This window comes from Vigna unguiculata, chromosome 10, assembly GCF_004118075.2.
Source record: "Vigna unguiculata cultivar IT97K-499-35 chromosome 10, ASM411807v1, whole genome shotgun sequence".
In the NCBI taxonomy this organism is placed as follows: domain Eukaryota; kingdom Viridiplantae; phylum Streptophyta; class Magnoliopsida; order Fabales; family Fabaceae; genus Vigna; species Vigna unguiculata.
In genome coordinates, this window is record NC_040288.1 from 29173120 (window position 1) to 29234232 (window position 61113).

Consider the following 61113-nt stretch of genomic DNA (forward strand, 5'->3'; position numbering starts at 1 on the left):
CACAGTTTCATTAAATAAAATTTATAAAAAACTAAATGAAGATAATTTATAGAAGAAAATGTTAAGCATGTTACGTGTAATTCTTAAAAAAATTATGAAAAATATGTGTGAAAAACTTAGTAATGTTAAACAAATTCTAACTAAATAAGACGATATATAACATTAATTTTACAACTTTTTTAAAAAAAAAAATTATATCTCTTTGGTGACAGTTCCAGGGTCCTTCGATTTGCGGTTCCTAGGCTTTTCGTGGTTTGGGAGTTGTGTGCGTATAACTTAGTTTTGTCTGTTTGAGATTTTCTTGTTTGCTTTTTGAGTTTTTGCATTGCATATAGTTGTTGCTGGTTTGGGTCTTGCTTTTTGTTTTGTTTTGTTCCCGAAAGTTCCTGCTCCGTCCAGCCAGCAGGTGTGCATGCTACCTGTTTGTTGTTTTGTTTCTTTGGCTTCTTGCAGGTTTTTTTCTTTTATGGGTCCAGCCTCTGTTGGTTTTGAGATTCCTTGGGGCTGTGTTCAACAATATGTTTCGTTGGTCCCTATTAAACCTCCTCAGTTGGTTACTGCCACGGTTCAAGAAAGAACCTTTGCTTAAATGCTCCATAATGGATGTAGCATACCTCTCTCCCAGATGCCATTTTCTTGTATTAAAGGAGACACAATCTCTATTCAGATTGCTGGACTGGAAAATTGTAAAAATTGTCTCCGAGGAAGATCATTTACGAAAGGGATAAACCTCTCACATATCTTGATCTTTGTAAAAAACTTGAAACAGCTCGGAAATCTTTGGGTGTTTGGACTGTTATCCCCCTTGGTAAGGGGTTATATAAAGTTGCCTTCACATTGAAGACTCGGTTAACGATAAGACCTTGGAATAACTTTTGGTATTGTCAAGGTTTTGCTTGAACCAAAGATTATGTTCCGGCTATGATGTTAAAGTTCAATGTTGTGTTTGGATTTATGACCTTCTTTGGAGTATTTGTTACTGCAAGCTATCTTTTCTTTTTTCGAAAAGGTATCAGTACCGGTATTCTCTTGGAACTATCAAATCAGAGTTTGATGGAAAGAACTGATTATGAGAAGTTTTGTGGTTAACATGGAGTATGAAAAGCTTCCAACCTTTTGTTCTTGTTGAAAGATGATATGTCATTCAATTCATAATTGTATAAGGCTTGAAACTGAGGTTCCCAAAGCAGGTATATTTTCCCAAGAAGGGGATGAAAGAACTCAGGACACTAACAAAATATTAGTCATATTGAAGTTAATTTTCCTCTTATTTGAGCTGCTAAAAAGAATATGTTTGAAAATCTTGATAAGATTTGGAAGACATGCTAGAATTTGAAATCTATATCTAAGGAGACTGCGGAAGGGGATTCTAAATCATGATTCAGATGATAGTATTGATAGTGTGTATTATAACTGGAAAAATTAACTGTATCAATGAGGTGCACATTTTGAAATAATTTCTCCAGTTATGTTATGGGAAAGATAAGGATATTCCTACCTCAACTCAACAATATTCATTGGATTTGTTGCTAAGAAGTTGGAAATTGATAACTTTTGAAGCTTCAAACACTTCTAGTAAGTTACATAACGTTAAGAATCTGAATACTGTACTGGTTTCTAAGGATTCTGAAACTGCATAAAACAATAGCTACTGAAACTAATAGCCGTACTTCTGTCTGACACTTTGTCTTAATTAGCTGCTAAAGTTATTATTGTTTATAAGTTTTGGTTGGATAAGATTTTAGAGGATGAGGATTGGATTCATTGAATGAACAAGAGCAACTATTGTTGTTGAATAGTTGCTGATTTCATGTTTTTTGAACTTAACAATGTTAGAAGAGTCAACATGAGTATTATTAGCTATTTTGAGAAATCGTGTTTTGTTAAGTTTAAATATGTCATTCATATTTGTTAGGATGGTTGAATTGGTTAAAATTGAATATGAATTGGTGTTTTTATGAATGGAGAATATATTTTTTGTTGGTGATGTAATTTTTATTATTTTAGTTTAGGAGATAACTAGTTTGAATGGATATAATTATTAGCATGGGTGCACATGAATTTCTTGTTGCGTTTAAAATATATTAGAAGTATTAGAAATGATAAAAAGTTGCTAAAACATCAATTTTGAATTTGTTATGTTTTTTGACCTTTTCAATTCTTACTTAAGCAAGAAATTCTCAATTAAGCGATATATGAATCAAAAGCTGCAGGAACATGTAGCCTAAGCAAAGAACTACAATTCAAGCAACTAGCACAATATAGCTTAAGTCACGAACCATAACTCAAGCAAGGGAATGACCAAGAACGATTTCTATTTTACTGAAAAATATTGTTTAAGCAAAGTGATCTTCCTCAAGCCACATTTTCTTAGTCTTTCAAACATGTTTTTTTTTTTTTTTACTTAGTTTAAAGTTTTTCGAGGTTCAATAATCATAATTCATAAATATATAACTTTTGAATGTTTTATTCTTATAAATGGTTGAATTATTAAGAATAAAAACGAGGTTGTATGAATTATGTGTTCCATTAAATATTGAGATTATAAAAAAATAGAAAGATTATATTGAAAATGATATGATGATTCAATGTTCTTCTATTGTATTTGTTTATCATTATGTATTATGATATGTTTTAAGAAGTTATATATTTGAGATTGTATGTTAACTATTTTGTGATCATATATACTAAGTAAAGATTCATACAACATATGTTTTTTTGTCTCACTATAATGATCTAAATATGTAAATTTAAAACATCATATGCTAAGAAAGTGAGGATTTCCTTATCAGCAATGTGTGTGTATGTGTGTGTACACACACAAGAGACACTAAGGGCAGCTGAACCCTTGTACAAAGTTATTATTCTTAACAAAGATATTATAATTAAACCCAACAATAAATCCATATATAGAAAACTCTTGCACAAAAAGATTTAACAGGCTGCAGAAAAAATCGTTAGGTTGAAAACAAGCCTTTGATCATATGAGTATCATTGCTCTCAAGTTTAAGAAGGTCTTATTAGTATTTCCCTACATTTATAGTTGATTTTTGTGGTAAATACCACTCCCTAATATATATATTTTAACCCTTGGAAGTTGTTTTCATCCATGGACAGAACATAAGCTTTTATTCCTAGCATTGTTTCATAGTCTTTCCATCTCCAAAGATCATATCATTCAAATAATGACCTATTATATTATGACAAGTATTTTAAGCATGTTATAGGATCAAGAAATTGAGGATGAGTTCTTGCACACTAGAACATTGTTAAGAAGTCATTGGAGTGAGAAGGACCTTTCATGTAAGTTATTTAGGGACAAATTACGTTATTTTAAGGATTGACATAAATACAAATACAAATGACATAAAATAATATCTCTTTTATGTTGGTTAATTATATGAGATAAAAAGTTATATTTTCATCCATTAAGATAAAAAACACAATGTAAAAAATATATTTTTTATACCTGACTTAAGGAGTTAAATAAATAAGTACATAAATGGATTTGTTGGTGCAAAGAACCAATTTTTATGTTTTGCATTGACGACTTAAAAAAGTCGCATCTTATAAAAGTAAATTAATATTTTATGTGCAATAAAAAACTTATAATAAGGTGTATGAACTTGGGTTGCAATGAAAATTATCTTGATTTTTTATGAAGTGGTATGACATTTTGAGTTGAATATTAGTTTCTCGTAGAACATACTTAATATGAGTTTTTTAGAAGTTTCTTATTTGCTCTTTGTTACATGATTTACACATATAACTTTACATAGTTTCTCGTTTCTATTAGTTATATAATGTCTTTTGTTATACCAATTTTTCCTTTTTCTTACGTGTATATAACATATACTTATGTCTATGCATAATTATGCATAATATGAAATAATAGTAATCTTCTCTCTCTTCTCTTCATCTTAGATGGTATAGAGCCGATATGGCATTATCATCTTCCGTTTCTACAGATTCAATTCTTTCTTTCCCACCCAATCTTGTTTTTGTTCCCCATTCATTTCAAACACCAAATTTTATAAAACTTGATGAAGATTCATATCTTTTTTTTTTGGCACCAACAAGTTTGGCGACTTTACATTGGAATGAAACTACAACATTTTTCTTGAAACCTCATCAGTTCCTTCTCAGTTTCTCACAACTATTGACGAATTGGATGGAGTTATCAACCCAATCTTCTACAATTACTATCAACAAGATCAACTAATCATGGCATTATTGCTTGCTTCAATGACACCTCCTACTCTCACACACATGGTAGGTTTGACTTCTTCTTGTGAAATTTGGAACAAGCTCTCAATTCATTTTGCGTCCCACACTGATGCAAAAATAAAGAAATTCAAGGTTCAATTATGAAATCCCAAGAAAGATCGTTTTGTTTTTACTTATCTTATGGACATAAGAAAATCATTGCCACATTAGCTGTTGTAGGCTCACCGATTTCCACTGAAGATCATATAGACACAATTTTTGATGGACTTCCTAAAGAATATGATGGTTTCATTACATATGTCATATTAAGAACTGATCATTAAACTATTGTGGAGGTCAAATTTTTTCTTCTTGCACAAGAAGAATGCTTTGAGAAGCATCACTCAGCTAAATCTTTTCTTCTGCAAGCAAACACAACGTCATCATCTTGGTCTTACACTCATGGTCGATCTCGCACTAACTGTGGTGGTCACTACTCAAATGAATCTTCGTCAATAGGTCTCAAAATCGATCATCTTTCCATAATTCATCATTTTCCAATATCAATCAACGTGCACAATGTCAAATATGTTCCAAACATGGTCATTCAGTTGCAACATGTTAGCATCGATATGAACCTTCCCTGTCCACCATTGCTGCAAATTTCACAAGTGCTCCCTCCATTATGTCTGATAACACAAAAACTTTCATCTTGGGTACCCTATCTACTTTTCATGATCCTTTATGGTATCCAAATTTTGGAGCTTCACATCACATTACTCATGACTCGAGTTATTTCATATCATGGGGCTGACGTTGTTCAAATAGGAAATGGTAAAGGTTTGAAAATTAATCATGTTGGTAATGCTCATTTCACTATTCCTCATACACACACATTACCTTTCTTCTTCATCAATTACTTGAAGTACTATTAGGAATATAATGGAACATAAAAGAAAATCATCCTTGAGGAAAAAGATCAACTCAACGTATTATTCATAATAAGGGTATATATACAAAGTATGTGATAGAAACAAAAAGGAGAGAGAAAAGCAGAGAAAAAGTTAACGTAACAGAATTTAGTAATGGCAACAGAATTGTGGGGCCAATGGGCCAGAGAATGATCTGAGTATCATTAATATCACCTCTCAAGATGGAGCATGGATATTGAGCAGGCCCATCTTGGATAAATTCTTCTAAAACACAGTGAGATATAATGACTTGGTGAGCATGTCAACGACTTAGTGTTTATAAGAAACATGAGATAAAACAATAAGTCCTTTAAGAACTTTGGTTGTTATAAAATGGCAGTCCACTTCAATGTGTTTACTTCTTTCGTGAAAGGATGGATTTTTGGCAAGTTGAATGGCAAAAAGATTATCACAGAAAACAACAAAAGGATTTGGAATTCTTAAGCCTAAATCATCAGTTATGTATTGTAACCATTGAATCTCACAAGCTACCGATGCTAAGACCAGGCCTCTTAGCTTTACCAATTTCTACCATAACTTTGTCATGGTCATGGAACCCTCAGAGGTTGGTCCCTTTGCATCTTTCATTTTCTTTAAGTTTGTTGTGTTTCATGTGTAGACCTACTTTTTGGACCAAAGTTTATATTTTTTTGTGATCGTCTGCTTCAAGCATCTCTTTTATTTTTTGTACAAAGTTTTTATTTTTATGGATCGTTGTGGTTTTCTATATCACAAGACTATCTAGAGTTTGAAGAAGGTTTTTATGAACAATGGGGAAATTACTACTCACGGGGATGAACTTTTTCAGTGATCCAAAAGGAAACGTGATCAACATAGAGTTTGAAGAAACTCTTCTTGCTCAAAGACATATTCGTGCGGTTCAGGAGATAATGCGGTTTTATGATCTTAACGATGATTATTACGTGTGTACTCTTTTATTATGGAGATCGATACTTTCGCATAAGGGTGTTCAATTTAGACTGAAAGGAGGTTGAGTATCCTAGTAGAAGAAAAAATGCTCTTGCATGTAACCCTCTGTCCTCAATAAGTTTTTTCCAAGCATTTAAGGTGCAATTTATCCCAAACACGGTATGCAACTTTAGTCAATTTTTATTATAATTTGTAGTGTAGATCTATAGATATTGTTGCTAATATTGGCTTTTTGATGATTCTTTTCATAGTTGTTGTTAACTTTGGCCGATCACTTCCAAATATTCTGTGAGCATAAAGTGTCTTTTAATGATCCAGTCAAATTGTATGATCCTTTGTCAGAAAAGTTTGAAATATATGTGGACATAGATGAGGTTGGGAGGATGGTATTGTTTGGTTTTTGTCGGTACGTTTCATTTTATGGGTTGAGTTCTCCTTGTTTCCTACATTTAAATTATGTAGGAAACAATATATTTCTTCACAGGATCTTCTCGGGCTAAGGAATTGAAATAGATTATAAGAGGCATTTGGCTAGTGCTTCTAACACCCAAGTTCAAGTTGGTTTTGCTAATTGTGAGAAAATATTAAGTAGTTATGATGTTCAAGCATCTTCTTTGGTATGGTTTATATTTATAGTTATGTGTTTATAATTTTCATTTATATTTATGTTATTTTAACATATTTTGTTTGAATGTAGTATTTGGATGCCAAGTTTGTAAAAGAATGTTTGGTGAAGGGGCGAAAAACCTACGTGCTGACAAATGGGCAATCTCAATACTAGAACTGCAAAATTTGTTGGACAGGCAGAAGTGCATTTGAGTGTTATCTCATATGCAATTGGAAGAAATTCTGTAAAAAAAAAAGGGTTGGCTGCTGGTGATCGTATAAAATTTATGGTGGAGAATGACGAAAAGAACGTGATCCATATTTTGAAGATTTAACATATTTTAGTGTTTGTTAATATTTTGTGTCTGAAACAAATATAGGAGACCTATGAACAATTTTTTTATCTTTCGTTTTCATGATTTGCACATTTCCAATATTTTGTATGTCAACATTAATATATTTTGGTATGTTGGCATGTATGTTTATGAACACCTAGTTATTTAATATTACATTGAGTATGTCTACTAATTATCTCTACTAATTGTCTCTCGTGATTGTTAAATTATTTTCTTCAGTAGTTTATATTTTCATTAAGTAGATTATTTCAATAACCAAAAACTTTGAATAAATTAAAAATATATATTACCAAATTTAAATTTTCATTAAGTAAATTATTTCAATAACCTAAAACTTTGAATAAATAAAAATTATATATTACCAAATTTATATTTTCATTAAGTAGATTATTTCAATAACCACAACTTTGAATAAATAAAAATTATATATTACCAAATTTCTAATTATATGATACCTAGTGCAATTATAATTAAACATTAGTAAACTTATTCTTAATACCAATTCATAAATAATATTGTTAATTTATATAATTATGATTCTATAAAAATGGATCCAAATTACAGATAGTATAAGTATTCCAGTTCTGAAATATTATTAACTAAAAAAATTCAATTAATTTATTAATGTTAGTTATAAAAAATGAACAATTCATTGTGTACGTTTAGACTTACTATAATATTATATTAATATAAAAATCATAATAAGTTCCAAATAATAATATTACTTATAATTATTATAGAAAACTCAATTCGACAAATAATTGGAAATGTCGTAATTTGATGCACTTAATATAGGTTTGGATAGTCGTAATTACGATATTTTGTCAATATATGAACATGGATCACCATTTGTGTGAGCTTATAACATTAATAACGTCAAAGATGTGGGAGGTGCGTTACATAATTATGGTGGTTTCTTTAGTTAAATGTTTAGTATGAATTGAGCTAGTTATAGATTTGGAAAGTCTTGTTTGACCTCACAACATTAATAACCTGACAATTGTGGCAGGTCCACTACATAATTACAGTGGTGTCTTTAGTAAAAAGATTCAGTATCAATTGGGCTAAATATAGGTTTGGAAAGTCATACTTTTCATAAGTAATTACTATATGAACTATATGAACCTACATTAGGACTTATTTGAACTTATTATGCTAGGTGTACCAAAGAATTATGGTGGTGTCAATAATAACTAAAAGCAGTTGGTTGAATCTCTGCATATAATTAATTGTTATTGTGTTGTTGGTGTATGGTAGTTTGGATTTTTAATGCATTATGGCAAATAAGGATTTCTTACAACAATGTAATGGTCAGTTCAAGACATGATAAAGCAACGCATATGATCAAAGTAGCCAACCATTTACTTGGATCTCCATCTTTTACCGCAATGCATTCTTACAAAAACTGAATACATGACACCATAACAGCATAGGAATGCACACCAATTAAGCATTCATATTTTTGTAAGTACTCTCAGACATACATTTTTCCCAAAACAAAGGCACAGGTATGTTAACATACATTGCACTTACACATTGTTAAAAACTTCTTTGAAAACTACATTTGTGGTAGCAGTCAAAGGATTGTTTACAATGTCATGGATTAAAATCTTTAATCATGGGTTGCTTTTAACTTTAGAAGCTACAACATATAATTGATCATGACTAAAATCCTACTACTAACTTCCATAGCTTTATGAATTTATCCTTCATGGTTGTAACAAAGCCAAACCTTGCACCAAGTAGCTTAACCATAATCAACGACATTGTCTTATGATAAAACTTTGACTACTTGGCAACTCCATGTGATCTTAGCATTCGTTGCTTATGCTCACATCATCACTACATATTTCTTTATAATTTTCTTTTCAACTAAATATTTTATTTTTATTTTTTACCTACTTTTAATTCACCCATTTTATTTTTCTGAACTAAACTTACACGATATTTATAATGTGCCACACTACTATTACCTACGAAATAAAAGAAAAATAATGTTCCTTCGACTTTTAAGACCCGATTAATGTTGTTCTAAAAAATAAAAAATTAAATATATTTTTATTTCTTAAATTTAATGTTAAATTAAAATTCATTACCGTTTAAAATTTTGATATATTTCTTACTTCAAATTTTAAAATTAAATAAATATAATATTTTTAAATCAACATTATTAATTTTTCTAGATGTTAAACAATACTATAGATTAATATTTGAACTAAAATATGTTAAACAATAAAAATACTTTACACATAAAAAATAATTAACATTTGAGTTAAAAAAAAAGTTTTATTCCTTCATTTATTTCTAAAATTTGAGTAGAAAATTATATCAAAATTTATACAATGTTCTGGGGGTGGGACCAATTGAGGCGCGGGTTCATTTTGATGCAATGCAGCTGCCAGAAACGTTTTCGATGAAACGGCCTAAACTCGAGTGACAACATTGTATCCAATACCACGAAATTTCCATAGCTGAAACATGAACACATGATATACCTTACCATGCTCTTGTGCATTCAAATTCCCTTGCTGCGTCTATCTTTATTTTCATCATCATCTTCTTCTTCTTCTTCTTCTTCTTCTTCAGCAGCCACACAAGAGCAATGGGAATAGAGATTGTGGAGCCTAACACATGCATCAGGGGTTGCTGCACCAGCCCCTCTATTCCCCTTCATCTCCCTCCAGCTTCTTATACTCTCCTCTCTCCTATTGCTCGAGGTAAACCAACTTGAACCCTTCTCCAATTTTTAACCTTTTCATTTGTTTTTGGCTTCCCAATTTTTAATATTTATTCAACTATCTTTCTCGGTACTTGTAATTTGAGGTTATGTCTCGTGGTAGAGGATTACTCATATTGTAACTTTGGTTGGTGATGGTAACTATAGGGGCTGAGAGTGTTGTTTATGAAGGGACTTTGGATGGCACGAGGGTTGCTGTGAAGAAACCCATCTTGTCAACTTCAGAAGACATTAATAAGTTTCATAAAGAATTGCAATTGCTGTGGTCTCCATCTCTTTATCACCTCAATTTTCTCTCCTTTAATGTTGTATAAATCTTTATTTTCACATTTTCTAATGAGATTTACTGTTTTCTTTAACGTTTTGATACGTTGAAGGGTAATTTATGTAAGTCTTGTGAGTTCATGATTCACTGTTTTCTTTTTAAATTATGTAGCAAGTTAGATCACCCGGGAATAGCGACATTGATTGCGGCGCATGCAAAACCGCCCAATTACATGTTTTTCTTCAAGTTATATGAATCTCGGAATCTTGCACAGAAGTTTCATGTAGAAGAGTGGATACCAACTCTCAATGATGCACTTATGATGGCAATACAATTAGGTATAGTTGTGATTTTGTCTTGTGTAGAGTTGGTATGGATATTGGGTGAGATGTACTTGGCCTGGGTTTACTTTTCCTATCATATTTGTTGTTTCACTTGTTTAGTCAAACTGAGGTGTGTGTAATTTGGGATGTATGACAGAATTGCAGAGTATAAACATTGTGATCTGCTTAAATGGGTACATGTTTTTTCATAGAACTAGAAATTGGCTTTCTTGGACTATAAACCAAACCACATTTACATATAGAAGGACTTTAACATTTTCACAAACTATCCTATTCATTTGTGTACCTCTTGATTTTTCAACCATCTTAAACTACTGCACATAATATTATACTCGGATATAATAGTTGATTGTGTTATGTGGAGTTTCAACAAGTTTTACTTTAGTAATTGAGGGCTTAACACAAATTTCTCCTTTATCAGCCGGGGTTGGGACTGGCCATGAGACATGCAAAGTAAGATTATTATTACATATGTAAAATATTTTTCAATGTCATTTCAGCAGTTTTGTTTGGTTTTCTACTTATTAAGGATTATTTCAAGTGGAGATTATCAAGTTTTCCAAAAATCAATATGGATTCTTTTCCTTCAATTTTGTAACCATTCACTTTACCCATTTCAATAATGTAGGTAAATTTGGAAATTAAGTATATAAAGTGATTGACAGTTTTGTCCAAAATAAAAAGAAAATAAATGTGTGACAAATGTTCCCCCTTTAATTCCTTCAACTTCCTTTCTCCAGCCAAGGCTTTGCAATATCTGCATAACCTCGGGATTGTGCATAGAGATGTGAAACCAGCAAATATTCTCGTAAATGTCTCCCAAATCTTTTGATTGTTTGGAACTGTCTCTAGTATTTGATATATTGTACTTCCTATATGTATCACCAGACTAATCTTGTGAATCCGCGATGCAGCTTGACAAAAGTCTTTGTCCACACCTCACAGATTTTGGTTTGGCAGAATACAAGAATGATCTTAAGGGAGTTTCTGTTCAGAATTGGAAGTCTTCTGGAAAGCCTACTGGTGGTTTCCACAAAAAGAATATGGTTGGAACACTCATTTACATGGCACCTGAAATATTAAGAAAGGAGTTACATACAGAAAAATCTGATGTATACAGTTTCAGGATATCAATCAAGTAAGAGGATAGGATTTGTTCTCTTTTTTCACTTTTGTTATGGTTCTAGTTCTATACCATACGAGGAACCAGTTGCAACTATTTGTTGTTCGCTTTAGGTAGACTGGTTTCAAGTTTAAACTTTGAACATGCAAAGTTGCACTTGCAATCTAACAACATATCTTTTCTCTGTCTTTTGTTGTGAAGAAGTGGACAGTCAAGCAAATTGTGGATGTATCATCCATCTCTTTTTGTTTCTTACTTTGTCCTATAGAGATATTCATGTAAACAGTAACATTTACAAGACATATCTTCGTTTGGAAATTATGATTGCCTGTCAACCTTAGATATGCTAGGCAGCTTGATCTATCAACTCTTTGTTGCAACTAATACTTACCATACACATAACCATTCTCTGTCTTTCTTCACTCTTGATTTGTTCTCATGGGTTTTAACAAAGCAAGCATAAATAAAACTTTAATCAAATTTTTTCCTTTTGATTTTAAAACTTTTATTTGACTTGCTGCAGCGAACTCCTTACTGGTGTTGTGCCGTATATAGATCTTCGTACAGAAGCTCAAGTAAGTCTATCTATCTTATGTGTAGTTTGAACTTTTTGCTTGTCTTTAGAGTATTACAAGTTCTATAATGAGGTGAAGTATGGACGCTATATTTGTTTCTAGACATGATTTTTTGTTTCCTTTACTGTTTTGAATGTTGTTTAATCTCAGTGACCATTATCAATGGAACTATCGTTCATCAACGAGGAGTATATAATATAATTAGCAAGAATTTTAATCTTTCTTAACGCAGTCAAAATTGATATCCTACCGATAGGATTGGAAGGGTTAGAGCAGCACCGGAATATTGTAATCGTGATCCTAGCTTAAGTGCAAAATTATATCCACAAATCAGAAAAATAACCTTAAATTACTAACAGCCACAAACTAAGTCAACAATTGCAAATGTAGAACCTAAACCAAAGGCACCATTAGAGCTCCTTCCAACACTTGTAGAACCTGAGCCTCCATTAGCTCCATTAGCCTCCCTAGCTGCTCCTTTACCACTTAAAGACATTGAGCAGCTAGACAGGAAGAAGTGAAATTCAGGAGAGATTTGAAAATTGAACCAAATGTCCCAAACAGTGCAGCAACCAAACCAAATGTCTCACAAGCAAAGAAACCAAGTATCAAATCCAAAAGCAGAAAACACTAAGCTAAGGTGCGGAGAAGTGTGAAGTGCCAAACCTAGCAAAAGAGTCAAGGACAGGTTTGGAACTTTCGTTTTCAGAGAAGTATATAAAAATGGATAAGTGCCAAAATAATGAGTTTAGGGCTTTTGCTGAGAATAATAGGACTTTAGAAAAAATAGGAATGACTAAATTCAATGACAATATTGTTAGTCTCTTTGATTCTATATTCTGAAAAGTAAAGGTTAGGACAAGAAAAAGTGGCTCAGCTCAATGAAAGGAAATAGCCTTAGACTCCCTGTCAAGCTAGAGCATTGATGTTAATCATAGCTCTGCTTGTTACAAAATCTACTATGTGGTTGTTGTGCTTTTGTGAAGACAACGTCTAGTTATTCTCTAGTCTACACATTACCAATGGCAGCAAGCCACTGTCAAAATTTTTAATGCACGTAGTGAAAATTGGCCTCTATGAACTTTGTTCTACGTTGAAAAAATAGGATTATAAGCAATTTGAATGGCAGCCTGACTGTCACACCACAATTATGAAACCAACCTCACTTAGAAGATGTATGTATTCACACCATTTTACATCTACCTCGCACCATGACACAATATTCTGATTTGGCCTTGGCCCTATCAACAACTCTTTGCTCCAAATGCTTGTTAAAGTCATGATTCAGATCGTGAAATAGCATGATCATATGCACCAAGCTTCCTCCTCTATACTGAATCATTGCCTGGATCATTCAGATTAAAATGAATGCTGCAAAATAGGAATGAGTAATGACTATCTCAATGTTTTTAATCATCCACTGTCTATTGTACTAAAAGTAAACGATCAGTAGAAGAAAGATGGAACCAAACCAATAATATAAAATAACCTAATAAGCAGATATATAACTTAATAGCTATTATCTAACAAGTGGGAAAGCAAAATTAAGACATATCATATAAATGTACTTACAGTTAGGTAACTTTTAAACTGTCAAGTTTGGGATAAGTAACTTGTTGGAGATCCCACATCAATTAGAGACGTGTCTACATTATAACATATAAGTAGGTACAATCCTCACTTTACTATGTCAGTTTTATGTGATTAGTTAGGTTTAAAAACTACTTTCTAAGACGATATCAAAGTTTACCCTAGAAAGGTTTGTTGGGTCTGTCGTACCACTTGTTATCATGCCTCCCTCTAGTCCAATGTTCAATGTCCTGGGAGGGTGTATGTTAGAAATCCTATATCGACTAGATAAGTGGATGTAAATCATATCTTACCAAGCCAATTTTATGATATTGAGGTAGGCTTAAAGTTTACTTTCTAAAATAATTGACAATTATGTCACGTCAAAAATGATCAATATCATATAGTTGTCAAGAGAGTTATCTTTGTGACAAAGTAACTGTTAAAATGGACTTCTAGTCTTAGTAATTATTTTGTTGGAGCTTTGCAGGTTTTGAACCTTTGGGAAAAACTACTTGGATAACATTAACTTTTCTTCTCAAATGCACGAAAATAAAATTAATTAATGTTTACTGATGACAGGCTCACACAGTGCTTGAGATGAACTATACAGAGCAGCAACTAACAGCAGCTGTTGTTTCTTATGGATTACGGCCCGTACTTGCTACTGAGGACTTGGGTATACCGTCCAGATTATTATCAATGATTAACAACTGCTGGGATGGAAATCCTAATAACAGACCCACTTTTGATGAAATAGTCAAGGAACTTGATTTGATGATGGAGCACTGCAAATTAAAGAAGGCAGAAGATATTTATGTCAGACCTGTTAACTTGCATGTTGATCAACCTGTGGACAAGACTGAACACCTTCAGGCTTATCAAGAGAGTTTTAGTTGGTCCACTCGTGGTGAACTTTTGACTGCCTCTAGTGCAAATAATTCTGGTTTGATAACTAGGTGTGAGTTATATGACAAGGCTTCTGTATACCACCCAATACTGTCTTGGGGATCTTATGCTACCTGTGGGAGAAGGGAGACTATGGAGGATACACATTTCATTCTGCCCCGTATTTGTGATGAGAAGGATGTCTATGCTTTTGGCATCTTTGATGGCCATAGGGGTATGCATATTGTATTAGTGATTTATCAAATATCTACATTTTGATGCTAATTTAAGAGAAAGTAAATTATAATTACTACTAGAGCTTGAAAATAATTTATTATTTATCCCATTAATGATGAGATATTCCTTATGCTATGTTGAACTCAACGATCATATTAATGACCATTCATGGTAATATTAAGAAGCATGATTGTTATTTATGCAGGTGCAGCTGCTGCTGAGTTTTCTTCTAGAGCTGTACCAGCTGTTTTGCAGACTTCAGGTTTTATGGGCAGGTATATTTCATTCTAGATGACCCGTTTCCCATGCCTATTTGTCTTATTGTTATGACACTTTAATTCTTTTAATATGTCAACACAGTCCTGCTAATGCACTAGTGGAAGCATTCATTAGGACAGATGCTGCCTTCAGAAAAGAGCTTGATTCTTATCGCAAATCCAACAGATGTATCCAAAAGGACTGGCATCCTGGGTGTACAGCCATTGTTGCTCTTATAGTCAGAAACAAGCTATTTGTTGCTAACGTTGGTGATTGCAGGGCAATCATATGTCGTGCTGGTAATCCAATTTCCTTAAGTAAGGTGAGCTGAAAATTACTGTTGTTATAGCTGGTGCTTAGAGGGTGTTTGATGAGCATATGGAATCGTACTTATGCTCCTATAATCTCTTTTGAACACATCTCATTAAGTTTCTTGGTAAAGCGTATCTTTTATGCTCATTTCAATAAGTTTCATGATCAAATTTATAGCTTAAGCACTCATGTTGGATAAAAGCTTAATGAATAAACCCAGCCTTCTTTCTATAAAAGTTTCTTTAATTTATTCCTTTGTGTATTTCCATTTAGATTGATCAGAACTTAACATTTAATAGGATCACGTTGCAAGCTGTCCTCAAGAGAGAAAACATGTTATTCGTCAAGGGGGGCATGTACATTGGCAAGTTGACACTTGGAGGGTTGGTCTTCCTACACTTCAGGTTTGTTTAAATTGACTGCTATGGTGCATATCATTTATATATGCCGTTGCTGGCCTGATTGGTGCATAATGACACCAATTAGTTCAATGATGTCTCTCCTTTTTGCTTTCTCATTTCCCTGTTTTAACTTCTGCCACATAACTGATCTTGTGTTAACAAAATAACCAACAAAGATATTAATGGCAACTTGAGGTTTTGCTATATGTTGATACAAGGAAAATCGACTTGTTTTTCACACAGGTTACACGTTCTATTGGCGATGATGATCTGAAGCCTGCTGTCACTGCAGAACCTGAGATAACTGAAAATACCTTGTGCCCAGATGATGAGTTTCTGGTAAAGAGCTGTACGCTACATATGTTATTTGCATGAAGTCCATGATGTGCATGGAATCCTTAGATATGTTGAATTTGAAATATCTCGAAAAATAAGTTGGTATATAATTAACAAATGATAATTGCATTGGTAATCTTGTCAACTATATTTATCAAAAGGGTTTGAAGTATCTTGAAAAAGAAGATGCACTTACGGTCAAAGGTTGAAGGGCATTGTTAAGTAACGATTATTTTAGTTAAATCTGACTTAAGGGGAAGCCTTGAAAGCTTTCTATGCATATGTTACTTGTATCACTCTCATATTATATTACCCTGGCGTTTATGATACTCTTTGAAACAATTTTTTCATTCACGATTAAACTAATAATTTGTTGATTTAGGTCATGGCTAGTGATGGCCTGTGGGATGTGATAAGCAGTACAGAGGTCATAAATATCATAAAAGATACTGTTAAAGAGCCTGGAATGTGTTCTAAGAGGTTGGCTACTGAAGCAGTGGAACGTGGCAGCAAAGATAACATAACAGTTATCGTTATTTTCTTACGTCCTGTGTCCACAGCAGAGAGAATTTATTAGCAATACCTTCATTTTGAATGCTCTGAGACTTGTCACAAATGGTATGTGCTTGTGTATTCATTCATTGAACTAATAAATACGTGTATGTGTTCTTCCTTCACCTCCTCCATTTTGGATGATGATTTAGAACTATCTTGCCTTTATGAGTATGGTTATGTTTAGAACTCAGTGATCATCTAGTCAAGCTGTTCAAACCTAGACATGACATCATCTTAGACTATCAAACTACTTTTGAAAAGTTTTGTAATATAGTTTTGGGACTCAACCTCGAAATGATATTTAATTGTTTCATCTGTGGTCCCATCCCTGAAATTTGTTGTCAAAGGTAGTAGGTACAAATGAGTCATGATGTGCATGTTATGCCTATAATAAAGAGGTATTGAGCCATGGAAAAGGATAATGATGTGGAATGGATGAGTGTGGGAACATGTGAGTGTCATATCCAATAGTTATCATATCTTTCTCCATTCTTAGGAGCACTCTTTCCGACCAATGAACATTTTTGTGTCCTTCAAGAGCTTAAGGACTTTCAAATTTCTTATTGCAAAAATTGCAAGAGAATTGGTATTGCTTAGGCACAATCACTTAGTCATTAGTGTTTTCCAATGGTTTTGAAGCAAAATTGGGTGTCTTCTTATGGTTTGTCAATGATTTACAAAAAACTAAAAAATAAATAAAACAAATGATGATTCACTCACCATTATTTTATTGTCAAGACTCAAATAATGAGAACTCTAAATCAACATCATCAATGGATTATAGTTCCTTACGCTTTAGTTCTCTACTCTCAACACCATCAACAGAGTTTCATCTCACATTATTGCACAACTACCCTCCAAAAAAGATTTATATTTTCTTTAAGAATTTTTGTGTTATGTGATTTTAATAATGATATATTTATTAAGAGAGGAATGAAAATTTCATCTTCCGGACAGTATTTGCGGTAGATGCATCATATATTGTTGTATAGTAAAAAGTTAATTATTATATGACTTGGAATGTCAAACTTTAGGATGAATGATTTAAAATTATTGTAGCATGTTTTACATAACATTTTTATACCTTCCACATAAAATTTCATTTTCTATTCTGGTCCAATAAATTTCTTTTGATTAGTTTTATCTTTATTAATTTCATTTATTTTTTATCCCTAAGGGCTACGTAAATGATGATATGGCTAACAAAGGTTGAAAAACACACCATATGTCACCTATGTGATAGGAACTAAAATAAAAATCTCCCATTGTAAGATAATCCTATATTAAAAGTTTAAAAATAAGCTCAAACAAATATGAAAGTGTTTAGGGTGCCAATATGAAAACAAATCTATAATTTGTAAAGATTGAGAAAGCATTTTTGATAGTATAGATTAGTTAGTTCTTTATTTGTTACAAAATATAATTGTTTGTTACTTTATAATTGATTTTAGTGTTAATTATGTTTTTCGTCCCTCAAGTATTATGCGATTTTGTTTTTAGTCCCCCAACTAACGTTTGCTCCAATTTGGTCCCTCATGTTTTGAAACGATTGAAAATAGTCCTCCTTTTTGGACGCCGTTGGTTTTGTTTGACACCTGGTAAACAGACTGTCACGTATGGATCCCGTTTTAAGCTGTGTAAGTGGAGTGTGTTTCTGCACGTGCTAATTAAAGAGAAACTTTAATTAAATAAAACGAAAATGTTATTTCTTCAGTGGGAGAGTTATTTTGTCTGAATTAAGTGGGTTGTGTTATTTAATTAAGTTCTCCGAATTAAATGAGAATGTCGCTGTTCAAATTAAAAAGATAGGAAAGGTCGTATCTTGAGTGGGAGAGTTATTTTGTCTGAACGAAAGCGTTGCACAGACCATTCTAGGGCTTGAGGGAATGGATTAAACCATTACACAGCAATCAGGAGGTTGAGGATAGGGATTAAAGCATCGAAGAGTAGAATCGGGAGTAGAATCAGGAGGTTGATGTAAGGGATTCAAGTATTGAAGAGTAGAATCGCGACCTAAGGTAAGTTTGTTCCTTCATGTTTTTTTTTTTGGATACTTGGTCTGGTTTGGTTGCATATTTTGGTTTGTGTATGGTTGTATTTGTTTAGTTTGTCTATTGATTGGAAATGTAGGGCTGGAAATGGGGTTTGCAGTTGCTTTTCATCATATGGGTCGATTCGAAAGGAATAAGGGATTAAAATACGTTGGGGGTGAGATTCATGTAGTTAAAGGGATCGACCCCGATTTTTGGTCTTATTTTGAAGCATTGGGCATCCTTAAAGAGTTTAAATACGGGGGTGATGTTAAACTATGGTGGAAGGGTTCAAAAGAGAAGCTATTAAATAATCTACGGACGCTGAATGATGACAAGGATGCAATGGCTTTGGCTTTCTTTGCAGAAGAGACTAAGGAAGAGGTTGATATATACGTTCAACATGTACCTAGTCAGCCTGAAGTCGTACACTTTATTTGTGATGGTGTAGCAGAGGAGGTAGTGGGTGAAGAGAATGTTATACACCAAGAGGAAGTACTGGTTGAAGAAAGTGTGGTAGGAGAAGAGGAAGAAGTGGCTGCAGCTAATATGGTAATTGAAAAGGAGGGAGTGGGTGTAGATAATGTGGTTGTAGAAGAAGAACAAGTGGCTGCAGATAATGTGGTAGTAGAAGAGGAAGAAGTGGCTGTAGATAATGTGGTAGTTCAAGAGGAAGGAGTGGCTGTAGAAAATGTGACTCAACAGAATGTGGTAGCAGAAGAGGAAGTAGTGGCTGAAGATGTAAATTGTGAAGATGAAGAAGGTTTAGGTGGAGAGAAATTAGATGACAGTGAAGAAGAGAGGGTGGCAGACGATGATGATAGGTTTGGGATGGATATTGATCCACCTGTGAGGAAGTTTGGGCCTGTTTTAGATAGGTGGAAATCATTCAAACGGAATTCAAGCAGAGTGAAGAGGAAAAGAGATATTGGTGAAGGGGCATTTGTGACAAATGAAGAAGTTGGAGTGCATGACATTAATGAGGAATACGAATCAGATGAATTAGATTCTGATGTTGACAGTGATGAGGGTGCTGGCACAGTTGGTCCCAAATTTAGTAAGTTCAGACCTGAAGATATGAATAAAGACTTCAAATTTAAATTGGGAATGGAGTTTGGATCTTTGAAGGACTTTAAACAAGCTTTAATGGAGCATAATGTTCTTAATGGAAAAGAAGTAAAGTTTGTTAAAAATGATCAGAAGCGAGTGAGGGCAATTTGCAAGAAGAAATGTGGTTTTCTAATCATGGCTAGTAGGGTTGGAGGGAGGGAAACCTACAGAGTCAAGACACTTATTGGGCGTCATAAATGTGGAAGGGTATTTGGAAATAAAAATGCAAATAAGGACTGGATTGCTCAGGTCCTTATAGACAGGTTTATGAATGTTGGTATTATGACTGTGGCTCAAATTATTGATGAGGTGAAGAAGACATATAGTGTAGGTATAACACCATGGAGGGCTGGGAAAGCAAAACAGATTGCCATGGACTGTTTGGTTGGGGATGGTCAGCGACAATATGGTCGTTTATATGACTATGTGGCTGAATTATTGAGAGTGAAAGCTGGAACTTTCAAGATTAAGATAAATCAACCCCAACCAACTCTGCCACCTAGGTTTGGCTGTTTTTACATGTGTTTAGATGGATGTAAACTATTTAGACCACTTTGTTTTATCAGTAAATCATGATGTAATTATTTCATTGCAGTGAGTTTTGTTTCAATTCCCTGAATGTGGTATTAAGGAAAAATTTTAGAATCCGAGATTAATGTGGTATTAAGGAAAAATTTCAGAATAGAGATTGATGATAACAATAAACGCATAATAATCACAGCTACAAGTTCCATTTTCATTGCAAATACTAAGACATAACAGTAACCAAAAGTTTGAAATTCCATTACAATTCCAATAATATCATAATCACAACTACAAAAAACTTCCCACTCACCAGTGTAATAAGGGCTTTTGGCCCCGGTTATTTTTGGCATTCTGCCTCGGTTTTAGAACCGAGGCATATTGGGGTGAGGCCAAAAGGGGGTGCCTTTTGGCCTCGGTTATCACCCGAGGCGTAAAAACACTTTTCTGCTTCGGTTGCCGAGGGACCGGAACCATAGGTTCAACAATATTTTTTTTAATTAAAAATTTCGCAGAGCCTTTGGCCTCGGTTATGGTAAGAACCGAGGCCATATACCCTGTCACTACCCATCAGCAACCATCCATCATCGACAAACCCATTCTCAACAAACCCATTGGCTTTGCGACGACGCGGCTGACGGCAATGGCGGTTGCTCCGGCGGGCGTGGTGGTGCTGCTGCGTCATGGTCTGTGAAGAAAAGATGGTGGTTGTTGCAACTGTTCCGTTTGCGTGCTTCGTTGTAGCTGCTGGTTCGCGCGAAGATGGACGAGAATGAGGGTGCAGGTTTGTGGTTGCGCTGCTGCAGGTGGTTCTTCTGCAGGTTGGTGTTTCCGGCGTTCGTAGAGGTGCGGTGGCACCACCACGCAGCAGTTCGCATCTCCATCGCAGCTGCAGCAGTACCGCCACCGTTCACGAACCATTCTGCGCAAGCCACCACGCCGGAAAACGCTGCTGGAGCGAACGGCCACCGCGAGTTCTTCTTCCTCACGCAGCAGCCATGGCTGCACCAGTTTCGAATCCACCATTGACGCAGAACCATCGTTTGTTGTCCATACCACGTTCGCACCGCAACAGCAGCCATGGAAACTGCCACACCTCCGCGAAGCAAACTGGCGCGCCTCCATTATAGCATCTGCACCGCACCACCACAGTTCAGTCACCATCTCCGTCCACTCAAGGAGGAAGAAAGGGAAAGTGAAGGAAGGGCTTCGCGGAGAGAGAGAAAGTGGAATTGCAGAGGCGGCGCGGGGAGGAAGAAGGCTTTGTGAATTTTGAACCCTAAATAAACCCTATGGCTTCGGTTGTTAGAGGAACTGAAGCAATTGACCCCCTTTTGGCACCGGGTCTCCTTGGACCGAGGCCTATACCCCTGACTTCCAGCCACTTTTTGGCTTCGGGTCCTACTGGACCGAGGCCTATACCCCTCTTTGGCACCGGTTTTGAGCGAACCGGGGCCTATACCGCTCTTTGGCTTCGAGTATTTGGAGAACCGAGGCCTAAAACTTGGCTCTAATTGCAAAAATGCCACCGCGCCATTATATGCTTCGGTTTTTGGCCAACCGAGGCATATAAGGCGAGGTAAAATGGGAATTCTGCACTAGTGACTACAGTAATCTCAAACATTGCAATTAACTTTGAACAACAGCATGAACACCATTACAATTGTTGAGACCCACGATATCACAAATAAAAAAAAACAGGAATGTCCCAATTTTTTTCTCTTGTTGCAATTTCATCTTCAACTTCTCATTTTTCTTCATCAAATCAAGCATAATCTTCTCCCTTTTCAAAGAAACTTCATCTTCTTCACCTTTTTTCCCACCATCAACTCTTTTTCCACCACTGGCTTCACTTTCTTTTTCTTTCCCTTGAAAATCATATTCCTCGTCGTCAACCCATTCAAAGTAATTACAATGTGAATTGGTCTGCCAAAGAAAAAGATGAAACCATTACCACAAATACAAAAGCAACATCCAATAAGTCACGAGATTTGAAACTTACAGCCCAATTTTGACATCTCCAAAATAATCTCCCTTTGTTTTTCACAGTAGATGCCTTTAGGAGTAACAATCTTTCCTTACACCCACAAACTTTGGATGAAATTTCTGAAGATGACGCAACACTTTGCGACATTTTCGAACCTGTATTCCGCGACGTACATGGAAACCCTTTGCTACCACTCTTCATCAGTCAAGAACGCAATAACTATGCCAAACTCTGCCTGCCCAGTGACGATATGCAGCAATTCCTCACTATCTCGAAGCCCCAATTCACAAATTTCAATTTTAGGGTTTCAAAATTTCCCAACCCCTCTTTTATTTGGATGTCATTCTCTGTAATTAGCACGTGCAGAAACACACTCCACTTACACAGCTTAAAACGGGATCCATACGTGGCAGTCCGTTTGCCAGGTGTCAAACAAAACTAAAGGCGTCCAAAAAGGAGGACTATTTTCAATCGTTTCGAAACATGAGGGACCAAATTGGAGCAAATGTTAGTTGGGAGACTAAAAACAAAATCGCATAATACTTGAGGGACGAAAAACATAATTAACCCTTGATTTTATATATGTATTCCTTTCAATTGAAAAGTCAGATATTTTAAGACGTTTGTATATGATCCTAACTAGTTAAAAATAAGGCTAATTGAACTTCTTTAAGGTAAAAGTCATTTTAATGTTTATATTCAATTCATGATACTTGACCTGAGATATTATTAAGAGGAAATTGAGTCTCATATGATCTTTGATGCATCATTCAATAGTTTACTCTATCTAATGATGAAGAAAGATAATCTTTTATTAGAATTTATTAATCATCTTTGTCGAGAATTGTGAATATATTTTAAGAATCTCGTATCATAACTTACAAAATATATATATATACATATATATATATATATATATATACATATATATATATATATATATATATACATATATGTATATATATGTATATATATATACATATATGTATATATATATATATATATGTATATATATATATATGTATATATATATATATATACATATATGTATATATAGATATATATATATATATATATATATATATATATATATATATATATATATATATATATATATATATATATATATATATATATATATATATACTCTTTGTAGTGTACTAGAATATTTTTTCTAACTAATAATTAAAAATATATTTAACCGAATACAATATTATCTTAGTACATCTAAAGTTTTCGTTTCAATTTGATACTTTAAATTTAAAATTTTCATTTTAGTACCTTGGAGGATCTTTGGTATATAAAACTAGGGCTTTTGTTAATTTGTCACTAATCTGATTAACTTGGTTAAGTGTCACACACGCTGAGAAACTCTTATTTTTCACATGATTGGAGTAAAAAATGATATACTCACTTTGGTCTAAAAGAGACACTTTATGGAACAAAAACGAAACCATTTAAACTTGGGGGAGTAAGTTCAAACTAAAAGTTCTTATTCAAGAAAAAAGTTATATTTTTACCAATTTTTTTAATTCTAATGATAAAAAAATGTATTTTTTCACTAAACTTTCATCGCAAAAAAAAAAAATCACAATCTAAAAAATTGTCTAAACATTAAAACATAAGCAATGTAACAAAAAAAGCCCAATAACAACAAATAATAGAAAAAATTATTTTAAATCATTATTTAAAAATGTGGCTACCTTAATATTATCTAAACAACATGTGATCATAACCATTATTGTTACATAAATATAAAGAGATCATAGTATTGTACCACAACTACAATTGCATATTCCATTTGTCAAACTAATATTAAAGCTTGAGTGATAAATTTAACATCAAAGATGAAAATTATTGCACCATAATACTAGAATGAAGCATGATAGCTCCATGAGTTAAACAAAGTGAGGAAACTTAATTATGCTTAAAACCAAATTCCACATCCCTACTATATAATTTTTTTTGGAGTTTCGGATACTATTCCCCAAGGGTTGGTCATCCCAAATTGTTGCCTTCGGATGCATGACTCATGAAACTCTTGGTTGCCAAAGGTAGGTAAAAAATGAGGCCATGGCATGGTTGACAAATGGGTCATGGGGTGCATGTTATGCCTATAATAAAGGGGTATTGAGCCATGAAAAGGATAATGAGGAATGGATGAATGTGGGAACATGTGAGTGCCATATCCAAATGTTCTCATATCTTTGTTCATCCTTAAGAGTACTCTTTGTGGCTTATGAGCATTTTGCTGTCCTCCAAGAGCTTGAGGACTTGAAAATTTCTTATTGCAAAACATACAAGAGAATGGGTATTGCTTAGACACAATCACTTGATGATTAGAGTCTTCCAAAGGTTTTGGAACATTGGATGTAATTTTAGGGTTTGTCGATGATTTACATAAGAAATCAGATGATGATTCACCCACCATTCTTTTATTACCTAAACTCAGAGATAATGAGAACTCTGAATCAACATCATCATCGGTGGATGATAAATTCTCAATCTTACGCTTTAGCTTTCTACTTCCAACAGTATCAACAAAGAATTCTTCTGACATTATTGTATAACCTTTCAAAGAAGATTTATATTTTGTAAGAATTTTTGTGTGTTATATGATTTCAATAAAGGAGTATTTATTAAGAGAGAAATGAGAATTTCATCTCCCATTAAAGAAAATATTTGGAATAAACACTTCACCATATCCTTGTATGGTAAAAAATTTAATTATAATATAAAATGTGTACCGTACCTAGCCAAACTCAACCAAGTAAACAGTGTGCATATCGAAACCGCCTAGTACCCGGACATCACCAACATAACCCATCTAGGCAAGTAGCCGGTCGAGACCGACTACTCCAATGAACTTAAGCCAACATCGATGCCCCCGCGTTCAATAGATCTCAAGGGCCTGGTTTGGGGCCCAGACCCATTCATGGCCCAAACTAGAGCCCATGTCAAAGCCCAGCCCATGAAATGGTCAAACGTCATTAATGCCCTATAAATACACGTGGACCCCATCATTTAAAGGTACGCATTCATTAATCACTGATTTGACTCTCTGAGAGCTTTGACTTACTTGAGCTTCGGAGACTCTTCTGCAGGTAACCCCCCTGGGTTCAAGCCGACACGTATCGACCGGGAAGAGGCCAACTGAAGAGATAGCGGATTACGTGGTAAGGTGACGTTTGTGTCTAACTTATCTTATTTGTTCTCTGCAGGAACAAAATGTTTAAATTAAAGGAATGAAATGTCAAACTATAGGATGAATGGCTTAACAATTTGATTTTCTTTGTCCATATAAAATTTGATTTTCCATTTTGGTACAATAAATTTATGTTGACTAGTTGAGTGTTTATTAATTTCTTTCCCTTTTTATACCAAAAGACTACCTATTAATGATGGTATGGTTAACAAAAGTTTAAAATCACACCATATGTTACCTAAATGATAGGAACTAAAATAAAAATCATACCATAAAAGATGAACCTATATTAAAAGTTTGTAAATAAACTTAAACAAACATGAAAGTGTTTAAGGTAAGAAAATAAAAAAAAAGTTGTAAAGATTGTAAAATCTGTTATTTCTTTATTTCTTACAAAATATAAGGCACCCAATATTTTATTAGTTTTAATTGATTTTATATCCGTATTGTCTTTCAAGTGCAAAGTTATAGATATCGTTAAAATAGTTGTATATAATCCTAACTACTTATAGATCATATTAGTGCTTATATTCAATTCATGATGCTTGACGTTGAAACCTTATTTGCAAAAAAAATTGAATCTCATATGATTTTTGGTGTATCATTCAATAATTTACTCCGACTAATGATAAAAAAAAGGTAATGTTTCATTTAGAATTTGTTAGTTAACTTACTTTACCAAGAAGTATGAATTTATTTGAAGAATCTCGTATCATAATTCACAACATATAATCTGTAGCGTATAACTCAATCATTTTTTTCCAACTAATAATTAAAAATATACTTAATATTTTATTTAGAATTTATTAGTAACCCGTAATTGTTGAATTATTTTAATAATGGTCAATACCCTGAATTTTACCATTTTAATGAAATATAAACATCATATATTTGTGTGTGTATGATATAATTCAAACTTGACTTTGTTTTTTCTATCTCTCGTTTTTATCAGAATAATCAATTAATGTATTAAAAGTTTCTTTTCGGTTGTTGCTTTTGAGAGAAATAAACTATATAATTTAGTTTTACTCATAAAAATGAACTCAATACATTAATCACTATTGATTGTTTAAAGATAAAAAATGTGTTATATTTTAATTCCTAAACTTATACTTAAATCTGAGTTTTGTTGTTTCAAACTTTGATATATCTTAGTCCCCAAACTTTAAAAATTAATAGATATAGTCTTTTTAATTCAATTATGTTAAATATTTTTGACTTGTCAAACATGTTTTAAGTTGACGTTTGATGTATCAAAGTTTGAGGCAAGAATAAATTCTAATTTCACGTTAAGTTTAAGGACTAAAAATATATTTAATTATATCATAACGAATAAAAAGTCTAAAATTAAAATATTTAATCAAAATAATTAATTCATTCCTTTAAATACATAACTTTAAAGTAAGGTGATTTAGTAAATAGATTAGGTCTATATAATGTTTGTAAGAAAAAAAATATAAGTAAAATATTTGAACTTAACATAGTCACATTTATACGAAAGATTCTATATTTTAAGATTCTATATTTTAAAAGGACATGAACTTTTCATACATGAATAGTTAGACGTATTTTTGATCATATTAAAAATCAAATCTTATAAAAGTAATAAGGTAATAAGGTATGATCAATACAAAATTTATCTACTCAAATTATTTGTCTTTTTAGTTATTTCTAAGTGAACTCATTACAATTCTTTAAATGAGTGTCTACGTGTTTGAGTTATGTAAGAGTTAAAAATCACACATTAGATAAAAATGAGTAAAAATAATAATATATGAGAACAAAAACTTACAATGTTTTAAAAATAGTGGGATAAAGGTGATATAGTGGTTATGAGTTTACTCAAGACTCATTAGTGTTTAATCTTCTTAGTGTATCTTCCATTGGAAAAAAAATCCAACACCACAAACATAGACATGATTATGGTCTTCTTCTTGATGGAAAGCACACAAGTATAATTTTATGTTCATTATAGTCCTAAAAATTGTTACCCATGGTCTTCATTTTTTGAGATTTTGTCAATATGATAAAAATTATATTTAGTTCTTAAAGATATGAGCTCACTTATTAATATATGAAATAATCAAACATACTTTGTATGTCCTCATTTTCTTCCAAATTAAAAAAATGTATTAAATATTGAAAATTTGAGATTGTTGCATTTTACCTTAATGGAACCTTTATACATTACAATGAAAGTACTTCACATCTTTTTATCTTAAGTTACAATGGAACCTTTACACATTACAATGGAACCTTTATACATTACAATGGAACCCTTCTTGTATTCTTTCATATAGTAAGCACATGATGAAGTTTCTTGTTCTAACATTAAAAAAAATGTACTTTTCATTCTGGTCTTTCCTTATGTGTTCATTGTTGTTTTCGTATAAGGACATGTGATTCTCATTCTTCACAAAATTCATCATATTAATTATGGCAAGAGTTAAAGAATACTATCATTTGTTTCTAGTAATCGTACATGGTACCTTTGAACATGGGTAGTTTGTTTATACATCATCCTTCATTTGTTCTCTCTACTCAATATCACACCTTTACTTTACCAAAAGCTTATCACTAAAGATTTGTCTATATGCCAATTAATGGCAATAAGCTCACTAGAAAAGGTTTATATATTTGTGCTAATGTAGATATGAAAACCTAAAGGTGATTTTGAATCTTTTTCATAATATTATAATGTCACAACAAAAACAAAATTTCATCTAATTTTTGAAACATGCCAAAAGAAGTATGTGAACAAGGAACAACTTATTTTATATTAGCTCACTAACTTGAGCCACATCTACTTTAGTTTCAATTTAAGGAGGGTTAGTTAGACAAAAAAAGGGTAAACGTCCTTATTTTAAAGAATAACATATCAATAAACATGTTATAAAGGTGTAATACGAAATATTATCTAAATACTTAGCGTTAGACTAGTCATTGTGTTAAGATATATTGTCCACATTTAGACAACACATTGTCTAAGGTCCGAAATAGTTGAAACAACATCTATACTTAAAAGAATCATGATTTAGGTAGAGTTAGGTGTATTTATAAATATAAATGCTTTTAATTTGCAACATTTATGAAGAAAAAGTTTGTTTACGAAAGTTAGGACAAAATGTTGGACCAAAGACCATCAAAAGATATGTTTTAAGCATAAAAAATGGACATTATCAACTACAACTAAATAAAGTATATGTTATCTATCAATAAAGTTTATTGATCAAAATGCATTAAATGTGAATTAATGCATAATGGAGCATGAATGAAATCACAAAGACGAGCAAGAATAGTGAGCACGAACAAAAATCACAAATCACAATCAAAAGCATGAACCACAATTAAGAAAATAAATCACAAGTACAACCATGAAACTACAATGTAAATAGAAACCATAAATCACAATAAAAAATAGGGATAATGAGCATAAACAAAAACTGTAACACAAACATGAATCACAAATATTGGTTAAAAACAAAGATCACAAGTACAAATAAAAATTACAACACAAATGGGAATCACAATTGTAAATAATAATGGGAATGGCCGGGTACATCCCGGCCCAATAAAACAGAAATGGCCGAGATCACCCCGGCCCAAGTACGAGGCACATTCGTTGTGGCCCAATCACTGGGTAACTGCTTTCACCTTTTCTCCAACACAACACAAAGGGCCCAATAAGTGTGATGGCCAGATATATCTCGGCCCCTTTTGGCCGAGTGCATCCCGGCCCAAGGGAGTGGCAGATGGAACATATGATTATGGCGCAGAGGTACAGAGGAGCAGCGTGCAATCTCAGTCAAAATGGAAGGAGTTGATATTTGGCGAAGTACAGACCGGCAAACCCCAAAAATGAAGGAGTTGATATTTGGCGAAGTACAGACGGGCAAACCCCAAAAAGGAAGGAGTTGATATTTGAGAAGTACAGACGGCCAAACCCCAAAAAGGAAGAAGTTGATATTTGAGAAGTACAGACGGCAAAACCCCAAAAAAGGAAGGAGTTGATATTTGAGAAGTACAGACGGCCAAACCCCAAAAAGGAAGGAGTTGATATTCGAGAAGTACAGACGACAAAACCCTAAAAACGGAAGGAGTTGATATTTGAGAAGTACAGACGGCCAAACCCCAAAAAGGAAGAAGTTGATCTTTGACAAAAGTACAGACGGACAAAACTCAGAATGGAAAGAGCTGATATTTAACAAAGACACAGAAGAACAATCTCAACCAATAAGGAAAGAACTGATGTGTGCAACCTCAGTCGAAAAGGGAAAGAATCGATCCTCGAATACGAACGACCCGCAAATAATAATAACAGGTCCATTAAGAAATTAGTATAAATTAAGGCCTAAGTGAACAGGTAAAGGTACGCTTTTCTGATTAACCTATCACTACTCATATCGATCACTCTCTAACTTGAGCGTCGGAGTGCCTGCAGGTACCCCCACCCTCGGAGTGCAGACGGTAGGGAGATCCAGGAGGAGTCCAAGGAGGACCAGGAGGAGGTTCGACACAGAGGGTTCTTGAGATCGTCTGGTTCCGCACCGAAATAGTACCGATCAGGTACAACAAGTACAAATAAAAATTACAACACAAATAGGAATCACAATTGTAAATAATAATGGGAACTTTGACAAAACAATAGAATAAACAAAAACCACAAATCACATGTCGAAAATTGGTAATAACTTGAAACAACAAACCACAAAATAAAAACATTCTTATCACCTCAAAATACTCGATGGAAACCAATATGCTACCATGTCAAAAAAATATGAGTATCATTCTTATCATAACAAAATTACTACTCTGTGAAATATATACTTTAAAAATTAGAAAATCATTTTTTAATTACATGATCTTAAAATCAAATATAATTTTAAATTAAATAATTTAAAAGTATGTTTGACTTTAGAACAATCTAAAATTTTTATAAGATCTTTGTTTGAAATTATATAATTTAGAAATCTATTCAATATAATTAAAATCTAAAATGCTCCAAAATAATAGTATGATATAATTTAATCATGTTTTATGAAATAATGTAATATATATATATATATATATATATATATATATATATTCTAATTATTTCTTTATGTAATATCTTTTCATTTACTTTTGTAAATTTATATCACTAACTTAATAGTTAATCTGTGCAAACATGCAATAATATAATTATAAATATTTTAATGATAATAGTACATCCATTTATTTATAGTATTGTAATATTTATTTACAAAATCTAATAGAAATATATCATCATACTTGCATATAAATATGTAAAAAAAAAAAAAGGTAAGGAAGGATGTTGGATTCGTCACAGCAGCCTTTTATGCTATCCAATTTGGTAGTTAAATTATTAATTTTAATTTTTTTAAGAAAACTTTATTATCACTTGTTCTTTCTTAATTGTTTCTCAATAAAACCTCACACTTATTTTAGTTAAAGATATTTTAATATAAAAGTAACCAATACACAAATGTTTAAAACATTTCTATAACAATCATTCTCAACTAAAATCATAGTATTAACAGTTTTATTTATCTTTAAAGCATTCTCCCTTACAATACTCTTATTAGAGAGAAAAAAAGTAGGGGTCGTGAGGAATTCAAGTGTGAGTCTAAGTCTCACATTGATCAGAAATGAGAAAGTAGAGCACTATATAAGAATAAAGACTCATAAACCTATTATCTTAAGGTTTTGGGTTGAGAATGATGTCAATACCTTATGTGATTGAGCTCAGATCTCATTGGTGTTTGTTCTCCCCAGTTAAACCCCCTCCTTATAAACCTAACAAGTGGTATCAGAGCCGATGGTTAAAACCGGCTCAGACGAGTGCAATATGGTTCTAGTATCGAAAGTCTTCGGTATAGAAAAGGGTGGAAAAAAAGTACTTGAAGGGACTCACCCTTAAGGGAGAGATTGTTAGTGATGTCAATACCTTATGTGGTTGAGCTCAGATCTCATTGGTATTTGTTCTCCCCAGTTAAACGCCCTCCTTATAAACCTAACAGGGGTTAATTTTGCTTAATTAGTTAATTTATAGTATTTATAATTATATATATATATATATATTATTTATTTAATCAAATTATACCATATTTAAAATACTTTTTCTTTATTTTTTTTATCTATTTCTACTTTAAGAAACAACAAAATATTTAATTTAACTTTATATATATATATATATATATATATATATATATATAAAATTTATTTCACTTCTATTTTCACATAGATATGGAACAAATGCTTAAAGCTGGGTCCTAAAGCAATTTATTGCCAATACTGCTACCCACTTCTCTTTCAGAATTGAAAACAATTATAATTTTTAAAATTAAAAAAATACAGATAAACTCTGAAAATATCCTCCTTTTTCATTCTATTCCCTCCTTCCTTCATCTTTATAAACTTCAAACCCTTATTCATTTTTTCTTTTCACTATCAACCAATTATTATTATTATTATTATTATTACTAATGAAAACAATTATATTATGTGGATATGTTATTTTTTTATAATACAAAATAATGAAACTATAATTATAAAAATAAATTTTAATAACTTTTAAATTTGATTATAAATAAATTTTATTTATTTTGTAAATAAGTTATTTAATTTAAATAATAGTTAAATTAAAAAATGATTAAATTTAAAAATCAGTTAAATTTAAATGAAATAATAACTGAAAAGATAAAAATGAAATAAAATAGTGATTATTAAATTATTATTATTATTATAGTCAACACAATGTATGTATGTATTTTTTAAATATTTATAAATTATTTAAATTTTAAAAATAATAATTAAAATAAATTGAAAAAAAAAACATGTACATATATAATAAATTGTAGTTATCAAAATAAAAAATATTTTAAGTAATATTATGTAAAAGATATTATAAATAATTTAAATAATATTATAATCAGTTATTTGAATTATAAAAAATAATTATTAAATTAAAAAAATTAAAATATATCTTTTTATTATAAATAATTATTTAAATTTAGAATCTAGAAGTAAAATTAAAAAATAAAAATAAAAAATATATATCATTTTAATAGTTATAATTACTGATAAAAGAATGCTAACTGATCCACCTTATAGATATATAGTTATCCAGTTATATATATATATATATATATATATATATATATATAATTATAGGTACATGGTTATTAATTACTATTATTATTTTAAACAATAAGAAAGGCATCAGACCCATCCTCAACTCAAACTTATTTTCCCACACTTCTCTCCCACTTACTGTTAAATGAGTACACCAAACCCGACCCAAACTGACGATGGGCCCTGACCCACTTCGCCGGCAATGGGAAAGTCCGGAGAAGAAGACCACTCTCTACCATCCACAGTTGCCGCCGAGGATCCATGGCGGAATGCAGTGGGGTCCGGCTGCATCTTTTCTGTTGTTGGAATCAAATGCGTTATTGTCTTGCTTTTCTCAGTTGCAGTTTTTCTCTCAGCACTCTTCTGGTTACCACCATTCGTTCACTTTGCAGATCCCAAAGATCTTCATTTCAATTCTAAGTACAAAGGTGAGTTTTTAATTTTTTTCAAACAAATTTTTGGTACTCTCTCACTCAAGTATCTTTCTTTATTTAGTATTTTTATTTTAATTTTAGGAAAATTTTAAATTAAGAATAGAAATCCCTGTGCTGATAATTAGTGGATTTGTTTTTATAATTGGTGGATTTTTTAGTGAAAAAGATAACAATGTGAACGAAAATGTAGATTTTAACTTTGATGGGTTTTTAATTTTAATTTTAGGCTTGTTAAGAAAATTGTTAGCGAATTAATATTTCCGTGTGTGGGGCGGTTTTCAATTTTTGCTATTTATTATATTTTGTGAACAAAAGGGGAGATTTGTTTGTTGCATCGTGGTTTGATGTTTTCTTTACTTTGAAAATTATTGTTCGAAACAATTATAATTGATTACAATTTTAATTTTAATGATACGGATATTGAAATTATCTTGATGTTGCACGTGAAAACAAAAAGGTTCCGAGTCTTAGGATCTGACACTATCATATATGCTGTTGTGAATTTTGGTTGAGCTGGAATATTGTAATGAGAATTTTGTTCTGGGAAATTCTAGCTATAAGAATCATGAAGCTTTTATGCTGGTTATGGAGAGGTTTCTTTGTCACTCTATATGTCAATATTCATTCGTTGATAGGTTTAATGCTTATGTTAGCATTCGCAAAGAGAATACTGGGTTTGCATAGCACTTTACCTTTTAGAGGAAGAATGAGGTGTTGTGAGTGATGACTTGAAGAACCATAGGAAGTTAAGATGGATATGAGAAATTGACAATATGAGGGTTTGTTTGTGTTCTATTCTTTAAAATTGTTTTTTGTTTCAGAAAAAAAGAAGAAAAAACTAGTTTTAAAAGTTATTTTCAGAAGTGGTACCTCCTCATTTTTAAAATTAAAAGAAAATCTTAACATATTAAGGTTTTTTAGTACTTTATGCTTTCAAACTTATATTTATTCATACTCTTTCTTGCATTATCCTATCTTCTTCCCACATGCTCTTTACTATCTAAAAAGTAGATTTACAAAGTTGTTTTAAAAATAAAAAAAGAAACACAAGACCCTAGGTGGTTAAATACTTCAGCAGATAAAAAGTAATGGAGGAGGCAGGGACAAAGAAAATTAAACTAACAATTTTCTTGGATGATGCAGTAATGGCAGTTAGCATTGGAATATATGTAGTTCCAATATACTTCCTTTAATAACATATTTTAGCCTCGTACTTTTGCATGAAATGTCCACAATTTCCGACACAGTATTCTCATATCTGCTACAATAAATATATTTTATTGTTCATAATGAGTTTAATTGTTGGAATATTTAGAGTAAATAAGTTGCTTTGTACATAAAAGCATGAAATTAACCGTCTCTTTCTATATTTTTGTCGTCACGTGTGCAGGAAATAATGCAAACTAAATATGGAGTGGTTAAATGTTAGAATTCTATTTAAATAAAACCGTTACTAGTAATAATGACTCAATGAGAAATAACTGTTAATAGAGTATATCATTTTGATTTGTAATTCCTACCAATATGATTAGAGAAACGCATGTAACATCAACGGGATCAAATATAATGAAAGGGTTAGTCTTCCTCAACGTGGTAAAACAAAGTTTGAGTCCCTATTAGAAAAGTATTCTCATTTAGCGTCTGAATGTATCTAAAAAAATTGTTTTTAAAGAAAGATAACTGTATGAAAAAAAGGATATATACATGTCATTTGACTCTATTTTATTCTTTTGGAAAATCTGTTTCCAAAAAAATAGGAAGGAACAAGTCAGGTGCTGGAATTGTGTCGCCACATGTTCTGTCTGGTTTGAGAAATGAAATATTTTGTTTATGTTCTGGATGTGGTACTGGCAAATCAATTTTGTGATCATTATAAGTGGCTCAGAACAAAAGTTTTAACTTTTTATCGAGGTTTAAGCATGATTTTAAGTAGTGCTAAGCGCCCTTATCTGTTACAGTGTTTGCTATAGCAGAGAAGTTTAATGTAGCGGGTTGAATAGCTGTCATGGAAAACTAAGGGTTTGCATGTTTTTTTACTCTTGGAGTATCCACTACCATAATGAATGTTTGGATAGGTGAGAGAATCAGTGTACAGCTAGTTCTATTTATGAAGGAAGTCATGAATCTTTACTATATAAATACAGGAATGAGGTGAAGAAATATGACATACCCAAACTTGAGAGAGGGGTCACCACTTTAAGAGAAAGGATGGTCTTGGAATGGGGGAGTTTTTACAAGTTTGTTTGGAAACTTGTAATGTGATATATTATATGATGAAATATTGTTGAGAACATAGGTAAAAGGTGTTGAACCCCGTAAATTCGTGCATTTGGTTATTTCTTTTATTTGTGATATTGATTTGTGCGTCTCACACTTTGGTTTTAATTAATTATGTTTGAAAAATAAATTTTCCCCAGTAGCAACATCATGTGTCTTGATTCCGAAATATGTCTTAGATCACATAAAATAGAGTTTTTTAGGAGACTATTTTGGGATTCTCATTCCAAAATTGAAATCTAAAGATGGCATAATAGTGAAAATGATAAAGAAACTTTGATTTAGATGATGATGAGAGATAATTCCAATATAAAAAAACTTGTATTTCACATTTGTTGGTGTTAACTTGTATGTTTTGTTTAAAGATGTTTTCACTGATAATTATAGATATTAATTCTCAATAATTTGTATTATTTGTTTTGAGTTTATATTCAGCACCTCTCCTATGGTTTTGTCATTAAAAAGACACTTCAATGGGTGGTAAGGGAAGAAGGTATATATAAATAAACCCTTAGTCTCAATGAAACAGAGAACAAGGTATTCCAGGAACAAATTCAACTTTCTTTAGCAGTATTATTGAATTTCAGAAAGTACTCACCGAATAATGAGTATTACAGAGAATGACCAAAACAGTATGAAAGAAAACTTAATATGAGAAATAGGTCTAGAGAGAGAAGTTCATAGCAAAAACCATCCCCCCTTTCTCTCACCACAACAAACAGAATATATACTAAACTTTTGACCAATCAAAATCCCTCAACCTAGAGTTAGATATTTTAATTCTCGTGGTTTTCCTGCCTCCATGATCTGTAAGGTGTCCTTGCTGAATTGCATCATTAATTGACTCTTCTGCCCCTCTATTATGCATTTTGTTGTTACCGGTCTCAGCTGCACTTGTTACACTCAACTCTTAATAATGTGGAACTTTTGGATGTACTAAAACAATTCACCTCTAAAAATTTGACAATTTATCTCTTCTAGTTTTTTATTGGTCTTATAGGGTGCATTATTTTCCTGTGCCTTCTGACATGGTGCTGAATACACTAATCAGTTTGACTGAGAGTCATGTGTTGGCTATTCAAAATGTCTACGTGATGCAACATTTTATGATGAACCATTGAATGTTATCTTCAATTTTGTGATATATGAAAATGTCCTTATAATTATATATTTGTAAGCTTCTAACTCATACGTTACCATATATTATTATATAATTTATTTGATAAAGAATGTAATGTAATTCATATAAGCACGATTATATAATCTTTTTATTCAATGACATTGTTTTAACTTTTCAGATCATGATATCGTTGCAAGCTTTTATATGCAGAAGCCAGTTTCTGTGGTAAAAGACAATATTTTGCAGCTTTCTGATGACATTTTTGAAGAGATAGGGGTTCCCTCAACCAAAGTAACATCTTCACTTGTTTCCTTTGTGAACTTTATTTACATTTTGTTTTTGCTAAATGAACTTTATTAATGTTAATATTATTTGATATAGACGTCATTCTTATATTTTAAAACCAGGTGGTCATCTTGTATGTGGATTGGATCTCTTACCACGATCAAACATGACAAAAGTCGTGTTTGCAGTTGATCCTGATGGTAAATATTCAGAAATGTCTGCAGCTGCCATTAGTTTGATAGGAGCATCATTTAAAGACTTGGTTATGCGCCAATCATATCTCCTGCTCACTTCATCCTTATTTGGGGTACCCTCCGATTTTGAGGTGCTGAAATTTAAGGGAGGGATCACTATCATTCCACAACAAAGTGTGTTTCCTCTGCAAACAGTGCAAACACTATTCAACTTTACTTTGAATTTCTCCATTTACGAAATACAAACAAATTTTGGTGAGCTGACTAGTCAACTAAAGAATGGGCTACATTTGGCTCCTTATGAGGTTTGTCTTTGTTAGTTCTGTCCTTACTGTTTTTGCTGTATGGCTCTTGATTTTAATATTTTATATGCTTTCTTCAGTTCTGATGTCATGTGAAATCTGTCAATTATGGATTCTGTGTTCTTTTTTTGGATCGGCAATGTTAGTTGTTAGTATGTATTAGTGAGGCAGTTGAACTCACAACCTCTCTTGTCCTTCCTTCTAATTTCTGTGTGATTACCTCTATATGGGCATTATGGATTCTGTTTTGGGATATCTATCAATTACAAGTGAACTCTATAAGCCAAAGGACTAACATATAGCATGAAAAATAAGCTAGATGTCTTGCATATAATCTTTAAATCTAGGAATTCCTTATCCTTACACAATATACATTTACTTATTCTTAATACTGGGAGGATTTCGAATATACTGATCTCACTAACCTGATTCTGATTGGTTTCCTTGTTGGTATGCAGAACTTGTATGTCATCTTTTCAAATTCTGAAGGTTCTACAGTAGCTGCTCCTACCACAGTTCAAACGTCTGTCTTACTTGCAGTTGGGATTACACCATCAAAGGAGAGGCTAAAGCAACTGGCACAAACCATAATGGGACATCATTCATGGAACCTTGGGTTGAATAACACTCAGTTTGGTAGGGTTAAGCAGGTTCGGCTATCATACATCTTGCAACACTCCCTTCATGGCACCGGCAGTGGTGGCTCTGCATGGTCACCTTCCCCTGCCCCTCTACCTCATCCTCACCACCACCACCACCACCACCACCACCACCACCATCACCACCATAGTCACCACCATAGTCACCACCATAATACACATGTTTTTCCTGAAACTTCACCTTCACCTGCACCTACAACTGGGGAAGGTGCTGCTTCACCTGAATTTGGTTCTCTGGCCCCTGCAAGAAGTCTGCCTGGCCCAGGGAGAAGTTCTTATGCTCAACCTCCGAAATGCCAATCCGGGTATAGAAAGAGATCTAGCCAAAATACTCGAAAACAGTTTGGTCTAACACCTGCAGTTGCTCCTACTAATGCCCCACACTATCCTGTTCCGTCACCACAGGATCGACCCTCAGCACATGGTTTTCATTTCTCAGTTCCTGCCTTAAGTCCTTTACCAAACATAGCATTTGCGCATGTCGGGCCCCCTCCTAAGAATGAACCATCTGCTGAACGTCCCAGCACACACGTTCATGGCCCCTCACCATCTTTATGTGAGTGTTGTTAATGGTTATTTGCATGAGCTAACATAAGAACTCTAAATTAGAGGCAACTCGTTTTACATGATTTTTTGTCTGCGCATGTTTTAATGTATTTGTCATATCTTGTTATTAAATTTATCGAGTTTACTAAGGTTATAAAGGCATTAGAAATTATTAGCTTAATAAAGTTGAGCTTTGAAGGGAAGTAGGAAAGGAGGAAACTACAGATTGTGTATGGGTTCAAACTAACTCCTACTCTGCGTGTCCCGAAGAAGTTCTTTCACTGTTTTGCATTGAAATACACTTTCATGCTTTGTTTTTGTTTATGTTTTTGTTGTCCCCTTCTTTTTTTAATGGAGGTTTCTAGTTCATCAGTATTAAATTTAACCTTCCAACATTAGATTATAATCATGAGCAATGCTAACATGAAATTGTTTGATACCGTAAGTTTTATGAGGGTTCCACCGAAAAGAGCACATAATCAGGTTGTTTTAGTGAGATCATATATGAAATTCATCTTATTAAGAGAGAGTGGAAAAACTGTGTTACTAAGCTCTAGGTGACTTACACGCCCTTAGGTTGACTATTCCCTTCATGATCCTGAGCTTTTCTAAACTTTTGGGTTTCATTGTATATGGGTATTGTCTATATATGAAATGCAAATGAACATAACGATTATTTGAGTTCTTGAGAGTATGTAGTAATTCATTAATTATAAATTACCATGGTTATGAAAATGGACCAGAATAGTTGCTTCCATTAAAAATCCAGTGGACTGCTCAGGTGTAGTTCATGAGTCTAAACTGACTGGAATTAGTCCATATCCTATAACCATAGAGAACTAATTGATTTCTTTGGTTTTTTATTTGCAATCTTGAAATATTTTCATTCAATCAAAGAAATTCTTCTAACCAAATAAAGAACCTATGCTAGTTACAAAGGTCCATCATACACAAGGCTTTTATATCTTTTATGGAACCATATATTAAATCCTTTGATGGATTTAAATTCTTATTTGACTTTATTTCTGTTATTTTGTGTTAGTTTATCCTTTAATACTTTACAAAATGTTATAAATATATGCATAATTATTTCTGTTCCTCTGATTTTATTTGGCCAGATCATTGAACCCTAAAACATTGTAGGAGACCAATAAGTATTCCTTTGTACTGACATTTTCCTTTGCAGATTCTGCAGGTTGTGCCGGGACTGTTAATTGGATACCATTAATGTTTTCCGTAATTTTATTACTTGTATAAGCAAGTTCTGAACTATATCATTCAGCCAGATAAACCAGAGAGTTATTAAGAATGAGTGAGCTAAGCAAAGGCTATCTCACATCTGAGTGAATACGAGGTGTTATTAAGAGTGTAAATAGTTGATTAAAAAATCCAAGAACAAATGTGCCCTTCAAAGAGGGGAAAAAAATCTAGACAGTGGATGCGTTTTCAGGTCAAAGTCTTAAAGTGGCAGGCCTTGATTACGTGCATTCCTGTTGTTCTGTAACAGTAGATGGAAAAAGAAAATGAAAGGAAAAAAAAATTGTAACAATTTCCTTTTTGGTTCTCATGGCTTTTAAATCTAATTTTGGATGTATTTCACACGAAGTTCACATATATATTTCATTTCATTTTATTCTTATGTATGGCTTCTCATATATTTATAAATGTCGTAAAAATTATCATTGGAGTTTCGGTGTTTTTTCTTGTACTTTATGTTGCAGCTGTTTTATTAACATATTTGACTTTTCACTGACAATTTTCACTATTAGACTCAATGTCCATTGTTTGCTTCTTCTGTGTTCTTGATAACATCACATTAAACATCAAACTAAAATGGTTTGTGTGCTAATGTCAGAATCATTTTTTAGAAGGTAGAGTTCTCACAGTTCTCATAATCAACGACATTGTCTTATGATAAAACTTTGACTACTTGGCAACTCCATGTGATCTTAGCATTCGTTGCTTATGCTCACATCATCACTACATATTTCTTTATAATTTTCTTTTCAACTAAATATTTTATTTTTATTTTTTACCTACTTTTAATTCACCCATTTTATTTTTCTAAACTAAACTTACACAATATTTCTAATGTGCCACACTACTATTACCTACGAAATAAAAGAAAAATAATGTTCCTTCGACTTTTAAGACCCGATTAATGTTGTTCTAAAAAATAAAAAATTAAATATATTTTTATTTCTTAAATTTAATGTAAAATTAAAATTCGTTACCGTTTAAAATTTTGATATATTTCTTACTTCAAATTTTAAAATTAAATAAATATAATATTTTTAAATCAACATTATTAATTTTTCTAGATGTTAAACAATACTGTAGATTAATATTTGAACTAAAATATGTTAAACAATAAAAATACTTTACACATAAAAAATAATTAACATTTGAGTTAAAAAAAAGTTGTATTCCTTCATTTATTTCTAAAATTTGAGTAGAAAATTATATCAAAATTTATACAATGTTCTGGGGGTGGGACCAATTGAGGCGCGGGTTCATTTTTATGCAATGTACACTAGTGTAAAATAAGCTTTTTATACCTACATTATTATACCTGTTCAAATTCACCAGGTAAGGCAGACGACAATTTTGTAAATAATGTGAGATCTTTTATGCCTATTATACTTTCAACCGGTATAAAAATTAATACGGTGACATTTTTGTAACATTAAAAACGACTTTTTATACCAGTTATATTTAGAATTGGTATAAATTTCGTGTGTATATATATATATATATATATATTAATTTTTAAAAGAGATATTATAGTTGTTAGACCTCGTAACCGGCATTAGGAATGGCAAAATGGGCCAGGCCCGACGGACCGTCCCGCCAACCGACTAAAAAAACATGGGCCGAACCAAAAATTTCAGCCCGCCAATCCATGACAGTCCGGCCCGTCAAGCCCGTGGCCCGACGGGCCAGCCCACGGGCCAAAACGGGCCAGCCCGCGGGCCGTATAAGTTAATGAATAAAAAAAAAAACATGTGCAGATGCAGTGTAGCGGCAGGAGGTGGGTGGAGTGTTTAATTTTTTTGAAGTCTCTTCTCTACTCTGTGCCAGACTTATTCCTTCATTCCTCTCACACTCTCTTCTCCTCCTCCTCCACCACCCGCGTTTTGGGAAACCAGAAGAGAGCACCCTCGTTTCTCCTCCACCCACGTCGCTGGCCAAGAAACACGAAGGCAGAGTGCAGGCCATTCACGGCGTCTCCTTTCTCCTCCACCGTGACATCCACCACGTCGCTGGCAGGGGCAGCAGCGCCACCATCGGACTGCGATTGACGAACGATTTCAACCGCCACGACCACCACGAACACAGGTTTGTTTGTAATTTGCGTTCTGGTTCCCTTTTCTTTCAATTTGTAACCTAAATTTATGATTTTCGTAACCCTAAAATTGGTTTCCTGTAATTGGAAGTTGTGGTGTATGTGTGGTTGTTGTTGCTGCGATTTGTCCTTGTTTGGATTGGACCCATTCTGTGAATCATAATTGTTGTGCTGTTGTTGGTTAAATTTTCCCCCAATTTCAATTTCGTAGTTGGTGTGGTGGTGATGTTCATTTCTTTTTTTCTTGTTTTTCTAGTGTTACTATTTTTTATCTGACTGTGTGATAGGCTGATAGTTGTGGTTGTTTTCTTTGTTTGTCTGTTTATCTGTAATCATGTTGGAGATATGTGGAGAACATGTATTTCATCGTTGCACTGTGATCAAATAAATACTGCCACTGTTTCATATTGTTCTATCATCCTTGAGACAAAAATATGTTCTTCATTAATGATTGAATTATATGATAGAAAGTACCAAGTTGCAAAGTTGTATGTGCCGTGTTTGCAAAGCTGGGATTGAGTTGTTTGGCATTAACTTAAACTGAAATTTGCTTATACACTGCAGTATATTTGATGTAGAACTATAATGCCACCTCCTTTTTAACTGTTCTGAACTCTAATTTGTTTGAGGCATCTCTACCGGGGTTTGATGATGGGGAGATTTCAGAAGATGCTCCTATTGATTTGGAGGGTTTAGATGCTTCTGCAGCACATGTTGCCAAACAAATTATACAACCTCTCATCCATAATTAATGCTTCTATTTTTTTTTATGTAACTGTTTGCACTTTGGTAATGCTCCATGCCTAAAGTACTCTAATTCAGACTTGTTATTGATGTTGCAACAGTGTCTTGATGACTTGCAGAGAGCAAAATGTCATTTATATATATTGTAGGGTTGTTTGTTTTGTGATCAGTTATATTATATACTGCAGGGTTGTTTTTGTTGCAATAATTTTGTTGAAATCTGATTTTGGACTGAAAATGTAACATATGGAAAAAAGCCCGCGGGCCAGCCCGCCAGCCCGCCAGCTTGCGGGCCGGGTTCAAAAGTGTAACCCGTTTCACCCTTGCGGGCCAGCCCGGCCCGGCCCGTATAAATCGGGCCAAAATCGGGCCGGGTCAAAACGGGCCGGGCTAGCCCGTTTTGACATCCCTAACCGGCATAGTATGTCTCCATTTCCCATTTCTTTCGTTCATTCCCTTTCCTTAACACTGTTTTTCGTTTCCAAAACATAGTTCATTCATTTCTTTGTCGCTCCCGCTTCCCAGCTTCCCAACAGTCACTGTCACCGTGCAAAGTCTCCGTCGCCGTCACAGTGCGAAGTCCCGTCGTCGTCACCCTGCGACGTCGCCGTCGTCGTCACCGTGCGACGTCGCCGCCGTCGTCACCGTGCGACGTCGCCGCCGTCGTCACCGTGCGACGTCGCCGCCGTCGTCACCGTGCGAAGTTGCTGTCCCATCACCATGCGAAGCTGTCGTCGCCGTAACCGTGCGAAGTCGCCTCGTCAAGGTCGCGTGTTGTTTCTGTGCTCTTCGTTTGCTAGGTCTCATTGTGGTACCTTCGTTGTCGAAACAGTCCATCTCTTATATGCTTTCTCCATTTGAAGGTCAGCATTTGAACCCTAACCACACATTACTCTTGTTTTGTTGAATGAGTGAAATTGATAGATTTGTTCCTTTACAGGAGTTAAGTGCGATTGATGTTGCACGTGTTCCACCATTCAATTTCCAAGCAGAGCAAAATCTTCTATCTCAGTCAATTTCCATTTGTGTCAAATTTGACCCTTGTTCGCTCCGGACCAGGTTTACATTTCTCTCTTGTTTCAGTTCATGACAAGCCTTTGTAACTGTTTTTTCCATCCATTGTTTAGTTCATTTAATCCCTTCACGAATTTTGTCTCTGTACTTTCTTGCTCCTATTTAAACTTGAGTATTCATTTGTTATTTGTGCTTACAGTTGATTCAAGTCATTAAACTTAGTCAATTTACATTACTTGGTTTTTCACACAATGTTTCCATTAAAGCTATTCAATTTTCCTTTGGTGTATCTATATGTAATGAACACCTTAAAATTGACTCTGTGCTTCAGATTATAATTATCACTGTATTTTAGCTTAATCCACTTTCAGTTGGCAACAAACTTACATTAAAACAGGACATGCCTCACATTCCTTTGATGTGATGAACAACTAGTTTTATAAATTAGATATTCGTAAGGACAAATATAATATGGTTGTACTTATATGCATGTCAATAACATAATTTGGTGTTGGGATAGCTATAACAGAACACTTGTGGCCTTGTTTTTGGGGCTTTGCTTATGAACTTTTGTTGTGAGGTTAGAGGTGATGCAGTGGTGGTAAGTATTGGAGAGAGAAGCAAACTACACCTACTGGAGTTCTGCGGAAATAGAGAATGAAAAAAAAGGGATTTCATAACTAAGATGCCATGCAACCTGGGGTTGGTATGACATAAAACATATGAAGCTACAATGTAATCAGCTGGAACAAAAAAAGATACTGGATGTAGGAGTATAGAGGGTGAAATGTAGGGGAGGGGAAGTTGAATCACTTAAGGTGACATAATAAAAGCAGGGAAACAACTCCAGGTGGGTTGTTCACTGACAATGGCTTCCCTAGTTTGTCCTTTAAGAAGTCATTTTGGAACCAATGGCTTCACTGACAATCAGTGCTTGATGTAAAAGAGTGAGAGTTTTCATTATCCGCGAAGACACTTATCACAAACCAAGACCCTAACCAACCTTCATGTCCATAACATTTCTTAATTTCATCTTCTTCCAATGTAAGACACGTACATAGCTTGCTATAATCTCACCCCAGTAGTTTGATTCAGCCTTAAAAAGCTCATTTCTGGCTTCAGTGAATTATTCATCATGGAAGCTAGTGCATAACTAAACTTTTTATCTTATTACCACATAACCCAAAAAAAAGATAGTAGTTATTAGTTGGGAAGCTCTCTAACAGAAGATGATAGTAAATTTGGCATTGATCACATAATTGAAGATAAAAAAAGGTATCAGGAAGGCAAGAACACAATACCAAACACTGTCTGGGTCATCACTTTGGTCACACAGTATAGGTTGAGTCCCTGCTTCACGATTGAGATAGCAGCTATTGTTAGAATGTTTCTGCCACATTGCAACATACCCATCTTTTTTCAAAAACTTCCAGCATAGACGAGTAGTAAGATTTAACATCTGTGAGATTGCAAACAATTTAGTGGGTACATCATGTCAGATAACGATAATACTAATACCGACGTATAAAACTAAGTATTATATAAATAGAAGAACCAGCCGAAAAGTTTCAAGAAATTCAACTTATCAATAGTAATAAAGTTGAATGGTACCTTTCCATTGTTCTTCTAACACTTCCTCGTGTTTATAAACCGGTTGGGCAGCCCAAACAAACTTCTCTTTTAGAAAGGTGGCATCAATTTCCTTCACCTCACCATTGGATGTGATTAACAAGCCTTTCTTTAAACGATTGTAAGTAGGGAGCTTTTCAAGTGCAGCCCACTTCAGAGCTTCTTCATCATCTTCTTCAAATGAATTCCTTGCAAAAACACCACTCCCATCTCTCCAAATTGAAGAACGACTTACTTCAAAGCTGCTAGTAGTAGCTGTAGACTGGTTACCATTGGCCATTGTCAACAAAAAAAGGTGTAAAAAAAATATAAAATGGAGCTGCAATAACTTCTCAAACTCAGTAAATCAGTGTCTTCAAAAGATATTCTATTTTAGCCAAACAACTATTATTCAAACATCATTCTAATCCATGCAGTATTAGTGTTGCAGTTGCAGCCATTAATTTAAAAACCAAAATATCAGAGGAGAGGGTGGACTAAATGGATTGAACTCAGTTGCTAAAACATATTTAAACAAAATCTCTTTGCTGGTGCAGTTCACTCCTTTTAGTCCTACTATGTGAAAGAAAAGAGTGGCATGCTAAATGAAAGTGCTCCTTGTAAATTATAAGAACTACACACTGAAGTTTTGAGAGTAGCAGAGTGTGACTCTTGCAGCATAAAATGAAAGCAGAGACATGCAAGGATTACATAATAATCGTAAACTTTGTGGCCAAATTATGCGTGCAATGGGTTAGGTGGCATGATGTTTGTTGCTATATTTAAGCATGAAGGGAATATAGTTGTAAAGAACACTCTTAATTGCAAATATGTACTATCTCTAATAGAAATTTAATAGTTGTGATCAATCATTTTTCTTTTTTTCCTTGATTATTGTTTTCTGATCATAGGTTGTACTATATGAAATCCATTAGTTATGTCTGTTACTAAAGGCTTACTTGGATAAAGACTATCAAAAGTCTTCTCTCTCAGGAGTAGAGCTTCTCTAGATTTTTTTCATCTGCTTTATTTTGTATATTTAAATATATTTTACTTAATTATTTCTTCTTTTGGATTGTATTTAGTGAATATTCTTCCTCTGTGTGCTCTCATTTCCTTTTTATTAGCAGAAATGAAGAGAAAACACACTGATCTCATGTACTGGGTGGGAGTCATAACATTTCCTTTGATTGTCAAATAGGAAACAAAATGGAAAAGAGAAGAATATTTTGTTTATAAAGTCAATTTTTATTTTTCATCAAATAAAGAGGAATCATTATTTGTGTTGTTTTTCCTGTTTTTTTTTTCTTTTCCAAATAGACCAATAGATTTTTATGACTAACTTCTGAGTTGCTCTCCATAAGATATGTTTTAGCCTTTTGTGTTCATCTCTAAAGGTGTGATTCTCGAGATTATCAGACAATTATATGTAGTGACTGTTTTCAAATTTCAAATAGAATGTCAATACAAAAAATAATTCCATAGAAACTTCTAATTTTAATCTAACTTAGGAAGCAACATTATTTAGTTGCGCATTATTAAAGCACCATTTCTTCAATTGGCTTACCAGTACTGCTTTTTTTTTCTTGTGAACAAAACAAGAACTGTTAGAATATCAGTATCAAACTTAAATGAGTTAAGGACCAAAGGCCCAAAGAAGATAATGGACTCAATGTACATCATGGAGATCACTTTCAAATTCACGTGATTTCTGTAGTCTCTTTCAAACTTGAAATGAAATTTCTTAAACGAGGCATGGAATAAATTAGTCATTCAGAGTCACAGAATTCCCTCCTAGATTAATAGGTGCAGTGGCAGAAACATTTTAGGAGTAGTAGCTTTGAAATTAATTAATTACGAAAATTCACCAAAAGGAGACACACTAACAAGAAAATTGTGATACTACTTTATTGTATATGTCAAAATGTATGAGTTGGTGTGTAGAGTGTGTTCCCTTCATGAACGTACCACCCAAATATGAGTTGGTTATAATAAGCACCTGGATTTTAATTTTTTTTTATAATTGAATAAATCAGTTTGAACTATTTTCACGTAAGATATAAGCTATTTTTATATCTTAGAAAGATTCCCTTTACTTTCCTTTCACCGCACACCATAAACCTTTTTCTTTTTAATTTGCTTCTTGCCAGGCCAGTGTGATAAAATCTTTAGAACTGATAATTGAAATGCATTGCCCTAAACAAAAAGTGTGGCCATTGCACTAGGTTTCTTTTTTAGTGTTAAAGTAGTGGCAGGTTTTCCTATCTAAGTCTTTTCTTCCAATCAATGACTCATAATTGTTGAAATAACGTTGATGATGAGAGGAAAGTGTAGTTGATGATGAATGTTAATAATTGATAATGCATGCATAAATGCAAGAGTAGAAGTAGTAGTATGATGTGAGGGCATGAAAGAGTGAAGAACATAAATTAGAAAGCGCTGAAGGAGAGAGACAGAAGAAACAAATCTATAAGCGAAACGATGTGTTGGCTCTCTTAACAGCTGAACATTAAATTGGACAGAGTTCTGAGTCTCCTTTCTTGTTCCCACCATTAAATTGGACAGCCTCTTTTTGAATTTCAACCATCTTTTAATTAAAACCTTCATACCAATCTTCACATACGTTGCTATAAGAAAAGAGAGACAGTACAAACAATTGTAAGTATTAGTGAAACGATAAGTTTGTATATAATTACTCTAATTATTTTATCTGTCAAATTTAGTTATTTGCTTTTGCTTTTGTACTCTACCTACTTGTTTTTATGTTATTTTTCTTTTCTTTCCTATGTGTCAGACAAACGTATCTCTGTTTTCTCCTAATTGCTTAAGCTTAAAAGTTTCTCTACATGATGTGTGTTGAAGTGTCACCTCTATTGAATTACTTTATGTCGACTTATTTAGTTTCTCAGATTGGAAGATTGGGGATGGGGAAATCGAGTTGTTATATTTTCTGATAGACGTAAGTAGAAGGTAAAACACAGAGCAGTGAGAAAGTGAGGCAATGTTTTGTTTTGGTTTGCTGACTAAAATAAAATAAAATCGAATGTCTAATAAATGAGGTTAATATCTTTGATGACACACGTCACCTTTTATGTCAGTGTGCAAACTTTCATGATCTCTTTAAGGAACTTCAACTTTATTTCTGTTTGTCTTTGTTCTTCACTTGTTTATTTTCTCTCTCTTTTTTTCTGTTTTCTTTTTCTGCAGAGACAGCACAAGAAGGGAAGATCCTTTTGGTAAGAAGCAACATTGACTATTGTATAATGCTTCACTCTCCTCTTTTGAAGTTATGTTCATTTATGTCTATTTTCTTTTGAAAATTACGATCATTTCGTTTTTAAGTTACGATAATTTGTTTAGTTCTAAGAAATTATAATGTTTATACGTTTTACATATTTATAATTATTCTTAGTTTTCGAAGGCACGAAGATTTTTTTTTTTTGAAATATTTTATATATGTTCTTTCAAAATTAAACCAGCTTACTTTTAAGGCATGTTTAAACTTTAGTTAAATTCAAGACTCTAGTATTACTCACTACCAAGTCAAGATTCCGAGAAAAAAAAAAGCATGTTGGAGGAGCTTAGACACATCACGTGATGGATTTGTAAGGTTTTTATTATTTATTGAGATTTGATTTGAGAGTAACTTTATTCATTCGTGTCGTGTTATTCAATTATTATGTACATATTTTTGGGAAATTTCTTTTATCAGTATAAGGTAACTTTTGAAGTTATCAAAGCCTAATTTAAGAAAGAAAGAAAAATCGTGCTAAACCTCATTTCCAGCGAATGACATTGCATCCAACAAATCTCATTCTAAAAGTATTTGAAAAAATTATTTGATTTAATCGGGAATGTAATTCGTATTTGGATGTAAAAGTAGAAGCATTTTTGTTTTGAAGAGGTTTTAGTTTTTGTTTTGCAGAGGTTTTCATTCTTGGAAAGACTTTTGGATAGGTAATATCCATCTTCTGTGCATCCTTCCAAGGTCAGTTCGGTGGTTACTATACTTGAAATGAATTAACTTCTGATTTAGTTTTCTGGTATGGATCTGATTATTTCTTTCTTCTTTAGCAGTGGTTTATTCATATACTGATGTACTCAAACTAAATCATACATGTTTTTTATTTTCTACACATCATTCATGTTTTAGACTTTGGTTTATTGTTTAATTTCATTTCACAAAACTCACTTTTAAGGTAATAATTTTCTCTCACCCATCTATTTTGAATCTCCATGGTTCGTTTATTATTTTCTTTCAGTTGATTCATAAGGATTCCTATTTATTTTAAGAAATTGACGAGTAGAAGAATTTGGCTTTTCTCATTGTTTAGTAATTTAACTTGTGAATTTTGTCCTTCTTTATCTCATATGTCACTTCTCTTTCGCCACTTTCTTTTCTTCTGTTCAATAAAAACTGTTGTTAGGTGTTTAAATAAGATGATGTTAGGTGTTTTATGACTTATATAGTAATTCGTTTTGGAGTAGTATTATATTTCATATAAACATTAGATTCTATTTCATGTAAATATTAGATTGAATGAGACTTGTTTTCTGGATGTTTTGGATAATTATATACAGTATATAAGATGATGTTAGGTGTTTTATGACTTATATAGTAATTCGTTTTGGAGTAGTATTATATTTCATATAAACATTAGATTCTATTTCATGTAAATATTAGATTGAATGAGACTTGTTTTCTGGATGTTTTGGGTAATTATATACAGTATATAAGATTATGTTAGGTGTTTTATGACTTATAGTAATTCGTTTTGGAGTAGTATTATATTTCATATAAACATTAGATTCTATTTCATGTAAATATTAGATTGAATGAGATTTGTTTTCTAGAAGTTTTGGGTAATTATATACAATATATAAGATGATGTTAGGTGTTTTATGACTTTTGTAGTAATTAGTTTTGGAGTAGTATTATATTTCATATAAACATTACATTCAATTTCATGTAAATATTAGATTGAATGAGATTTGTTTTTTTGATGTTTTGGGTAATTATATACAGGTTTGGTATGTGGTAAGAAGCATAAACGAATTTTTCATAAAAAAAATAATAAATCACTTTTTATACCAGTTGAGGTCATACTTGGTGTAAAATGTGTAATTTTTTATACCGGTTGGAACTATAATCGGTATAGTAAGTCATTTTTTCTTACATAACTTTTCATTTTCAAGAGGACTTTCTATACCGGTTTTAGAAATGGTATAAAAATAATTTTTTTATACCTGTCATGGAACCGATGTAGAAAGATCAAACCTTCTATACCGCCTGCATCTATACCGATGCTAGAACCGGTATAAAAAGCCTTTTTTAACCGGTATAAAAAGCCTATTTTACACTAGTGGTAGCTGCCAGAAACGTTTTCGGTGAAACGGCCAAAACACGAGTGACAACATTGTATCCAATACCACGAAATTTCCATAGCTGAAACATTAACACATGATATACCTTACCATGCTCTTGTGCATTCAAATTCCCTTGCTGCGTCTATCTTTATTTTCATCATCATCTTCTTCTTCCTCTTCAGCAGCCACACAAGAGCAATGGGAATAGAGATTGTGGAGCCTAACACATGCATCAGGGGTTGCTGCACCAACCCCTCTATTCCCCTTCATCTCCCTCCAGCTTCTTATACTCTCCTCTCTCCTATTGCTCGAGGTAAACCAACCTAAACCCTTCTCCAATTTTCAACCTTTTCATTTGTTTTTGGCTTCCCAATTTTTAATATTTATTCAACTATCTTTCTCGGTACTTGTAATTTGAGGTTATGTCTCGTGGTAGAGGATTACTCATATTGTAACTTTGGTTGGTGATGGTAACTGTAGGGGCTGAGAGTGTTGTTTATGAAGGGACTTTGGATGGCACGAGGGTTGCTGTGAAGAAACCCATCTTGTCAACTTCAGAAGACATTAATAAGTTTCATAAAGAATTGCAATTGCTGTGGTCTCCATCTCTTTATCACCTCAATTTTCTCTCCTTTAATGTTGTATAAATCTTTATTTTCACATTTTCTAATGAGATTTACTGTTTTCTTTAACGTTTTGATACGCTGAAGGGTAATTTATGTAAGTCTTTTGAGTTCATGATTCACTGTTTTCTTTTTAAATTATGTAGCAAGTTAGATCACCCGGGAATAGCGACATTGATTGCGGCGCATGCAAAACCGCCCAATTACATGTTTTTCTTCAAGTTATATGAATCTCGGAATCTTGCACAGAAGTTGCATGTAGAAGAGTGGATACCTACTCTCAATGATGCACTTATGATGGCAATGCAATTAGGTATAGTTGTGATTTTGTCTTGTGTAGAGTTGGTATGGATATTGGGTGAGATTTACTTGGCCTGGGTATACTTTTCCTATCATATCTGTTGTTTCACTTGTTTAGTCAAACTGAGGTGTGTGTAATTTGGGATGTATGACAGAATTGCAGAGTATAAACATTGTGATCTGCTTAAATGGGTACATGTTTTTTTCATAGAACTAGAAATTGGCTTTCTTGGACTATAAACCAAACCACATTTACATATAGAAGGACTTTAACATTTTCACAAACTATCCTATTCATTTGTGTACCTCTTGATTTTTCAACCATCTTAAACTACTGCACATAATATTATACTCGGATATAATAGTTGATTGTGTTATGTGGGGTTTCAACAAGTTTTACTTTAGTAATTGAGGGCTTAACACAAATTTCTCCTTTATCAGCCGGGGTTGGGACTGGCTATGAGACATGCAAAGTAAGATTATTATTACATATGTAAAATATTTTTCAATGTCATTTCAGCAGTTTTGTTTGGTTTTCTACTTATTAAGGACTATTTCAAGTGGAGATTATCAAGTTTTCCAAAAATCAATATGGATTCTTTTCCTTCAATTTTGTAACCATTCACTTTACCCACTTCAATAATGTAGGTAAATTTGGAAATTAAGTATATAAAGTGATTGACAGTTTTGTCCAAAATAAAAAGAAAATAAATGTGTGACAAATGTTCCCCCTTTAATTCCTTCAACTTCCTTTCTCCAGCCAAGGCTTTGCAATATCTGCATAACCTCGGGATTGTGCATAGAGATGTGAAACCGGCAAATATTCTCGTAAATGTCTCCCAAATCTTTTGATTGTTTGGAACTGTCTCTAGTATTTGATATATTGTACTTCCTATATGTATCACCAGACTAATCTTGTGAATCCGCGATGCAGCTTGACAAAAGTCTTTGTCCACACCTCACAGATTTTGGTTTGGCAGAATACAAGAATGATCTTAAGGGAGTTTCTGTTCAGAATTGGAAGTCTTCTGGAAAGCCTACTGGTGGTTTCCACAAAAAGAATATGGTTGGAACACTCATTTACATGGCACCTGAAATATTAAGAAAGGAGTTACATACAGAAAAATCTGATGTATACAGTTTCGGGATATCAATCAAGTAAGAGGATAGGATTTGTTCTCTTTCTTTCACTTTTGTTATGGTTCTAGTTCTATACCATACGAGGAACCAGTTGCAACTATTTGTTGTTCGCTTTAGGTAGACTGGTTTCAAGTTTAAACTTTGAACATGCAAAGTTGCACTTGCAATCTAACAACATATCTTTTCTCTGTCTTTTGTTGTGAAGAAGTGGACAGTCAAGCAAATTGTGGATGTATCATCCATCTCTTTTTGTTTCTTACTTTGTCCTATAGAGATATTCATGTAAACAGTAACATTTACAAGACATATCTTCGTTTGGAAATTATGATTGCCTGTCAACCTTAGATATGCTAGGCAGCTTGATCTATCAACTCTTTGTTGCAACTAATACGTACCATACACATAACCATTCTTTGTCTTTCTTCACTCTTGATTTGTTCTCATGGGTTTTAACAAAGCTAGCATAAATAAAACTTTAATCAAATTTTTTCCTTTTGATTTTAAAACTTTTATTTGACTTGCTGCAGCGAACTCCTTACTGGTGTTGTGCCGTATACAGATCTTCGTACAGAAGCTCAAGTAAGTCTATCTATCTTATGTGTAGTTTGAACTTTTTGCTTGTCTTTAGAGTATTACAAGTTCTATAATGAGGTGAAGTATGGACGCTATATTTGTTTCTAGACATGATTTTTTGTTTCCTTTACTGTTTTGAATGTTGTTTAATCTCAGTGACCATTATCAATGGAACTATCGTTCATCAACGAGGAGTATATAATATAATTAGCAAGAATTTTAATCTTTCTTAACGCAGTCAAAATTGATATCCTACCGATAGGATTGGAAGGGTTAGAGCAGCACCGGAATATTGTAATCGTGATCCTACCTTAAGTGCAAAATTATATCAACAAATCAGAAAAATAACCTTAAATTACTAACAGCCACAAACTAAGTCAACAATTGCAAATGTAGAACCTGAACCAAAGGCACCATTAGAGCTCCTTCCAACACTTGTAGAACCTGAGCCTCCATTAGCTCCATTAGCCTCCCTAGCTGCTCCTTTACCACTTAAAGACATTGAGCAGCTAAACAGGAAGAAGTGAAATTCAGGAGAGATTTGAAAATTGAACCAAATGTCCCAAACAGTGCAACAACCAAACCAAAGCAAGAGTCTCACAAGCAAAGAAACCAAGTATCAAATCCAAAAGCAGAAAACACTAAGCTAAGGTGCGGAGAAGTGTGAAGTGCCAAACCTAGCAAAAGAGTCAAGGACAGGTTTGGAACTTTCGTTTTCAGAGAAGTATATAAAAATGGATAAGTGCCAAAATAATGAGTTTAGGGCTTTTGCTGAGAATAATTAGACTTTTAGAAAAAATAGGAATGACTAAATTCAATGACAATATTGTTAGTCTCTTTGATTCTATATTCTGAAAAGTAAAGGTTAGGACAAGAAAAAGTGGCTCAGCTCAATGAAAGGAAATAGCCTTAGACTCCCTGTCAAGCTAGAGCATTGATGTTAATCATAGCTCTGCTTGTTACAAAATCTACTATGTGGTTGTTGTGCTTTTGTGAAGACAACGTCTAGTTATTCTCTAGTCTACACATTACCAATGGCAGCAAGCCACTGTCAAATTTTTAATGCACGTAGTGAAAATTGGCCTCTATGAACTTTGTTCTACGTTGAAAAAATAGGATTATAAGCAATTTGAATGGCAGCCTGACTGTCACACCACAATTATGAAACCAACCTCACTTAGAAGATGTATGTATTCACACCATTTTACATCTACCTCGCACCATGACACAATATTCTGATTTGGCCTTGGCCCTATCAACAACTCTTTGCTCCAAATGCTTGTTAAAGTCATGATTCAGATCGTGAAATAGCATGATCATATGCACCAAGCTACCTCCTCTATACTGAATCATTGCCTGGATCATTCAGATTAAAATGAATGCTGCAAAATAGGAATGAGTAATGACTATCTCAATGTTTTTAATCATCCACTGTCTATTGTACTAAAAGTAAACGATCAGTAGAAGAAAGATGGAACCAAACCAATAATATAAAATAACCTAATAAGCAGATATATAACTTAATAGCTATTATCTAACAAGTGGGAAAGCAAAATTAAGACATGTCATATAAATGTACTTACAGTTAGGTAACTTTTAAACTGTCAAGTTTGGGATAAGTAACTTGTTGGAGATCCCACATCGATTAGAGACATGTCTACATTATAACATATAAGTAGGTACAATCCTCACTTTACTATGTCAGTTTTATGTGATTAGTTAGGCTTAAAAACTACTTTCTAAGACGATATCAAAGTTTACACTAGAAAGGTTTGTTGGGTCTATCGTACCACTTGTTATCATGCCTCCCTCTAGTCCAATGTTCAATGTCCTGGGAGGGTGTATGTTAGAAATCCTATATCGACTAGATAAGTGGATGTAAATCATATCTTACCAAGCCAGTTTTATGATATTGAGGTAGGCTTAAAGTTTACTTTCTAAAATAATTGACAATTATGTCACGTCAAAAATGATCAATATCATATAGTTGTCAAGAGAGTTATCTTTGTGACAAAGTAACTGTTAAAATGGACTTCTAGTCTTAGTAATTATTTTGTTGGAGCTTTGCAGGTTTTGAACCTTTGGGAAAAACTACTTGGATAACATTAACTTTTCTTCTCAAATGCACGAAAATAAAATTAATTAATGTTTACTGATGACAGGCTCACACAGTGCTTGAAATGAACTATACAGAGCAGCAACTAACAGCAGCTGTTGTTTCTTATGGATTACGGCCCGTACTTGCTACTGAGGACTTGGGTATACCGTCCAGATTATTATCAATGATTAACAACTGCTGGGAAGGAAATCCTAATAACAGACCCACTTTTGATGAAATAGTCAAGGAACTTGATTTGATTATGGAGCACTGCAAATTAAAGAAGGCAGAAGATATTTATGTCAGACCTGTTAACTTGCATGTTGATCAACCTGTGGACAAGACTGAACACCTTCAGGCTTATCAAGAGAGTTTTAGTTGGTCCACTCGTGGTGAACTTTTGACTGCCTCTAGTGCAAATAATTCTGGTTTGATAACTAGGTGTGAGTTTTATGACAAGGCTTCTGTATACCACCCAATACTGTCTTGGGGATCTTATGCTACCTGTGGGAGAAGGGAGACTATGGAGGATACACATTTCATTCTGCCCCGTATTTGTGATGAGAAGGATGTCTATGCTTTTGGCATCTTTGATGGCCATAGGGGTATGCATATTGTATTAGTGATTTATCAAATATTTACATTTTGTTTGATGCTAATTTAAGAGAAAGTAAATTATAATTACTACTAGAGCTTGAAAATAATTTATTATTTATCCCATTAATGATGAGATATTCCTTATGCTATGTTGAACTCAACGATCATATTAATGACCATTCATGGTAATATTAAGAAGCATGATTGTTATTTATGCAGGTGCAGCTGCTGCTGAGTTTTCTTCTAGAGCTGTACCAGCTGTTTTGCAGACTTCAGGTTTTATGGGCAGGTATATTTCATTCTAGATGACCCGTTTCCCATGCCCATTTGTCTTATTGTTATGACACTTTAATTCTTTTAATATGTCAACACAGTCCTGCTAATGCACTAGTGGAAGCATTCATTAGGACAGATGCTGCCTTCAGAAAAGAGCTTGATTCTTATCGCAAATCCAACAGATGTATCCAGAAGGACTGGCATCCTGGGTGTACAGCCATTGCTGCTCTTATAGTCAGAAACAAGCTATTTGTTGCTAACGTTGGTGATTGCAGGGCAATCATATGTCGTGCTGGTAATCCAATTTCCTTAAGTAAGGTGAGCTGAAAATTACTGTTGTTATAGCTGGTGCTTAGAGGGTGTTTGATGAGCATATGGAATCGTACTTATGCTCCTATAATCTCTTTTGAACACATCTCATTAAGTTTCTTGGTAAAGCGTATCTTTTATGCTCATTTCAATAAGTTTCATGATCAAATTTATAGCTTAAGCACTCATGTTGGATAAAAGCTTAATGAATAAACCCAGCCTTCTTTCTATAAAAGTTTCTTTAATTTATTCCTTTGTGTATTTCCATTTAGATTGATCAGAACTTAACATTTAATAGGATCACGTTGCAAGCTGTCCTCAAGAGAGAGAACGTGTTATTCGTCAAGGGGGGCATGTACATTGGCAAGTTGACACTTGGAGGGTTGGTCTTCCTGCACTTCAGGTTTGTTTAAATTGACTACTATGGTGCATATCATTTATATATGCCGTTGCTGGCCTGATTGGTGCATAATGACACCAATTAGTTCAATGATGTCTCTCCTTTTTGCTTTCTCATTTCCCTGTTTTAACTTCTGCCACATAACTGATCTTGTGTTAACAAAATAACCAACAAAGATATTAATGGCAACTTGAGGTTTTGCTATATGTTGATACAAGGAAAATCGACTTGTTTTTCACACAGGTTACACGTTCTATTGGCGATGATGATCTGAAGCCTGCTGTCACTGCAGAACCTGAGATAACTGAAAATACCTTGTGCCCAGATGATGAGTTTCTGGTAAAGAGCTGTACGCTACATATGTTATTTGCATGAAGTCCATGATGTGCATGGAATCCTTAGATATGTTGAATTTGAAGTATCTCAAAAAATAAGTTGGTATATAATTAACAAATGATAATTGCATTGGTAATCTTGTCAACTATATTTATCAAAAGGGTTTGAAGTATCTTGAAAAAGAAGATGCACTTACGGCCAAAGGTTGAAGGGCATTGTTAAGTAACGATTATTTTAGTTAAATCTGACTTAAGGGGAAGCCTTGAAAGCTTTCTATGCATATGTTACTTGTATCACTCTCATATTATATTACCCTGGCGTTTATGATACTCTTCGAAACAATTTTTTCATTCACGATTAAACTAATAATTTGTTGATTTAGGTCATGGCTAGTGATGGCCTGTGGGATGTGATAAGCAGTACAGAGGTCATAAATATCATAAAAGATACTGTTAAAGAGGCTGGAATGTGTTCTAAGAGGTTGGCTACTGAAGCAGTGGAACGTGGCAGCAAAGATAACATAACAGTTATCGTTGTTTTCTTACGTCCTGTGTCCACAGCAGAGAGAATTTATTAGCAATACCTTCATTTTGAATGCTCTGAGACTTGTCACAAATGGTATGTGCTTGTGTATTCATTCATTGAACTAATAAATACGTGTATGTGTTCTTCCTTCACCTCCTCCATTTTGGATGATGATTTAGAACTATCTTGCCTTTATGAGTATGGTTATGTTTAGAACTCAGTGATCATCTAGTCAAGCTGTTCAAACCTAGACATGACATCATCTTAGACTATCAAACTACTTTTGAAAAGTTTTGTAATATAGTTTTGGGACTCAACCTCGAAATGATATTTAATTGTTTCATCTGTGGTCCCATCCCTGAAATTTGTTGTCAAAGGTAGTAGGTACAAATGAGTCATGGTGTGCATGTTATGCCTATAATAAAGAGGTATTGAGCCATGGAAAAGGATAATGATGTGGAATGGATGAGTGTGGGAACATGTGAGTGTCATATCCAATAGTTATCATATCTTTCTCCATTCTTAGGAGCACTCTTTCCGACCAATGAACATTTTTGTGTCCTTCAAGAGCTTAAGGACTTTCAAATTTCTTATTGCAAAAATTGCAAGAGAATTGGTATTGCTTAGGCACAATCACTTAGTCATTAGTGTTTTCCAATGGTTTTGAAGCAAAATTGGGTGTCTTCTTATGGTTTGTCAATGATTTACAAAAAAATAAAAAATAAATAAAACAAATGATGATTCACTCACCATTATTTTATTGTCAAGACTCAGATAATGAGAACTCTAAATCAACATCATCAATGGATTATAGTTCCTTACGCTTTAGTTCTCTACTCTCAACACCATCAACAGAGTTTCATCTCACATTATTGCACAACTACCTTCCAAAAAAGATTTATATTTTCTTTAAAAATTTTTGTGTTATGTGATTTTAATAATGATATATTTATTAAGAGAGGAATGAAAATTTCATCTTCCGGATAGTATTTGCGGTAGATGCATCATATATTGTTGTATAGTAAAAAGTTAATTATTATATGACTTGGAATGTCAAATTTTAGGATGAATGATTTAAAATTATTGTAGCATGTTTTACATAACATTTTTATACCTTTTTGTCCACATAAATTTTCATTTTCTATTCTGGTCCAATAAATTTCTTTTGATTAGTTTTATCTTTATTAATTTCATTTATTTTTTATCCTTAAGGGCTACGTAAATGATGATATGGCTAACTAAGGTTGAAAAACACACCATATGTCACCTATGTGATAGGAACTAAAATAAAAATCTCCCATTGTAAGATAATCCTATATTAAAAGTTTAAAAATAAGCTCAAACAAATATGAAAGTGTTTAGGGTGCCAATATGAAAACAAATCTATAATTTGTAAAGATTGAGAAAGCATTTTTGATAGTATAGATTAGTTAGTTCTTTATTTGTTACAAAATATAATTGTTTGTTACTTTATAATTGATTTTATATATGTATTCCTTTCAATTGAAAAGTCAGATATTTTAAGACGTTTGTATATGATCCTAACTAGTTAAAAATAAGGCTAATTGAACTTCTTTAAGGTAAAAGTCATTTTAATGTTTATATTCAATTCATGATACTTGACCTGAGATATTATTAAGAGGAAATTGAGTCTCATATGATCTTTGATGCATCATTCAATAGTTTACTCTATCTAATGATGAAGAAAGATAATGTTTTATTAGAATTTATTAATCATCTTTGTCGAGAATTGTGAATATATTTTAAGAATCTCGTATCATAACTTACAATATATATATATATATATATATATATATATATATATATATATACTCTTTGTAGTGTACTAGAATATTTTTTCTAACTAATAATTAAAAATATATTTAACCCAATACAATATTATCTTAGTACATCTAAAGTTTTCGTTTCAATTTGATACTTTAAATTTGAAATTTTCATTTTAGTACCTTGGAGGATCTTTGGTATATAAAACTAGGCCTTTTGTTAATTTGTCACTAATCTGATTAACTTGGTTAAGTGTCACACACGCTGAGAAACTCTTATTTTTCACATGATTGGAGTAAAAAATGATATACTCACTTTAGTCTAAAAGAGACGCTTTATGGAACAAAAACGAAACCATTTAAACTTGGGGGAGTAAGTTCAAACTAAAAGTTCTTATTCAAGAAAAAAGATATATTTTTACCAATTTTTTTAATTCTAATGATAAAAAAAATGTATTTTTTCACTAAACTTTCATTGCAAAAAAAAAAATCACAATCTAAAAAATTGTCTAAACATTAAAACATAAGCAATGTAACAAAAAAAGCCCAATAACAACAAATAATAGAAAAAATTATTTTAAATCATTATTTAAAAATGTGGCTACCTTAATATTATCTAAACAACATGTGATCACAACCATTATTGTTACATAAATATAAAGAGATCATAGTATTGTACCACAACTACAATTGCATATTCCATTTGTCAAACTAATATTAAAGCTTGAGTGATAAATTTAACATCAAAGATGAAAATTATTGCACCATGAGTTAAACAAAGTGAGGAAACTTAATTATGCTTAAAACCAAATTCCACATCCCTACTATATAATTTTTTTTGGAGTTTCGGGTACTATTCCCCAAGGGTTGGTCATCCCAAATTGTTGCCTTCGGATGCATGACTCATGAAACTCTTGGTTGCCAAAGGTAGGTAAAAAATGAGGCCATGGCATGGTTGACAAATGGGTCATGGGGTGCATGTTATGCCTATAATAAAGGGGTATTGAGCCATGAAAAGGATAATGAGGAATGGATGAATGTAGGAACATGTGAGTGCCATATCCAAATGTTCTCATATCTTTGTTCATCCTTAAGAGCACTCTTTGTGGCTTGTGAGCATTTTGGTGTCCTCCAAGAGCTTGAGGGCTTGAAAACTTCTTATTGCAAAACATACAAGAGAATTGGTATTGCTTAGACATAATCACTTGATGATTAGAGTCTTCCAAAGGTTTTGGAACACTGGATGTAGTTTTAGGGTTTGTCAATGATTTACAAAAGAAATCAGATGATGATTCACCCACCATTCGTTTATTACCTAAACTCAGAGATAATGAGAACTCTGAATCAACATCATCATCGGTGGATGATAAATTCTCAATCTTACGCTTTAGTTTTCTACTTCCAACAGTATCAACAAAGAATTCTTCTGACATTATTGTATAACCTTTCAAACAAGATTTATATTTTGTAAGAATTTTGTGTGTTATATGATTTCAATAAAGGAGTATTTATTAAGAGAGAAATGAGAATTTCATCTCCCATTAAAGAAAATATTTGGAATAAACACTTCACCATATCCTTGTATGGTAAAAAAATTTA

The 61113-nt window shown here is 33.1% G+C and overlaps 3 protein-coding genes across 12 annotated transcripts; all 3 read left to right on the forward strand.

Annotated features, from left to right (window-relative positions):
* Positions 1 to 9468: 9468 nt before the first annotated feature.
* On the forward strand, positions 9469 to 16982 carry LOC114165109 (protein kinase and PP2C-like domain-containing protein). 2 transcript variants are annotated; one of them, XM_028049763.1, is made up of 12 exons: positions 9469 to 9786; positions 9954 to 10071; positions 10243 to 10409; positions 11156 to 11223; positions 11330 to 11553; positions 12062 to 12113; positions 14265 to 14805; positions 15013 to 15082; positions 15168 to 15387; positions 15677 to 15781; positions 16022 to 16117; positions 16497 to 16982. In XM_028049763.1, exons 1-12 carry the CDS (start codon positions 9672 to 9674, stop codon positions 16689 to 16691), a joined length of 1971 nt encoding a protein of 656 aa, XP_027905564.1. In that variant the 5' UTR covers positions 9469 to 9671; the 3' UTR covers positions 16692 to 16982. The 2 variants fall into 2 exon arrangements, with proteins under 2 accessions (XP_027905564.1, XP_027905565.1); XM_028049764.1 differs by lacking the exon at positions 9469 to 9786 and having other exon boundaries at positions 9954 to 10114.
* A 15763-nt stretch (positions 16983 to 32745) lies between these two features.
* On the forward strand, positions 32746 to 39993 carry LOC114166069 (E3 ubiquitin-protein ligase arkadia-C-like). Of its 2 annotated transcripts, none has more exons than XM_028050722.1 (5): positions 32746 to 33085; positions 36667 to 36779; positions 36896 to 37272; positions 37728 to 38484; positions 39661 to 39993. In XM_028050722.1, the coding sequence occupies exons 3-5, from the start codon at positions 36940 to 36942 to the stop codon at positions 39729 to 39731; spliced, it is 1161 nt and encodes a 386-aa protein (XP_027906523.1). In that variant the 5' UTR covers positions 32746 to 33085; positions 36667 to 36779; positions 36896 to 36939; the 3' UTR covers positions 39732 to 39993. The 2 variants fall into 2 exon arrangements, with proteins under 2 accessions (XP_027906523.1, XP_027906524.1); XM_028050723.1 differs by having other exon boundaries at positions 36699 to 36779.
* Positions 39994 to 41495: 1502 nt separating this feature from the next.
* LOC114166829 (protein kinase and PP2C-like domain-containing protein) lies at positions 41496 to 58073 on the forward strand. 8 transcript variants are annotated; one of them, XM_028051680.1, is made up of 17 exons: positions 41496 to 41813; positions 43090 to 43427; positions 43505 to 43623; positions 48394 to 48422; positions 49098 to 49174; positions 50736 to 50866; positions 51034 to 51151; positions 51323 to 51489; positions 52237 to 52304; positions 52411 to 52634; positions 53144 to 53195; positions 55352 to 55892; positions 56104 to 56173; positions 56259 to 56478; positions 56768 to 56872; positions 57113 to 57208; positions 57588 to 58073. In XM_028051680.1, exons 3-17 carry the CDS (start codon positions 43521 to 43523, stop codon positions 57780 to 57782), a joined length of 2196 nt encoding a protein of 731 aa, XP_027907481.1. In that variant the 5' UTR covers positions 41496 to 41813; positions 43090 to 43427; positions 43505 to 43520; the 3' UTR covers positions 57783 to 58073. The 8 variants fall into 8 exon arrangements, with proteins under 8 accessions (XP_027907481.1, XP_027907482.1, XP_027907489.1 ...); XM_028051681.1 differs by having other exon boundaries at positions 50739 to 50866; XM_028051688.1 differs by lacking the exons at positions 43090 to 43427; positions 43505 to 43623 and having other exon boundaries at positions 41499 to 41813.
* Positions 58074 to 61113: the final 3040 nt, after the last annotated feature.

Excerpts from the sequence above, each read along its gene's own strand:
- LOC114165109 (XM_028049763.1), top strand. The coding sequence starts at position 9,672 with ATGGGAATAGAGATTGTGGAGCCTAACACATGCATCAGGGGTTGCTGC. Across the intron at positions 11,554-12,061 it reads AGTTTCAGGATATCAATCAA|CGAACTCCTTACTGGTGTTG; the intron begins GTAAGAGGATAG and ends GACTTGCTGCAG. Across the intron at positions 12,114-14,264 it reads ATCTTCGTACAGAAGCTCAA|GCTCACACAGTGCTTGAGAT; the intron begins GTAAGTCTATCT and ends TACTGATGACAG.
- LOC114166069 (XM_028050722.1), top strand. The coding sequence starts at position 36,940 with ATGACAAAAGTCGTGTTTGCAGTTGATCCTGATGGTAAATATTCAGAA. Across the intron at positions 37,273-37,727 it reads TACATTTGGCTCCTTATGAG|AACTTGTATGTCATCTTTTC; the intron begins GTTTGTCTTTGT and ends GTTGGTATGCAG. Across the intron at positions 38,485-39,660 it reads TGGCCCCTCACCATCTTTAT|ATTCTGCAGGTTGTGCCGGG; the intron begins GTGAGTGTTGTT and ends TTTCCTTTGCAG.
- LOC114166829 (XM_028051680.1), top strand. The coding sequence starts at position 43,521 with ATGTTGCACGTGTTCCACCATTCAATTTCCAAGCAGAGCAAAATCTTC. Across the intron at positions 50,867-51,033 it reads CCTCTCTCCTATTGCTCGAG|GGGCTGAGAGTGTTGTTTAT; the intron begins GTAAACCAACCT and ends TGGTAACTGTAG. Across the intron at positions 51,490-52,236 it reads TATGATGGCAATGCAATTAG|CCAAGGCTTTGCAATATCTG; the intron begins GTATAGTTGTGA and ends TCCTTTCTCCAG.